General features: G+C 46.7%; 4 protein-coding genes across 5 annotated transcripts in view; all 4 read right to left on the bottom strand.

Moving 5' to 3' along the window:
• Positions 1-7,450: 7,450 nt before the first annotated feature.
• LOC310826124 (acrosin-like) lies at positions 7,451-14,172 on the bottom strand. Of its 2 annotated transcripts, XM_083700770.1 has the most exons (6): positions 14,028-14,135; positions 13,614-13,715; positions 12,920-13,123; positions 9,933-10,207; positions 8,304-8,443; positions 7,451-8,080 (listed from the first exon to the last, which is right to left on the bottom strand). In XM_083700770.1, the coding sequence occupies exons 3-6, from the start codon at positions 13,078-13,080 to the stop codon at positions 7,565-7,567; spliced, it is 1,092 nt and encodes a 363-aa protein (XP_083556896.1). In that variant the 5' UTR covers positions 13,081-13,123; positions 13,614-13,715; positions 14,028-14,135; the 3' UTR covers positions 7,451-7,564. The 2 variants fall into 2 exon arrangements, with proteins under 2 accessions (XP_083556896.1, XP_083556895.1); XM_083700769.1 differs by lacking the exon at positions 13,614-13,715 and having other exon boundaries at positions 14,028-14,172.
• A 2,060-nt stretch (positions 14,173-16,232) lies between these two features.
• Positions 16,233-25,713, bottom strand: LOC310826087 (acrosin-like). Its single transcript, XM_083700651.1, has 5 exons — positions 25,575-25,713; positions 21,906-22,109; positions 19,609-19,874; positions 19,000-19,148; positions 16,233-17,445 (listed from the first exon to the last, which is right to left on the bottom strand). Exons 1-5 carry the CDS (start codon positions 25,697-25,699, stop codon positions 16,735-16,737), a joined length of 1,455 nt encoding a protein of 484 aa, XP_083556777.1. The 5' UTR covers positions 25,700-25,713; the 3' UTR covers positions 16,233-16,734.
• A 5,987-nt stretch (positions 25,714-31,700) lies between these two features.
• LOC310826079 (acrosin-like) lies at positions 31,701-51,282 on the bottom strand. The gene is made up of 5 exons (XM_083700632.1): positions 51,174-51,282; positions 47,794-47,997; positions 40,466-40,731; positions 37,626-37,771; positions 31,701-32,657 (listed from the first exon to the last, which is right to left on the bottom strand). Exons 1-5 carry the CDS (start codon positions 51,245-51,247, stop codon positions 31,857-31,859), a joined length of 1,491 nt encoding a protein of 496 aa, XP_083556758.1. The 5' UTR covers positions 51,248-51,282; the 3' UTR covers positions 31,701-31,856.
• A 3,560-nt stretch (positions 51,283-54,842) lies between these two features.
• LOC310825921 (uncharacterized protein) overlaps positions 54,843-58,523 on the bottom strand; it is a 17,969-nt gene continuing 14,288 nt past the window's right edge. The window contains exon 5 of the mRNA XM_083700102.1: positions 54,843-57,923. Coding sequence (XP_083556228.1) covers positions 55,605-57,923 — 2,319 coding nt within the window. The 3' untranslated portion in view covers positions 54,843-55,604. The remainder of the gene's footprint in view (positions 57,924-58,523) is intronic.

Here is a 58,523-nt window from a genome sequence, read left to right as displayed (position 1 = left end):
TTGAAGAAGAGATTAAAAAACCTGTTTAAGCCAGCTGTACTCAACTTTTATGAAGGAATACCCCAAACATCATGAATCTTCTGTTTGCTTGTTTCACACAGAGAAGCTTCCAAAACCCTCTTGAATTAAGTAGAATAGGAAAGATCTCTACACATTTATACTTTCTGCACTAAGAAATGCAAACTGACACCCCACCCCCAAATCCTAGGAATGAATAAGAATTCCAGGTTAGCGCCATCGGTGAATGGCGGAGTTCCTCCGATTGGAGGAACGGGCTCCGTGGAATTTGGGTCTTTCCGCCGCGGCGAAGGCGGGGGCCCGCTAGAAATCCCAGGCGGAGGAGCCTGGGAACGTGGGGTTCAGCAGAGCACCAAAAGCGCCTCCCCTACTCGCGGGGAAACCCATTTTGGGGTCCCGGAGCGAAGTGGGGTGAGCAGTGCGGTGCTGCGAACTGACTGCTACTTTCACGGAGGGAAGCCACACAGCCATCGCCGGAGAGCGCTGACTTTTTCCTATTGACAATTGGACTCTAAACAAGTACCTGTGAGTAAAAACGGAAAATTGGACCAAGAAATTCTTGAATTAGGCACCGAAGCGGGAAGGTCTAAACAGGAAGTCCGCCTTTCACTTTTTGTAAATAGACTGAAGCAAAAACCTTGCAATCGAATAGCCGGGAAAGTTGTTTTAAAGACTGAAATTTCCTGCATTTACAACTAATAAAACCCCCTTGGAAGCAGGAGAAAAGGGGTGGGGGATTTGACTGCTTAAGCCTGCAGGAGAGAGAGTAAAGGAAAATAAGTTTCCATTGCCCCAAACCTGGGAACGGGGTGTCAGGACAGAAATTCATGGAGACGTCCATTGATTGAAAGTGGAGCATTTTGACAGATAGTCAAGAAAGAGAAATAAATTAACTTCAACGCTGCTTTCTGCATTTTAAAGAATCAAAGTATTTGAAAATCAAAAGTAACTTTCCTTTGTTGGATACGTTTCAAAGATGGATACAAATAGAAATTGTGTCCCCTAGAGGGAGCTTGTCAGTTTGTTGCTGCAGTTTATTTGGAGACCTTACAGCTGTGAGATTGAGATCGTGGGACCAGTCGTTTGACCTTGAATAGAAAAGTGCTGGGAGGAAGTTTTGGTGTCTGCTCTTGGCAAGACAAATGCTTTGCTGGAGCAGTTGCATGAGAGGATAAATCTGATGAATGAGAAGTTGGACTTGATGACTGCCGTAGCCAGTGAATATGAATTAACAGGAAATAAGGATAAAGAAATTATACAGGGACCAATTCAGGAAACTGGTTTGACTGGGCAAGTCCAAGGGCAGTTGAAGATGGAGGAGGATGTGACCGTATCCCAAGCAACACAAATGGAGAGAGCTGAAGCCCTGCAGGAGCAAAAGCCGCTGTATTGGAAGATTGAACTTGGAGTGGGCTTGGAAGTGCCTGGAGTAAGGAGGCTCCTAACTCTGGTGGGACTATGAAACATGTTGACAATTATTTTTTGGATGACTACCTTTTGGATTATAACAACGATGATGGGGAGTGGGACTGTGGGGAATGGGCTAGTTTGATGAAGGAAAATGGAGATTATTACCGGTTGGAACTCCCCAGAGACCTACTCCTCAAGGAGAAAGGGAAGAAATTAAGAAAGAAACCAATAAAGGACAAGGAAGAGTGTAAGCACAAACAAGAAGAAGAAAATCTGCAGAAGGGGCATAGAAGAGACTTAAGGGCCTTGGACATAAGGTCACCAGGTTGATGGACTGGATATGGACAGAAAGGACTGACATAACCCGAGACCAGGAAGAAGGGACGTTGGATAAAAATTGGGGGGGGGGAGTTTATAAAAAGGGAATTTCTTTTTATTTTTGGAATTAGTGTAATACTAATGAAACATTAGGGAAAATTTTGGAAAGGAATTATTTGGTTTTAGTAAAAAGGATTTAAGGATTTAAGGAGTTATGTATAAATATGGTTTAAATTTTGAATTTTAAAGCTTTTAAGGTAAGATAAACAAATTAAGGTAAACTGAATAACAGAACATGGTAAATGATGGAAAGGATTTGTTGAGTTAATTAAATAAGACAGACTGTTAAGACAAAATATTTAAATAAGAATTGATAAATATGGGAAGAATTTGCTGAAACAATGAATTAAGTTAGAATACAAAAAGGGAGGTGTGAGGAGGTCAAGAAACAAGCAGATGAAAAGATGTAATTTGGGGTTTGTGTTTTCTTTTTCTTTTTTTGTTTTATCTTTTTGTTTTTCTGTTGTATTTTTCTGTTTTCTTTTATATATGTACTTTTGAAATTTTGAATAAATATCATTTTTTTTTTAAAAAAAACAAATCCTAGGAATGAATAAAGGCTGGGATTTTGATTAATTGGGATATGGGTTAAAAGGACTATCTGCAGAGCTGTGCCGGACAGGAAATTTCTGGGCTGGGTTATGCAAACCAGCCTGGCTGACTGAGGGAACAGCAAACCTGTTAACATGACAAAAGGTGTCAATGGGCCATTGGAGAGAATCCTTTCACTTGGGGAGTGAGACCTGACCAAGGTGATGGGGTGTGTGTCTGAGGGGACAGGAAAAGGGAGATATTTGAGCAAGGTCTGTTGGGAAAGAGAAGAAGGGAGAAGAGCTGAGATCCATCTTGGGCAGGCTGGCAGACGGTTGCCTACGCTGTTGCCTCTCGAAATGTGTGTGCCGTAAGATCTAGACTCCCTCCATGTAGACTAGAGGTGTGACCAGGTGAATGTCAGAAATCAAGCCTTTATCAGGAGAAACTGGCAACTCTCCCAGGCACCCGGCATGATTCCCTGTTGACCTCCCTGGCTGCATTCCCCAGCAAGTTCCAGGCGAGGTCTCGATAGGCGATTCTTCTCAAACATGAGAAGAACACACCCCCTCTTGCCTGCCCCCATGGCAGGGGAAAGAGATAGACAGAAACGTATTTACATGCCTTTATTTCTGTCTTTGCAGCATTACAAAAAACATGACTGCTCTCTTCAAACTCCAGCAGTGTAGTGACAAACACTTCCTGCACTTTTTTGGACAGGAATAAACGGAAGAGCTCATATTACACTCTGAGCTAATTCCGGTGCTTCGCACTGTGAATTGACTGTCCCTCTGTTTCCCACGGGCAGTCCCAACATTCCCATCATGTTTTGCTTTCAAGCCAGCAGTTTGCAGCTGCATTGCTTCAATATCGTAACAGTGAATAAATCATATTTCTTAAAGCTGCAACAGTCTCTGCCATGTTTTCAGTTCTCCAAAGGAGCACAGACCCTGTGTGAGTGTCTGGGACCCCATGGGCTCTTGCTATCGCTTGGTAGAGAGAGGTAGTGTCAGGCATGGAAAATCCTCTCCTCCCCCAGTAGCACCAAAGGCAAGAAGAACAAGCATGTCCGTATTTATGGTTTTTATTCAGTCATCTGGTAGCAAGACAAAGAATCCATGTCTCCATGCAAAGGAGACATTGCCTACTCTGAGCCCCCCTTTTCTGTCCCCAACAACATTCTGAGTACCTATGGAAAGTCCCAGGTGTCACACTCCTCTGCAATCTGTGTTCTTGAATTCAGAGGGACTGACAGGACCTTGGGGAAGGAGGATCTCCCAGACTCTTCAGGGAGGTCTCTGCTTGCTGCTCCTTCCCTCTTCCCTCCTCCTCTACAATCTCGTAACTAGGCAATTCTTCATTCAGCTGTAATTTGACCCTGTCCCCTTCTCATCTTGTGTCAGGAGCCCAGGCTGCTTGATAACACAGCACACAAGTTATAGTTAGCTTGAAGTTTTATTGCAATACAAACAATTAGCCTCGGACGTCTAACTGAGCTTCCATGTCTTATGAGTCAGTTGACCCTTCTGAAGAGTGCTTCCTGGTTCTGCGGAATATTCTGAACCTATGACCCTTACATTTCTGGGTTTATTTCCTATGTAATACCTTTCTCATATGTCTACTCTTTGGGTTCAGGGGATTTATTGCCACCTCTTCCAGTGAGCAAATGCTACCCCTCCTGCTTTCCAAAGCTGCCTGTGCTTCTTGAGCAAGCTGACTTCTCTCCCTCCCACGCCTAATCTACATTCCATTCCATGTCAGGGGAAGGAGGACTGCTCCCAGCTGTCTGACTGCTTCCACTCATGCTGTGTTTCTCTACTTGGGACAGATGTGTTCATGACATCTAGAAACTGCTGGAGACAAAGGGCAAGGGCGAAGCTTCCCAGTCCCCCTCCTCTTCCAAGAGGAGCCGAGCAGACTGAGGGGACACTCCCCAGCCTTCCTGTTTGGTCCAGTCCCTGACATCACACCCCTATCCAGAGCTCTCCTCCCCCCTTTCTTCCTCCCCCCCACCCCTTCGGTATTGGTCTGTTGGTGTGGTTCCTATGAAACTCCCTTTGCAATTCCAGGGCATTAACATGTTCTGCATATTCCCACGATCTTTCTTTGGGCCCATAACCCTTCCATGCAATCAAGTATTGCAGTCTCTTTCGTGTCATGAGTGAGTCTTCAATCTGCTCTACTTCAAACTCCTCCTCTCCCTCTACCAGAACAGGAAGTGGGGGCGCTTGCCTGGGAGTTTGTTAGGTGTGTGCTAGCACTACTGGGGACAACACGGATCTTTGGAATACACTGTGTATCTTCATTGATACTGGCAATCTGAGTCTGAAAGTACACTTCAAATGGCCCCACCGGCTGAGGATCTAGTTTCCTGCATCTACCTCTCTAGGGCAAATCATGTGTAGACAGCCACACCTGATCCCCCACCTTTAACTCACTACCTGGTTGTCTATGGGCATCTGCTGCTATCTTATACGACTCCTTAGCATGGTCCAAGCATTTCCTTAGCAAACTTCAGATGGCTGTTAAGTCTTCTATGAAGTCCTCTGCTGCTGGTACTGACACGGTGTTGGTCTGTGATGGGAAAGTACATGTATGGTATCTGTAACTGGCATAAAAGGGGGGTCTGCCGAGTTAACGCATGAAGTGCACTGTTGTATGCAAACACTGCCAAGGGCAATTTGGACACCCAATCATCTTGCTGGTAGTTCACATAACACCGGAGGTCCTGCTTAACATGGCGTTAGCCCTTTTCAACTCCCCATTGGTCTCTGGGTGTCAGGCTGAGTGAGGGACACTTCTACCTGGAGTAATGGCATGAGCTTCTTCCAGAACTGCAAGGTGAATTAGGTCCCCCAATCTGAAATCACTTTAAGGGGGAGCCCATGCGAATTAAATACATTTTCTACAAAGAGTTGTGCCATCTCTTGTGTGGTCAGCAGCACAGGGCATGAAGTGAGCCATCTTTGTGAACAAGTCTACCCCCACCCAGATCACTGTCTTCTGCAGTGACTCTGGCAGATCAGTGATGTAGTCCATAGCTACAGCTTCCCATGGTCCTTGTGGTGTGGTTAGTGGTTGAAGCAATACTGCAGGTGCTTCTCTAGGTCTTTTTGCCCACTGACAAACCTCACAGGCTTGGACGCATTCCTTGACCTTCTCCCTCAATCTTGGCCACCAGAATTGCCTCGTCACATGGTATAGCGTTTTGTGCTGCCCAAAGTGTCCCACTGTAGTGTTGTCATGGCACTGATGTAGGATCTTGGCTCGGAGATCTCCTTCTGGAACATAGCGAGCTTCCCCTCTATACAGTAGCCAATCCTTTTCCATGAACCCCTCAGTGTCACCTGCATCTCCCCGCAACACTACTAACTTGCCCTTCGCAAAAGCATCCTCCTGTGTCTTCAACTGGAATTTGGAAACTTCGACAACTGACCCAGCTGCTAGCTGTAACTGCTCTGATTTCAAGATGTGCTGATACACCAGAACTGGCTCATCATCCTGGTACTCCAGCTTCCTGGAAATAGCATCCGCCCTTTGATTCTGACTGCCGGACACATACTGTACTCTAAAGTCGAAGCTGGCAAAGAACAGCGCCCAACAAACCTGCCATTGATTGAGACGTCTCATTGTCTGCCCTTACTCCAGATTTGGATGGCCAGTGCCACCTCCACCTGGTGTTGTGCCCCCTCAAGGAAATGTCTCCACACTTCAAGGGCTTCACGGATAGTCAAAAGTTCCTTTTCCCAAATGGTGTAGTTCTACTTGGAAGAAGTCAGCTTCCTAGAGTGGAAGGCACAAGGGTTTGGTTGCCATCTTGGTCCTCTTGCAGCAGCACACCCCCACTGCTTTGTCAGAGGCATCTGTTTCCACAATCAGCAGCCAGTGAGGGGTAGCATGAACTAGGTACACCTCTGAGGAAAATATGGTTTTGAGCTGCTCAAACGCCTGTTGTGCCTCAGCTGTCCATGGAAGCATTTCTTGCACCTCAAGTAATCCGTAAGAGGTGCTGTGAGTCTTGCAGTAGTTGTTGGCGAACCTCAAGAATCTCTGAAGGTCTTTCTTCATCTTGGGTTCCTGCCTTGACACCACGCTTTGCACCTTAGCTGGATCAATGTGTACCCCCTCTGCTGTGAGGCGGTAATGCAGAAAATCTACCATAGAGACATGGAATTGGCATTTTTCTAACTTAGCATAAAGCCGGTGGAGGTGTTCTCTCAGCCTCTGCAGCACCTCTGCCACATGTCTCATGTGCTGTTCCTGGCTTTCAGAGAAGTTCAAAAGATTATCAAGGTAAATGACCATGAACTTATCCACCAGGCCACTGAGGATGTGGTTGATGAAGGCTTGGAACGTTGCAGTCCCTAACTGAAGCCCAAAGGGCATGACCAGGTATTTGAAGCTGCCATACCTAGTGCAGAACATTGTTTTCCACTCATCTCCCTCCCTCACACAGATCAGGTTATAATAGTTGGTAGAGGATAATGATTAGGAACCATGAGGGCATTGGTCTTCCTATAGTCCATGCATAATCTAAGTTCTGTAGTGTCCTTCATCTTCACAAATAGCCTTGGAAGGTCTGATGAAGCTCTTTACCAGATTCTTCTCTAAAAACTCGCTCAAGGCTGCCATTTCTGTCTTGGACAGGCAGGCACCTATCTTTGGTAACAATATTTTGAAATTTTTCTCAATATAGTGTTGTAAGTTGTCTTGAGCACAAGATGTGGGTTGGAGCAGGTGAAGAAAGACAGAAAGTGTCAGAAGGGTGCAGCAGGACTTTAAAAAAAATGGCTCTGTTTTCTCACTCTAGTTAAAGTGGCAATTACTAAGAAATATTGTGTAACATTGGGGGAGGGTTTTTTTTTTAACAGGAACATAATGCATTTTATATATTTTGGATTCTTAAACATAGAATATCCTTCATCCTTCCCTTCCCTTTTTCTTGTTTTCTTTTTCCACCACTTCCATTTAATGGAAGAAAGATCTGGAGGAATTATGAACATAAGTAGGAGAATATGGCTCTGGATTTGGCCATTTCCCAACACATCTCTCTGAGATTTGGTGAGATGATGGCACAAAAGACACAAAGACCCATTGTCAAATCCCAAGCAGCTTGCTCAAACCATCTCCATTTTATTATTCTATAGAATATCCGATGCGTATCATGGTGGCCTCTAGCCTGGCCCCTCTGCTTTATAATGCCTGCCCCCTACCCCAGCTGCCCCTCTCAATCCTGCTCTCCTGAGGGCACAAGCAGATCGTAGTAGTCTTCGGAGCCAGGGTAGTACCCTGGTAGATCTTCGAACTGGCTTTGAGGTGCCATCTGGGGCCAGGGCTGCTGATATCTATACCCTGACCTGTGGTCAGGCCTTGGGCGCCTCCCATACTTCTCCCTCATCCAGGGAGGGATGGAGGATGTTGTGGTCTTTACCCAGGGAGGAAGCGCCCCACTCCACAGTGGGGGCCTCACCCAGGGAGGCCTGTGCTTTTTGGGCCTGGCTGTGGTAGGTGAAGTCCTGGGTTTGCGCGGTTTTGTGGTCTGCGCCAGCAGCGGGGTGGGTCTGGGAGCTGAGAGCTGCAGCTTAGAGTTCCTTTCGATCCAGCCTAGAAAGTACTGTGTGGAGATGAAGACGCTTGGGAGCTTCGCTGTGCCGCAGTACACGGGTCCGAAACTGGCGACTCCAATCACCCAGTAGCGCTCAGACCTCTCTTCCCTGCACATCAGGGGGCCTCCGCTGTCACCCTGGGAGGGGGAAAAGAAGGTGGTGGAATGAGGTGCAGGCATGATGCTGTGGAGATCAAGGCAGAGGCAAATGGGGTAAGGATACAAGGCTGAGCCATCCTGTCAGGGGGCAGCACAGTACACTAATTTCATTTATTTTCTGCATTTATGGCCACTGGGTGCCACCCCCTTCATCAGGTGAGCCCAAAATCCTGACCTTGGCTCCTGACCGTGGTTCACCTACCTTGCAGATTGCAATGTTTCCTTCTTCGTGTCCAGCACAGATGTTCTGTGTAGGGATCCTCCTGCGCCACCACTTCATACATTTTTTTCTGCTGAAGGTATTCATTGGGGCTTCCTGCATGATATCAGGAGGGGTGAAATCTGTGAGCAGAAAGCAGTGGGGTGGGAATGGAGATAGACAGCTGGACGTCTGACCAGGGGGTGCCCTGCCCGTGAATCCTAACTGGGGCAGGGGAAGGAGAGAGAAAAGGGGGAAACCCCTCAGAGCCACACTGAGAAAGCAGACATGTGGACAAGCCTTAAGACCTGCCTAACAGCTAGCTGCTCTCAGTCAGTGGACCAGCCGTGCTATTTTTCAAGAATTGAGGTGCTGGAACTCACCACAAACACCTTCCTTGGCACCCACCTTAGAGGTGCTGGAACAGAGTTCCAGTGAGTTCTGGCTGAAAAAATCCCTACTAACCATGCTTTTATTTCATAAATAGATACGGTATCCTGAGCCTTCAACCATGAAGATTCCAAAAGTGATAAATACAGAAAAAAAAAACCCAGTATATTTCCAAAGCAAAATAATTACAGGCAAGAACGAGGAAAATCTCCTCCATGCAGAAGAGAGGGGAAGTGAAACAGGGACGGAACACCCCGAAAGAAAACTTCTCCCAACCAGCCCAACCAGAAGCGTTTATTCATTCAGAGCTATAATTTTTGCCATGGTCACTTCCACTTTATTTATTAACGTTCCTCCAACTGGAAGGCCTTGTCCACACTTCCACTCATCCCGTGCCTAGAAAGCATGACTCCGAGTTATCTCAAGTATCTACACAAAATCAGAGAAGTTTGAATGCACCCATTTTGATAATGGAAGTACAAATGGCAATATAGAAAATGGCAAAGAACTGGGGATGAATGGTCTTACAGCAATTTATTATGAAAAGTTTCAGAATGCACACATCGAACCGGTTAATGACACCATGAACAGAATACTGGGCACGGGAATAATTCAGGCCTATTTCTTTACTGAACTGTGATTATAAACTCTTTGCCACAATTTTAGCTAATAGGCTAAAAAAGGGAAGTAATAGTGCCACTGTATTCTGCTCTGGTCAGACCTCACCTGGAGTACTGTGTCCAGTTCTGGGCACCACAGTTCAAGAAGGACACTGACAAACTGGAACGTGTCCAGAGGAGGGCAACCAAAATGGTCAAAGGCCTGGAAACGATGCCTTATGAGGAACGGCTAAGGGAGCTGGGCATGTTTAGCCTGGAGAAGAGGAGGTTAAGGGGTGATATGATAGCCATGTTCAAATATATAAAAGGATGTCACATAGAGGAGGGAGAAAGGTTGTTCTCTGCTGCTCCAGAGAAGCGGGCACGGAGCAATGGTTCCAAACTACAAGAAAGAAGATTCCACCTAAACATTAGGAAGAACTTCCTACAGTAAGAGCTGTTTGACAGTGGAATTTGCTGCCAAGGAGTGTGGTGGAGTCTCCTTCTTTGGAGGTCTTGAAGCAGAGGCTTGACAACCATATGTCAGGAGTGCTCTGATGGTGTTTCCTGCTTGGCAGGGGGTTGGACTCGATGGCCCTTGTGGTCTCTTCCAACTCTAGGATTCTATGATTCTAAAACTCACTTTTTGGCTGCAGGCCGCCCCAGCCGCTGACGTAGCAATGGCCGAACATCAAAACCGGCAGGCTTTTGTCAGGCAGGCAGGCTGGCTGGATGTAGTCGCTGCAGTTGACGGGCTCGTCCATCTCCAGCAAGGCGATGTCTCTATACACCACCTTTCTGCTGTTCAGCTTATTGTCGTACCTCTCGTGTTTCACTAGCGTCCTGATGAAGCGCTGCTCAGCCTCGGGGCCCAGATTGGTGAGCCGGTTGGAGCCAAGAACAACCTTGTACTGGTCTCTGCAGGTGGGGCCAAGAACAGGGATATATGGCTTGTGGGAGGCTATAGGTGCATTCAGAGGTTCAGGGGGGCAGCATGCCCCAGGTGCCATTCCAAAGGGACGGTGACAAAATGCCAACCCCCGATTGGCAGCACCCCTCGGGACATGTGCCACGCCTCCAGGACACGTGCCACGCCCCCATGGGTGGTGCACCATGCCCCTGGGTGGCATGTCACATCCCTGGGGGGGGGAGTGCCACACCCCCAGGATGCATGCCACGCCCCCACGGGCAGCACATCATGTCTTCTGGGACACACACTGCTCCAGGTATCGGAGCAGGTTGCTTTGCTTCTGGGAGGCTGTTCTTGGACTCCCTGATTATCAGAGAAAGGATGGAGAAAAAATCCTCCCTGAAATAGCTAACCAAACTAGAATACAAAAAAGGGAGGTGTGAGGAGGTCAAGGAAACAAGCAAATGAAAGATAGGTTATGGGAAGGTTTGATGTGTTTTTTTAATTGTTTCTATTTTTCTGTTCTTTTTTCTTTTTCTTTTTCTTCTTTATCCTTATTGTGATGTGCTGTTTTGTTTTTGTTGAATATGGTGTTTTTACTTTTTCTTTTTGTAACTTTTAAAACTTTAATAAATATTATTTTTTAAAAAATCCTCCCTCCCTCTCTCATGAGGCTGGAACACCTGGATATCCAGTGAAGCTGACCTCACCTCCAAAAGGATATTGCAGAGCTGGAGAAGGTTCAGAAAAGGACCACCAAAATTATCAGGTGTGTGGAGGGATTTCCCTATGAGGAAAGGCTTCCGTGCTTGGGACTTTTTAGTTTGGAGAAAATGTGGGGAAGAGGTGACATGGTTGAAGGTTGCTGGAACTATGCATGGTGCAGAGAAAGTGGAAAGAGAAATGTTTTCCTCCCTCTCCTGTAGCGCTCGAAGTTGTGGACACCCCATGGAGATTCAGGAGAGACGAATCTTAGCATATAGCTAAGCTGGGGAACCTGCCCCCACGAGAGGCAGCAACGGGCACCAGTTTACGTGGCTTTAAAAGAGGATTGGGCAGATTCTGGGATGGTTATGCTCTTCCTTCACAGTCAGAGGTAGCAATGCTCTCTGTTTTTTTTATTTTAATAATATTTATTGAAGTTTCAAAAAAGTTACAAAAAACAAAAAACAAAAAAGAAAACAAAAAAATACAAAATACAGAAAAATAAAAGCAGTTAAAAACAAATCAATCTTTCCATATCTTGTCTTTCATTTACTTGTTTCCCTGACCTCCTCACACCTCCCTTTTTTGTATTCTAGTTCAATTGGTTATTTGAGCAAATCCTTTCCGTTTTTGCTTTTATCTTAATAATTCATCTTAAAATATTGTAGCTTTACATTCTCACCTGTTAACAATCCATTTTCACATACCCCTTTGTAACACTACTGCTAAAACCACATAACTTCATTCCAGCATCCTTCTAACATTCCTTAATTTTACAGTGTTTCTGTAAATAGTCTTTAAATTTCTTCCAATCTTCTTCTACCGACTCTTCTCCCTGGTCAGAGGTAGCAATGCTCTCTGAAGGCTCCTGCACACTCCTGTTTGTTCCATTTGTTCCCTTTGATTCTATGATTCCCTGTGATTTCTAGACATGGGTCTCAGAGGTTATTTTTTTTATTTGATTTGACTTGATTTGATTTGTATACTACCCTTGATCACAAGATCTCAGGGCGGTCCACTGGATAAAAATCCAAGGTGAAAACACAATAGTCAAAATAGTAAAAAAATAATAACGAAACAATAACTCCGTTCCCACACACATATTTTAAAAACTTGTAGAATATTAATCAGCTTTATAAAACAAAAAAGACAAATGCAAATTAACATGTAATACTTAAGAACAATAAACAACACCCACCCAAGTTAGAACAACACCCCCATTAAAACCACAATTTTAGCACAAGGGGGCTGGCCCATGTCCTCAGTCCTCGTTCCTGTGCCTGGCCGCTTTTCCTGGGGTAACTTGCCATTTACATCTAAATCGGAGCAAGCATGGATTTGCAGAAAACCTGATTGACATTTGTTCTGATTCAGCGATGAACAGTGTGGGAGAAAGGAGAAGCCTCTCAGATTTGTGCCTACAGGTCAAAGGACAAATGGAATTGTGGGTGAGCCCTATAGTTCTATGAATCAAAAGGGGGTGGATCGACCTGAGTGCCCACAGTCACGGAGCTAGCTGCTCTGGCACCCAGAGTGGTGTGCACCCGGGGGGGGGGGGCTGGCATCCCAGGGGTGTGAGGTGAGCGTCCTAGGGGGCGCTGCCCACGCCTAGCATCCTGGGGGTGCGCGTCCCGGGGGTGCACTGCCCGCGATGAGTGTCCCAGGGCGGCAGCATGGTGATGTCACCCCCCTCAGGGATGACACTCAGGGTGGACCACACCCACCGCACCCACCTTGCTCCACCTCTGAGTGCCCAGCCCTCTGAGGTTCCCCATGGGACGCTGGACTAGCTGGACCTTAGTCCTGATCCAGTAGGGCAGTTCCTGGGCTGTAGACTCCACCATCCCAAGAGGACGGCTCTGTGTTCAGACAAACTGCAGTTCCTCCAAGTATCACCTAGAAGGCAGAAGAAGGGACTCTGCTTCCTTGAGATGCCCCCAGGCTGCTGGGCTTGCAGATTCCACAACCCTCCCCAGGAATGGCCTTCTGCTAAGCAGACTTCCCTTTCTGCTTACTTTCCTTTTGGGAAACAGTGGACTGCACTGAGGACCCATTGGGGGCTGATGAGTGAACCTCCGCAGGAATGGACGTAGACTTTCCCTCGTCCTTTTGTCTGGATGCTGACCGTCCAGGGCCACGTCCCTGGAAGAACATTGCTGCCGCCCATAATACGCATCAACTTATGGCTGCTTGCCAAGGGTCGTCTTCCACAGATGCCACTGAAAAAGATAGAGAGCATCACCGGATCATGTGCATGACGTGGGTGGATTGTGCAGCTGGCATAAGAGACTCGGACACGCCTGACTTCCACACTTCCCCCAAAATGCTTTCTTGCAGCAGACAAGCATCTCTTTCTTGACCACCTCAACAGAGTGAAGTACAAAGCTGGAGACACCCATGGGACCAGGTCCCTGTGCACCAGAGATCCCATTCACTGCCCATGAGCTAAGTCAGCTTTGGACAACATGGTGCCCTGCAAATGTCCTTGCCGAAGACAAGGGCTGTTCATTTTTAAGTAGAATTGCTTATTTCACACTGAGATGGAGAATGCTGAAAGGGTTTAACTGGAAGATTCCATTGAAGCACAAGAAGAGCTCTACAAGCACCTCATTGGGTTGGTTGATAATTAACTGCTATTGTTCTCTGCTCGCTAGCGCATGGGTGTTTAACCTTAGGTCACATGAGTAAGGTATTCAATGTGCAAATCACCATCTTGGGGAGTTGGTCTTTGGTTCTTTGTTCCCAGTCAGAGTGGGGGGAATATCATGCAACTCTCCAGGAGATGCATAGCCTTAGGTAGGCGAATGCAGGCTGCAATGGGAGAGAGACACAGTTTTGATTTCTGGAAGAAGTGAGGTTATTAAAGCTATGGTTTCCCCAGTAGTGATGTATGGAAGTGAGAGCTGGACCATCAAGAAGGCTGATCGCCAAAGAATTGATGCTTTTGAATTCTGGTGCTGGAGGAGGCTCTCACTTAAGAGGCCGGGGGCCAGCGCTGTCCGGAAACACTTCTGGGTCACGTGGCCAGCTTGGTTCCCCCCCCCAACAAAAAAACTTCTTCCCTATTTTGTCTTTCCTTACAAAATGCCACCCATCATCCCCAAAGCCTCTTTGGCCCCTTACTCGCAATTGCTGACCGTGGTGTTATGAGTGGGCTGGAATGCAGCAAGGAACAGAACAGAGAGGACCAACCATCTCATCCTTTGGGCAGCTCCCAAGGCTACAAGATCCACCACACCACCTTTTCTTAGAATTCATGACATCATAAAACACATGAATCCAGGTTCTGTCCAGAGAGCATGTGGGCAGCCTGACATCATCACTGCTTTATGCTCCTCCTCCTCCTCTCTCTCTTTTAATTAATATTAACAGAAGCACCAGGGCAAGATGCCAAAATGAGGATAATAATAGTAACAACAATAATAATTTTATTATTTATACCCCACCAATCTGGCTGGGTTTCCCGAACCACTCTGGGCAACTTACAGAATATATAAAACATAATAAAGCAGCAAACGTTAAAAGCTTCCCAATACAGGGCTGCCTTCAGATGTGTTCTAAAAGTTGTATAGTTCTTTATCTCCTTGACATCTGAAGGGAGGGTACTCCATAGCAAGGGTGCCACCACCGAGAAGGCCCTCTGCCTTGTCCCTGGTTCCTGGACTCTGCTCTTTAGCCATGCTGGCATCCTCTTGGCCTGGGTGGTATTTTTTCCTCAAGTGCAACATACATTATAGTTGAGATCCCCTTATTGTGGTTTTGAATAACCCCTAAGTGTTCTGCAGGGATTTTGCCTTTCACCTTCCTTTCTACCAGCTCCCTCATTTTTGAGAAGTCCCTTTCTTTGAAGTCAAACGTGACTACAGTGAACGTACTTGGCCATTGTCCATTACATATATAAATTGAATTTGATAGCACTGTGGTCACTCTTCCCAATTAGTTCAGCAGCACTTTCATCTCTAACCAGATCCTGGCTGTCACTTAAGATAAAGCCCAGAGTTTATGTTCTTCTGGTCAATTCCATTACTAACTGTTCTAAGACAGACATTTAGCCTATCTATAAATGTTAGCTCTTTGCCGTGTTTAGAAGAAATATGCAACCAGTCTAGAACATCTTCTCTTTGATTGTATTTTCCATCTCAAGATCACTGTATATACAGTATATACAGTTTCTGAAAGACCTTTGTATCTTGAGGAGGTTAGAAACGATGCCCAGAAACTGCCATTGAAATTCTACTTAGTATTGATCCAGAGCAGGGACGTGGGTGGCGCTGTGGGTTAAACCACAGAGCCTAGGACTTGCTGATCAGAAGGTCAGTGGTTCGAATCCACGCAACAGGATGAGCTCCCGTTGCTTGGTCCCTGCTCCTGCCACTCTAGCAGTTTGAAAGCACATCAAAGTTCAAGTAGATAAATAGGTACCACTCTGGCGGGAAGGTAAACAGTGTTTCTGTGCGCTGTTCTGGTTCGCCAGAAGCAGCTTAGTCATGCTGGCCACATGACCCAGAAGGTGTATGCTGGCTCCCTCGGCCAGTAAAGTGAGATGAGCACCGCAATCCCAGAGTCGGTCACGACTGGATCAGGGGTCCCTTTACCTTTACCTTTATGGATCCAGAGCAGATTCCAATGTATAGTTAGCAGAGTAACAACTTTAACACATTGCAGGATTTTTTTTTTGATATTTTTTTTTTAAGACCAGATGCAATTGTATTTCATCCAGCAGAGCTTTACTGCTACTGAAGGCAAATGAGCATAATAGTCACAAATCCAATGCAATCAGGATTGGCACTGTCCATAAGAAATCCAGTTGCAGCAGACTTGACCTAAACTTATAATAACTTAAAACTCAAGGGCATGCAGTGCCTGCACCTCTTTCTTGTTGTTGCTAAAAAGTGTGGCACTTATGGTAACAACTTCATGCTGAGTACCATGTCTAGGAAAAAAGCACTGATTGGAAGGGTCATTAAGTCCAACCTCCTGCAATGTAGCCATCTCAACTAAAGCATCCAAGAGCGATGACAGAAAACCTCCAGCTCACCCATCTTGGCTCAGAAACTTCTCGTATTGCCATAGTGTTACTTGCCACCCCACGACCCTTGAACTCCCCATATACGACCCACTGCAACCGCACCAACATATACATTAGAGGAAATTCACACTAAAATGCTGTGATGTGTGTGTCCCCACCTGCCACGAATGAAGAATTCTCAAACTGAGATGGACATGTGGAGAAAGGAACGTGAGACTGCAAAAATGAGGGAATGAAACGGACAGCTCCTCCTACTCATAATCCCATACCAAGCAATAGAATAAGCAGGGAGAGCCAGCTGAGAAAGCACCAATTTATTGCAGATGTGCCCTGCACATTACAGAACAGCTGCCGGGAGACAGCTGGAACCACAAGGTCTTCCCACAAAGGCTTTGGTGTGGATGCACAAGGGCACTGAAATGTCTGGGGTGCATTTGGGAACCCCCTTGCCTCCCTAGTGAGCCCCAGGGGGGCAGAGTCCAGGCAGCGGCATTGGGTCCTCTGGAGCAGATTGATCTCAGAAGCGAGCTTTGCCCCTACATGCAACGCTTGCCTGTTTCCTGCCCCATCCCTCCAGCAATTTCCATGGCTTGGCAAAAAAGCGCATATGTGTGTGTGTCTGTATCTCTATGTACTTAAAAGATAACCATTTTGTCCCGGGAAGACGGCTTGCGAGATCTGATTTCATGTGCAGTAAGGGAAGGGGAACCGAGCTGACGGCTGCAGCAGCTTGTACAGGATTAGTTTGAAAAGGGGAGGGCAGGGCAGCTGAGTGGCCAGGGGCCGGGATGGACTGTCCGGCTACTTGACTGGCCTGTTCTTCCTAATGTTCCAGTAGTAAGTCCCCACCCAAGAAGGCTTACCAAAGGTCCACTTCTGTGTGAGCCTGGTCCTGGGGGGAGGCTGGGTCACCTGTATGTTCCACGAAGGGTATTGCTGCACAGTGTATTGTGGGTAGGTTCTGGGGGGTGGCCTAGTCAGCACCCACATATTCCACGCTGGCCGGGCCGGAGCCACGGTCCACGTCTGGGTCCAGCCGTAGGACCCCCAGGGTGGCTGGGTTTGCACAGGCTGCAGGGGGGGTTCGGTCTCGGCTGGCGGTTGCTGCCAAAGGGGAGGGGGGGTCGTCACAACAGGCTGGGTGTAAGCCCAGTTCTCAAACTGCTGGATTTCGTTGGGGGACGCCGGCCGCTGCCTGGTGGTTTTCTTCCAAGGATTGGCAAAGGTCTCAAGCGGCATCTGGATGTAGGGGCCCGTGGGCCACCACACCTGGGAAGTTGAGCTCTGGGGCGGGGGTGGGGGTGGGGCCATCGTTGTAGGTTTACCCACAAAGCCACCCTGGAAGAAGTCCTCCTTGGTCGACCACTTTATCCAGTCGAGGAAGTGCTGTGTGGATGTGTAGATGCCCGGCTTCTGTGCCTTGGCACAGCCCGTCCCCCAGCTGGTGACTCCGATGACCCAGAAGCGCTCGGACCTCATTTCCCGGCACATGAGGGGGCCTCCGCTGTCACCCTGAGGCAGGAAGAAAAGACGGGAGATGAGTGAAGAGGGTGCAGCTGCACTCAGGAGAATTGGGTTGCACATCCACCAGCAGCAGCACCAAGGAGCTCTCATGACAACCACAAAGGGTGGAGGCATCCCTCATCTTGCATGCAAGAGAGACGGGGTCACACAAAAAGCAGGGCTTCTGCAGATGGGCAGAGAATATCGCGCCTCAGCTCTATTTCAGCAGTGAGGTGGAATTCTGGGAAGGGCAGAGCAAAAGTGAGCCATACGACCGCTAGAAGCCACTTTGCACTAAATCAGCCTGTTGCTCCAATTAGCTCAGAACTGTCTATGTTGATTGGCAGCACCTTTCCAGGGTCTGAGGTCTCATTCACTCTTCCTTTCTGCCCCGCTCTTTCCAGGCGCTCTTTCCATGTTTTAAAGCTCTGAATCTGAGGGCGGATCTACACTCATGGTTTCAAATGTTAAGGAATGACTCTGAAAATGTATATGGACACATGATGTTCCGCTTTTAAAATTCACAATGTGTTATTAAGGCGTGGCACCAAAGGGCAAAGCAGAGCAACCAGCAGCAGGAAGACTGCATTTTGATGAAAAAGACCAAGGTAAAAAAACCCCACCACTTTAATTAACAAGTATGCCTTGTGGCATTTTAGAACGACATATCTAATAATGTTGTAATAACTTTAAACAGGTCAGTGTAGATCCAGCCTAAGTGTCTTTTTTGCCCCATGAAAACCTGCTCTTTAGCACTCTATTGAAGCAAACATCAATTTGGGTTTTCCAAGGATTGTGTTTGCTTTCGCTGTGCTTTCCAGAATGGGGCTTTGGAGCAAAAAATAAACAAAAGGGGTGATCAGACACAGAGCTTTAAAGCACAGACCTGTGCCTGGAAAGAGCTGAAGAAAGGTAATTGTGGATAAGTCCCCAGGCAGAGAAGCCCAAACCTGAGACCTTCTGCATGTAATGGAGATTCATTGGACCAATGTTCTGACTTGGGATAAGGCAGCTTCCAATGCCAAAAAGATGAATAATCTGGGAGCAAGAGGACTCTGTGGTGGGACAGGCAAACCTTGTAGGATGGGGAATTCTGAGGGACAGCCAAGCACGTCTTCTGGAGCAGGTGAGAGAGAGCCCCGAATGAGATTTACCCGCCTTTCCCTCCTTGCTGAGAGCCGCAGTGTGGTGTAGTGGTCAGACTAGGACCTGGGAGAGACCAGGGTTCAAATCTCCACTCAGCCAGGAAGCTCACTGGGTGAGCTTAGGGGGGTGTCACTGCCTCTCAGCCCAACCTGCCTCGCAGGGTTGTCATGGGGATTAAATGAGGAGGGAGAGAACCACGTCTGACACCTGAATCTCCTTGGAGGGAAAGGCAGGAAGATAATAACATATTGAAAATCACGGGCGCTGTCTGAATATGGGACGGAAGGGGGATTTCCCTGGGTGGGACAGAGTTAGGCCATTCTTCCAAGAGGAGGGCACTTCGCTCGTCCTGCCCCTCCCCCCCCCGCTTGCCTCCCTCCCTGGAGAAGCAGCCTCTGGCATTGCGCCACTGCGTACCTGGCAGCTGTCAATGCCCCCTTGCTCATGCCCAGCACAGATGTTGTTGGGGTGGATGCGCTTATTGTACCAGCCGGTGCTGTTGCAGATGTGGGAAGGGATGAGGTTGACTTTGGCCTCTTGCAGGACGTCCGAGGTCACGCCTGGCTCTGCAAGCAGGAAGTCTCGCTTTAGCATCTCGCCTCGGGACGCAACCTGGCTTCCAAGTCAATACAACTGATCCGGAAACTTTCTGAACCAGCTCTCACCAACCCCCCCGGTGCCCTCCAGGTGGTTTTGGGCTATGATTCCCACTGGCCCCTCTTATCAGCTGGGAGGTCCTACAGCCTCTGGAGAAGCAATATCCGCTTCCCAGTCCTGCCATCATTGGCCATCTCGATGCATCCCTTAGTAGGTAGGAATATAGCCACCCACCCACCCTACCCGGTCCAGGAGCTGGGTGAATCACATTTTTTTTAGTTTAGGGACTCCCAGTACATCTAAGAGGTGGCTGGTCTCTGGTTATGTACGCGTAGGGTAGCAGATGTGGTGTCCTCCCACCAGGTGTTGCCAGGCAACGCTTCCCCTGTGAGACCCTCTTTGATGTACATCCCACCCCAGGACTCTCACTTGACACATCTGTCACTCCCCAGCCGCTGACATAGCAATGCGTCAGAGACATCACATCCACGTCCATGTCAGGCAAGCAGGCCGGCTGGATGTAGTCGCTGCAGTTGAACGGCGCGCTCATCTCCATCAAGGCGATGTCGTTGAGGTTTATCCGTTGGATATACTGCGGGTGTACGATCAGGTCCTTGATGGTGCGTGCCTGGGCGTTGGGGCCAGGGTCAGAAAGCTGGTTGGCTCCCATCACCAGCTTCCATTGATCGAGAAACCTGTAGCAGAGAAAGATGGAAAACTGGCCCACCAAGGGGGAAGAAAGAGGTTCTCTTTGAACCGTGTGCCATTCATATATGATTTGGGGGAGAGGTTCAGGAACCCCATGAAAAGCGGTTAGACTGAATGGTATTGCAGGTGTCTCTGAGTTTCCAAGGATGGTGTGAGGGAGGGACTATTTTAAATTCTTGTTGTTGTTGTTGTTGTTGTTGTTACTATTCATTTATTTATTACGTTTCTATGCCACCCTTCACCGGAGGACGACAGGGCAGTTTACAATATAAAAACACAAAAATACAAAACATAATAAGAAACGAAACAATACCCACCACAGTTTAAAAGGCCACAAATTGTTTAATTAGCCAGAGGCCTGAGAGAAGGGGAACATTTTTGCCTGGTGCCTAAAGATATGTGATGATGGCGCCAGGCGAGCCTCCCTGGGAAGAGCATCCCACAAGTGGGGAGCCATCACAGAAAAGGCCCTGTTCTCGTGTTGCTGCCCTCTAGGTAGCTGGGGAAATATTCATATAATATAATGTCATATATAATTGTTATATAATATAATGTATATGCTATTTATTATCTCAGTCAGTAGAGCATGAGACTCGTAATCTCAGCATCATGGTTTTGAGGATGAACAATTCCTGCATTTCAGGGGGTTGGACTAGATGATCCTCCTGGTCTCTTCCAACTCTACAGTTCTATGATTCTGTGACTTGAACAAGGAAATTCCTGGCTGCCTGCAGCACTGTTCAGGGCATTTTATGGAGAGAGATAAGTACCATGAGCGTGGCACCCAAATAATAACGATAACAATGACCATCGCTTTAGCTGTTATTATGGTTATTAACCTCTGTACAAGCAGTGCATGTAGGGCACTATGCTTTCAGGGTGGCTAGCAGAATAGATCATAAGCAATCATTGCAATGCACCCATTAATTCCCATATGGAATTAATGATACAAAACAGTTTATAAAACCACAGGGTTCAGACGAGGCTTAGGTACCCCATAGACTTAAACTAGGTTAATGCTAATTTCACCTCCCCTCGGAACTGTAATGAGGTGACAAAATCTGTATCGTGTCAGCACTTGCCACTCTGGTGCCCTCCAAATGTTTTGGACTACAACTATCCTGAAACACCCATTAATTCCTGGCTGAGGAAGGTCATAAACTTGGGGCTTTCTGGCACACACCTCACTGTACCAATTTTTAAATTCTAGAACTTCGTAGCTAGAAACCTGCGTTTCTTTTTTCCTCCTCCATCCCAACCCCCTTTCCTTTTGTGCCATGCCTTTCAGATATGAAGGAGGGAGCCATCTTTCTGCTGCTTGTTGCCTCCCCGACCCCCTTTTTTTGGCTGTGGTGAGGGGCAAAAATCTTTTAAAGGATGAAATGAGCTATAATGATCTCTGGTAGGCAAGCAGCCTGATAAGCAACAATGTCTCTCTGACATTATGTAGGTTTATTTACAAGAAAAACACATCCGGAGCATGGCTTCCCACCTGTTCATATTAATAGTAGTTGATCAGTCTGAATCACCGTCCCTCTCCCAACAGGAAGGACGCCAAAATCCTGCCTTTCTTTCCCTTCTCTTCCCTTCCATTGTTCTCTGAGCCCCTCCAGTCTCCTAGTACAGGGACTTCTAGTACTGCCTCCTCCTCAGTCCCAGATGACGCAGCCTCAGACTCTGGCTTATCTGCTGGCTGCCTGGCAACGCTCTGGCCGCCTTCCAACTCTCCCTCTTCTTGAGAGCAAACAGCGTCTTCCCTGGGAAGGAGGGGGGCTGGACTCTGGACTCTGACAGCCAGCTCTCATCTGCATAGATAGCCCCTTGCTCACTTAGCTCAATTTCTGAGGCTGACTCTTCCACTGTGCTCTAGGGGGCCATGTTCCTGACATGAGCTCCACAGCTCAGCCGGCATTACATCTGCCAGGCTGAATGATCTGCAGGGACAGCACATCTGGAGACTCTGCAGCAAAGCCCCCCACCCCTTGCCGCATGCAGCTGCCCCCTGGTACCCTGCTCACCTTCTGTCTAAGAAGCAGTGCGCTGCAGTGAGGACCCAGCGAGAGCTGATGAGTGAGCCTCCACAGGTGTGCCTGTAGCCCTGGTTGGATGGGACCTGGATGCTGACGAGCCAGGGCCATGTCCCGGGGAGAGCCTGTGTGCCTCCGATAATCCGAACTGAGCCACCATGGCTGGGTGCCAACGGACGTCTCCCGCAGACTCCACTGGAAAGGGACACAAAGCATGGGCAGCCCACACATGCCATGTGTGACAGGTGAGAGGCACACAAGACTTAGGAAAGCAGAGCGGCCCTCCCTGAAAAGTCCTCCTTCTGCCACAGAAACCCGCCCAAGCCAAGCCTTTGCCAGAGGCCCTTTCCCAAGAAACCCCACCTTGGGATGCAAGGCAGGTGACCTTGTGGGAAAAGGACTTCTCTGTGATGGCACCTGAGTTGTTGTTGACATTGGTCTGTCTCAAGAGACAATGGGGTGCACCTCCGGGGGTGAAGTAAAACCACTGTATTAATAGGACCGAAGAAGAAGAGGAAGAGTTTTGGATTTGATATCCCGCTTGATCACTACCCAAAGGAGTCTCAAAGTGGCTGACATTCTCCTTTCCCTTCCTCCCCCACAACAAACCCTTTGTGAGGTGAGTGGGGCTGAGAGACTTCAAAGAAGTGTGACTGGCCCAAGGTCACCCAGCAGCTGCATGTGGAGGAGCGGGGAAGCGGACCCGGTTCACCAGATTACGAGTCTACCGCTCTTAACCACTACACCACACTGGCTCGAAGTGACCTCCCGGGGATCAAGCCTGGGCAATGTGTCTGGAGGTCCTGGGCTGCCCAGACGACAAGACCCCCTTCTTGGCCTCATTGATGTGGTCCAAAGGAGAGCAGAGCAAGATGTTTGGCACCAGTTAGGCTGCAGGAGTTGCCGGAAGGAGGCATACAAGACGCCATCCAACCACCTTAGGGACTCCACTCCAGATTTGTATAGGGTTTACTCCTGAGCCTTTTGGTTTAGGACCAGAGTTTTTCTTCTCCTCTATGGGCTCCCTTCCCAGGTGGATGAGCACTACATTTCCGAGCACAATTCAAAGTGTTGGTTCTGACCTTTAAAACCCTAAACGGCCTCGGTCCAGTATACTTGAAGGAGCGTCTCCACCTCCATCATTCTGCCCAGACACTGAGGTCCAGTGCTGAGGGCCTTCTGGTGGTTCCCTTGCTGTGAGAAGCCAGGTTACAGGGGACCTTCTCGGGCCTTCTCGGTAGTGGCACCCGCCCTGTGGAAAGCCCTCCCACCAGATGTCAAAGAGAAAAACAACTATCTGATTTTTAGAAGACATCTGAAGGCAGCCCTGTTTAGGGAAGCTTTTAATGTTTAATAGGTTACTGTATTTTAGTGTTTTGCTGGAAGCCACCCAGAGTGGCTGGGGAAACCCAGCCAGATGGGTGGGGTACAAATAATAAATTATTATTATCATCATCATCAGTGGAATTTGCTGCCAAATGCTGACAGTGGAATTTGCTGCCAAGGAGTGTGGTGGAGTCTCCTTCTTTGGAGGTCTTTAAGCAGAGGCTTGACAACCATATGTCAGGAGTGCTCTGATGGTGTTTCCTGCTTGGCGGGGGTTGGACTAGATGGCCCTTGGTGTCTCTTCCAACTCTAGGATTCTATGGTTCTATGATCACCACCTGCCCCTCGCTTCCCTCTCCAGCATGTGCAGAAACTGCTTTCTGACCATTGGACCCACTCTTGGTTTCTTCTGCTCCATCTGCTGGAATCTGTCTTCACATGCAGGGGAAGCCCCTAACTCACCCAAGCTGTAAGAACATGGCAACATAAGACGAGCCTGCAGGATCAGGCCAAGGACCCCTCCATTCCAGCATCATGTTCTTACAGTGGCCGGCCAGATGCCCGTGGTAAACCAGAAAGCAGGATTCAGTTATGCAACTCCCTCCCTAGATGTGTTTGCCTGGTGCCCTGCAGCCCATGTCTAATCGCACCTACTCAGTAGTAAGTCCCATTGAGTTCAGTGGGGCTTACATCCAAGTAAGTGTGGTTAGGATTGCAGGCATGTTCTTGGCTGGAACACAGCTGAAAGGCACAGGGGTTGGCAGAACAACAAGAAGGATCTCAAAAAGGAGATTCACTTCATTAAAAGTGATCTAAATATCTGGCGCTGGTGGCGCTGTGGGTTAAACCACAGAGCCTAGGACTTGCCAATCAGAAGGTTGGCAGTTCAAATCCCCATGACAGGGTGAGCTCCCATTGTTCGGTCCCTGCTCCTGCCAACCTAGCAGTTCAAAAGCGCGTCAAAGTGCAAGTAGATGAATAGCTACCGCTCCGGCAGGAAGGTAAACGGCGTTTCCGTGCACTGCTCTGTTTCACCAGAAGCAGCTTAGTCCTGCTGGCCACATGACTTGGAAGCTATACGCCTTCTCCCTCCGCCAATAAAGCGAGATGAGCACTGCAACCCCAGAGTTGTCCGCGACTGGACCTAATGGTCAGGGGTCCCTTTACCTTTACCTTTAAATGTCTTACTTAGGGCTCATTTACACTTCCGTTTGCCCTGCTCCTTTCCTCCAGGGAAACCCATGGTGTAAATGGCGACTCACAAAAAAGACGATTGCCGATTGCTCTAGGCTAATCCACACTTCCGCTTCTGCCATGCTTAGAAAACATGGGGCTAAGAGGCTTTCCTCTTGTCCCACTGCTTTTTCCTAGGGAAAGGTGCTCTTGAGCACACAGTCGGAGGAGAGGGACGTTGAGTATAATTGTTTAATTAAATTGTTTAATTAAATTTCCATTAAAATGGAAAATAACTCTGTATGCGTGCTGCTAAATACAGAGCATGGAAACTTCCACTGCAGCTAAACAAAGGACTTGCATAATTAACTTTGAATGTATCTCTGCTACTCTGTCCCAAAGTGTTTAACTTTTGGATCCCATGGGGTGTATGCAATTAGTATTCACTTGCAAACCTACATTTCGTGGGAGTTGGGTCCTTGTTCTCTCTCAAGCACCGTGGAAGAAAAGACGTGAGGTGATTCTCTCTAGGAAAACACAACCTCCAGCTGTAATGGGGCTGTGGGAGAGGCACGGCTTTGTTTTCCACTCTGGAAGAAGTAATTTTATATTTCCAAGGTGCTGTACCTGTGCTTGGTCAAGCATGTGATATCATGCAACGATTTGGATGTAACTTACTTTGTTTTTGTGTCTGTTTTGGAAAAAGTTCTATTAGCAAAGCTTAGGAACCATATTTTTGGACTGGGCAATTTTTAGTCGAAGAAGAGTGTGTTGTATTCATCCAATTACTTTCTTATGTGCAATACAAATAACTGCAATAAGAGTGATTCAGATTCCACCCTGGTTGCCATTTGTTCTAATCTATCACTAAAGAGCGGGTTTTCCATGGGAAAGGAGTGGGGGAAGAGGAAGACTGCTTGGACTCCTACATTTTAGGCACGGGGAAAGTGGAAGTGTGGGTGAACCCTAAATGTAAGGAGGCCAGGAAAGACCAGCCAGGGACAGAGGCAGGGGAGAAAGTGTCTGCAGCAGCTGCAATGTAACCTGATACGAAAGCCAAAGGCGGGGGTTGGTGTCCACCACAACAGGTGCCTGTCTGAGCAGAAGGGCTGGGGCTCTCATCTCCCTCCCTCCTTCCCACTGGATTCTGATGCCACTTACCTGCAAGGTTCACCTAGAGCATGTTCAGAGAAGAATACGGAAAGGACCAAAAGAGGAAGAGGAAGCCACTTCATCCTACATGTCTCGACAGGTGGCAGCTTCCGCCGCCTGTTCCCTTTGCTCATGTGACATCACAAACCATGCGCTTCTGGAGCCCCAGCCAATCAGCACGAGGTGGAAGAGCCTGCCATTCTCTTTCAGCGGAATGGAAGAGGGTCTCCCATGGATGTTCTGTGAGGGGCCAGCCTGAGGCAGGGTTGGCCGGGCAACGCAGCAGAACAACCCCTGGCTCTCCTCTTGCAGCATAGCCGTTGTAACCCAAGAGTATTGTCCTCAAGAAAGGATTGGATTCAGGAGCAGAAGACTCCAGGTTCAATCCCCACTGCCATCTCCAGATGTGGAGAGCTGCTGCCAGTCTGTGCAGACAATACTAAACTAGGTGGACCATTGGTCCAACTAGGTATAAGGCAGTTCTGTATGTGCAACATATTCTGTTCAAATCATGGGTTGGGCAGGGGGTGGGAATCCTCATCCAACAGGGGTTGTTTGTGGCGTTTGAAATGATTTTTATTGGTTTCAATGGGTCTCCTGTGGCCAAGCCAACAATGGCAACTCTAGACCATCTGCAAAGCTTAGCAAGTTTGCACATAGCTTTTTGTCTGCTCATGTGGTGGGCAAGAGCTACAAAGAGGTGTAGCAACACTTATCTCATTGTCACCCCATTTGACGCAGTCTCCAGTCTCTGCTACTCCTTTGCAATCTGGAGGTAGAGGATGGATGGCAGCTAACAGATTGAGGCTGAATCCTGACAAGATAGAAGTACTGTTTTGGGGAACAGGGGACAGGCTGGTGGGGGGGACTTCCTGGTCCTGAATGGGGCAACTGTGCCCCTGAAGGACCAGGTGCACAGCCTGGGAGTCATTTTGGACTCACAGCTGTCCATGGAGGCGCAGGTCAGTTCTGCATCCAGGGCAGCTGTCTACCAGTTCCATCTGGTGTGCAGGCTGAGACCCTCCCTGCCCACAGACTGTCTCGCCAGAGTGGTGCATGCTCTGGTTATCTCCCACTTGGACTACTGCCATGTGCTTTATGTGGCTTTGAAGGTGACCCGGAAACTGCAACTAATCCAGAATGTAGCAGGATCTAATCCAGGATCACAACTAATCCAGGATCACAGGAAGCGGCCGCCGGGACCATATGACACCGGTCCTGAAAGACCTACAGTGTCTCCCAGTATGTTTCCGAGCAGAATTCAAAGTTTTGGTGCTGACCTTTAAAGCCCTAAACGGCCTTGGCCCAGTAGACCTGAAGGAGCATCTCCACCCCCATCGCTCAGCCTGGACACCGAGGTCCAGCTCTGAGGGCCTTCTGGTGGTTCCCTCACTGTGAGAAGTGATACTACAGGGAACCAGGCAGAGGGCCTTCTCGGTGGTGGCACCCATCCTGTGAAATGCCCTCCCACCAGATGTCAAGGAGATAAGAAACTGCCTAATTTTTAGAAGACATCTGAAGGCAGCCCTGTTTAGGGAAGTTTTAATGTTTGATGAATTATTCAATCAATCAATTTCCTTTATTCGACCGATAGTCAGAAATAAAACACAGAAATAGGACTTCCGGGCTGGCGCCATCGCCGAATGGCGGACTCCCTCCGAGCTCCGGAGGGAGCCTGCTCGGCAGGGGCTGGGTCCTACCGCACCGGCGATGCGGGGACCCTTAAAAACCACGGCCACGGAGGCCGTGGACATGGAGACTCGGCTGGCACCGCTAGCGCCCTCCCGACTCGTGAAGGAGCCTTTTTAAAGGCTACGGATCGGGTGCCGGGGAGAAGCGTGGTGCTTTGAGTCCTCTGCTATCCCTGCCGAGCGAAGCCGCATGCCATCCGGCGGACTTCTTCCATTGAGAATTCGGACTTTTAACAACAACCCGTGAGTAATTTGGAAACCGGGTTTAAAAGGAGAAAAAAAAAAGAATTTTTTTTCGGATTTGATACGAGCGGGGGGGGATCCAAAAAGGAAGTCAGTCCCCCTCCCTACCGTAAACCTTCCAAAACAAGGACTGGGAAACCAAGGTCCAAAAAGAATTGTATTGCTGATAAAAACTAAGAATTCCACGATGGGAAATTACAAGAACTGTGCTGGAGGAAGAATTGAGGGAGAGGGAAAACGCAACCCCCCCCCTGGGAACCGGGGTGATTGAGGAGAGAGCCTGGTGAAAAGCGAAGGAGATTTTGACAGCTGTCAAAGTAGCTGTCAAAGTCGGAAATTCAAAGAGGACTTTAATACGAGGACTTTGCTGGTTAAATTTTGTTACAATTAGTTACAACTCGTTAAAACTTGGATACAAAATGGCGAAAACATGGATAACAATTGGACTTTTGGACTAGAGAAAACAAAGTTACAATAATCCCCCTAGAGGAGCTTCATTAATGCCCCCTAGAGGGACATTACAAAGAAGGTCGTAAGTGGAAAAATACCATCGGAATTTTACAGGACTGGTTATCTTCTGGGAAAGCTGCAAAACGGAAACAATATTGTGTCTACAGGGTGTTCAGCTAAAGGAGACAATAGAATTTTCTATTGAAGAAAGGAAGGGACTGAATGCAAGTTTTTGTTCCTGAATAACAATAACCCCTGCAGACTTACTAAATTTCTGAACTAGAACGTTTTAGCAGCGGAACAAGAGGAAACTGGACTACAACTTGGAAAGAACAATAGGGGGAGCGTTATTAAAGATTTGATGCTAAATGGTTTAAAAATAATTATAAAAATAATTATAAAAAGAAAAAGCCAGCAAGGAGTTGGGGGGAAAATGTGATTTATGGACTTTAAAAATTCCAGGCAGACAACATGGATTGGTGGTCAGGGGGAAACTAAACCGGGGACGGGGGGGGGGGGGAGAAATAGAATCCAAAGGCTTGTCAACTATTTTCTGAATTGGTTTTCTTTTACTTACTACACTTTCTATTTTTCATTTTCTTATATTTTTATTGTGTGGGGTGTCTTTATCATTAAAAAAAGGGGAAATTGTGGAATGGAAAGGGGTGGGCCCTGGGGAAAGAACTTTTGTTTTGTTAGTAAGGGTATTGATGGGGATTGTACAAAATTAAATTTAAATTCGACTAATGGTTTAAACAAATTAAGTTTTAATTAGAACTGAGAGCTTGTGGAGCCAACAATATGATAGGGGAATATGGTAGGGGTGGGGGAAAGAGGGAGTCCCGGAAAGTGGGTGTATGAAAATAAGGCTTTGAATGTACTTTAATCTTTTCTTTCTGTATTTTTGAAAATCTTAATAAATATTATTTAAAAAAAAAAAGAAATAAAACACAGAAATAAAACACAATACAGAATTATGAACTAAAACATCATGAACTAAAACATCATAGGGGTACATGAATAAGGTAGGGCCACAGCACTAAACCTCTCACAGATAACCCACATCAAGGCATTCAATTGTACGTTTCCGACGCTTGAGTGCCAGGAAAAGGAATTTAGCCACTGACAAAGTTGTTTTCCTAGAAGACTTATTTAGCAGATATGCTGTCTGCTTTCCTCTTTGTCGGGGACTAAGCTGGGGTAAGTATGGGGTTATAAGATACTGTCTTAAATCGTTGTAGAAGGGACAGCGTTGGGGGACACCCAACGCACAATGGCATAATCTCTGGTCATATGGGACTCCTCCATATCTTCCCTTCAGAACCGCCGAGTCAAGAACATTCAGCCTAGCTGCGGTAAATAGTCTGCGGTTTGATGAATTATTGTACTTAAATATTTTTCTGGAAGCCGCCCAGAGTGACTGGGAAAACCCAGCCAGATGGGTGGAGTATAAATAATAAATTATTATTATTCATTGTCATCAACATCAACATCATCCTTAAGCTATGAGATCCTGGCCCTGTCCTGCCAGCCCGTGGCACGGGTTATGGGGTCACATGGCAGTTTACTTCTGCCAGGAGTACTCCTTTTCCTGGCACAGCTAAGTTCTGGTGAGGCATCAGGGCCAAGTCCAGGGAGCATCTTGTTGCAGTGCTTCTGCCAAAAACATGGGACTCTCTGAGGCCTCATCCACACTTCGGCCTGTCCTGTGTTTTCAAGGCCCAGGTCCAAGAGGTTTTCATTTGCTCTGCTCTTTGCCTGGGAAAACCCACTGTTGAATCAGAACGAACGCCACTCCACAGAAAATCCAATTTGCGTTTATTCTGATTCAGCAGTAAACAATGGGTTTTTCCCCAGTGAAAGCAGCAAGACAAGCAGAATTGTGGGCAAGATCTCAGACTATCAGATTGTCGGTTGATTTAATATGAGTTTTATTTTCTCTTGTGTTTCCTCTGTTTTTAAGCTGCTTTGGAAACCCATGTAGAAAAGGAGGGCATAAATTAAATAAACTGAGCTGAGCCAAACATGACTCTGGTGTGTTCTTTACATGTCTGAACTATTGATCAAAAGAGACTGCAACACCCCACCCTGAAATGTTCATCATGTTGTACCCGCGTTCTATGCAAGACGAAAAAGTGGATGGAATTCCTTGTTTTGTGTTCTACCCTCTAGATTTTATAATCAACAGCAGAGTAATTAAAACCAAACATTCCTAAATACTACCAGAAAAGAACATGCCAAAGAGAAAGAGAAAGGCTTGTGGTACCAAAATTGTGCAATACAGGTTTGTCTATTTTGAAATTAAATTTTGTAAAATATTGCAGTGAGTTGTGTCAATCATCCTGCTCCATGAAGGAGAAATTGTATACCTGTTTTTCAACTGGTAGGAGTTGAAGCATCTGAGTTTGTCACAAAAGAGAGGAAAAGTTTTGGGATGCCTTGTCAGGAATGAGCCAGCTCCAAGCAAAGGTTTGCAGCCAACTGCAGAAAGCAGCCAGGAACAGACAGGCTTAGATGTTAGTCAGGCAGGGGAGAGATGGCAGCTGCAGACTTCGGCTCTTCCTGACCTTGACAGGCAGGATGATAAGGCAGTAGTTGAGAGAACACAGCCAAAGCTCGCAGGAAGCACAAATAGGCACGAATAGACTCAGAGATAGCCTCTCAGAAAAGGAAGAGGTTGGAGCTGATCCACTAAGTCAGAAGAGTCAGCGAATGGGAGGGCTGCTAGATAGGAAGCAAAACAAGAGACATAAAGTTCCTAAGTTCAATATCTTCTGTCGATGCTGAAAGGAGTCTTCAGAAGAGTCACCTTGAGTAATGATGCTGGAGGCTTTGTTAGAGCCATCCGGAGCTGTTTGTTTGCAATAAATCCTCCTTTTTAATTATCTACGCTTATTGTGTTATCAAGCTGGGAACTTGGACTCCTGATATGTCTGTACATTGTGGCTGCTCTCATAAATAAGTACGTTATTTGACAAGACCTGTATGTGGTCAAGTAATTTTGGAATAATGGCCTAGAAATACCATAAATACCTATAGATAAATGGAAAGATGTGTTGGGAAACTGTGTACGTGCAGCTACTCACACAGAGTCAATTAAGGTTTGGCAGACAGCCAAAAGGTCATGTGAAGGAGTACCGGTAGGTCTGCCTGGTGATAACAGAGGCATGGAGACAGCTCCATGATTGGTCAAGCTCTCCCAAGGGAGTGATAATTAATGGCCCACTAACTGGAATGTGTTGGATCAGAGCTCAGTGTTCAGAGTTCTGTGTGTCAGTGTAGGAGTTGTGAGTCATGTCAGAGAGAGCTAGCAAAAGATCCGTGTTCTGTTCCTGTAAATAGTCCACTGTATATAATAAACACCTAACTACAGGTTCCTGCTTCGTCTATCCTGTCTGCAGCCAAGTCGCCAATTGCTTCCGTGGATTCTGCGTTTACTTTGCTAGGTCTGGCTAAGGTCCTGCAACTAGTCAGAAAGTTGCAAAACACCAAGAGGTTTTGCCAATAAGATGGACCATGAAGCCTGAGGTCAAAAGGATGCCTGGAAAAGTGGAGGGAAGAGATGCAGACAAAAAGCGGATAGGCCAGTAATCCTCTCTTGGGGCTCATCCACACTCCCTTTCGTACTGCACTTTCTAGGGATTCCAGGTCTGTGCCCCAGTGGCTTTTATTTTTTTGCCCTGTCACTTCCGAAATGCAGTCAATTCCAAAATTTCAAAGCTTGCAATATTGGGACTCCGAGCAATCGCCATTCGAACACAAGCAAAGCATGGCATGTCTTTATTTTTAAGCACAATGATTTTAACACATTGGATATACCGACACGCTCCATTGTGGAACACTTTGCTTGCGTAACTGAACGCTTATAAAGTTAATAAAAGGACGGGCTGCATCACAAATGCCGACGTCAGGCTTGCAATGGTGCCCGTTTGCCAGGCCAGTTACCCCAACTGCTGCCGTAGCTGACGCTGGTGATCATTTCTCTGTTCTTTTTGCGTTTTGGAATAAATGGTCTGAAATCATACGGGGTCGTTGTTGCTGTTGTGGGTGTTGTGGTAGTAGTTGTGGGTGTTGTGGTAGTAGTGGTGGGTGTTGTGGTGGTAGTGGTGGTGGTAGTGGTGGGTGTTGTGGTGGTAGTGGTGGTGGTAGTGGTGGGTGTTGTGGTGGTAGTGGTGGGTGTTGTGGTGGTAGTGGTGGTGGTAGTGGTGGGTGTCGTGGTGGTAGTGGTGGTAGTGGTGGTGGTAGTGGTGGTAGTGGTGGTCATGGTCGTGGTCGTGGTGTCTGTTACAGGCTGTGGCTCTGCCCTTTGGGGTGGTGCTTCAGATGTGGGCGGCAGCTGTGGAAACCGAAGCAATCTGGGTCGTTTGGGTTCCTCGGGTGGCGGCTCAGGATTTGGTTCTAGTGTTGTTTCCGTTTGCGGCGGGGCTAATATCTCTGACCAGTCCGACTCAGACATGTGCAGATTTGGCTCGAGTGGTGGAGGCGGCTCAGTTTCTTCAGGCGCCTGCTCTTCCTCCTCAGTCGGCGCCAGGGGCGGTTGTGAGTTCGGCCTTGTGTAGCTCTGGATCCAGTCGAAGAAGTGCTGCGTGGAGGTGTAGACACCGGGCTTCTGGGCTCTGGCACAGCCCAGTCCCCAGCTGGTGATCCCCACCACCCAGTAGCGCTCGGAGCGATCCTCCCGGCACATGAGGGGTCCGCCACTGTCGCCCTGCAGTGGGAAGGGAGAGGACAGCCATGTGAGGAAGGGGAAGGCCAGCCGCTCAGTGGAGAGAGCCCCTGCCCTGCCAGAGGAAGGTCCCAGGTTCAGTCCCCAGTGGCATCTCCAGGTGGACAGGGGGACTCCTGCCAGAAACCTGGAGGGCCATGGCTGCCACTCAGTGTAGACAGTACTGATGGCCAGTGGTCTGACTGAGGGCTCATCCACACTGACCTTTCTAGACACAGGTCTGTGCTTCCAAGCTCAAGGTCTGAGGGCTTTTCGTTTGTTTGTCCTGCCACTTTCCCCAGGAAAACACATTCTTTCGTGTTCAACCAGAACAAAAAGCAATTTGGGTTTTTCTGCAGATTGCTGTTTTCTTCAATTCAGCGGTAAAGAGCAGCTTTTCCTGAGGAAAGGAGCAGGAATTAAAACAACCCACTTGGACATGGCACTTTAAAGTGTGGTTCAGTGCCTAGATATGCAGCAGGAAAGGAAGTATATAACAAAATAAGAAGTCATAGAAAAAAATGCTGTTCTTATTATTTTTATATAACAATATTACACCTATATATTATTTTTATATATTACATTATATTAGTTTTAATAATAATATGCTTTAATACAGGCATAGGCAAACTCGGCCCTCCAGATGTTTTGGGACTACAATTCCCATCATCCTTGACTACTGGTCCTGTTAGCTAGGGATGATGGGAGTTGCAGTCCCAAAACATCTGGAGAGCCGAGTTTGTCTATGCCTGTTTTGATATAATAAAAATGTCAATGAATCATCAAATCATCAAATTATCGAGTTGGAAGGGGCCCAAGGGTCATCTAGTCCTAGCCTCATGATGCAGGAATCTCAGCTAAAGCATCCATGGTAGATGGCTACCCAACCTCTGCTTAAAAACCTCCAGGAAAGTCCCTCATCTCCCGCTGTGCTAGGTTGTAAGAAGGTATTAGAAAGTATATTAAATGTAAGGTAATAATTATAAGTCCCCTTCATGGATCACTGCCTTGCCATGGCGAAGGGACTTAAATAACTCAAAGAAGCGGTTGGAGGATGGATGGCGTCTAACAGATTGAGGTTGAATCCTGACAAGACAGAAGTACTGTTTTGGGGGGACAGGAGGCGGGCAGGTGTGAAGGATTCCCTGGTCCTGAATGGGGTAACTGTGCCCCTGAAGGACCAGGTGTGCAGCCTGGGAGTCATTTTGGACTCACAGCTGTCCATGGAGGAACAGGTCAAATCTGTGTCCGGGGCAGCTGTTTACCAGCTCCATCTGGTACGTAGGCTGAGACCCTATCTGCCTGCGGACTGCCTTGCAAGAGTGGTGCATGCTCTGGTTATCTCCCACTTGGACTACTGCAATGCGCTCTACATGGGGCTACCTTTGAAGGTGACCCGGAAACTACAACTAATCCAGAATGCGGCAGCTAGACTGGGGACTGGGAGTGGCCGCCGAGACCATATAACACCGGTCTTGAAAGACCTGCATTGGCTCCCAGTACGTTTCCGAGCACAATTCAAAGTGCTGGTGCTGGCCTTTAAAGCCCTAAACGGCCTCAGTCCAATATATCTGAAGGAGTGTCTCCACCCCCATCGTTCTACCTGGACACTGAGGTCCAGCACCGAGGGCCTTCTGGCGGCTCCCTCACTGCGAGAAGCCAAGTTACAGGGAACTAGGCAGAGGGCCTTCTCGGTAGTGGTGCCCTCCCTGTGGAACGCCCTCCCACCAGATGTCAAAGAGAACAGCTACCAGACTTATAGAAGACATCTGAAGGCAGCCCTGTTTAGGGAGGCTTTTAATGTTTGATGTATCACCGTATTTTAATATTTCTTGGAAGCTGCCCAAAGTGGGTGGAGAAGCCCAGCCAGATGGGCGGGGTATAAATAATAAATTATTATTATGGTCATCACAAACACTCTTTTCCAACAACAGAAGAGATGACTCCACACATGGACATCACCAGATGGGCAGCATCAAAATCAGATTGAGTATATTCTCTGCAGCCAAAGATGGAGAAGCTCTATACAGTCAGCAAAAACAAGACCTGGAGCTGACTGTGGCTCAGATCATCAGCTTCTTATAGCAAAATTCAAGCTTAAACTGAAGAAAGTAGGAAAACCACTGGGCCGGTAAGATACAATCTAAATCAAATCCCTTATGAATACACAGTGGAAGTGAGGAACAGGTTTAAGGATTTAGATTTGGTGGACAGAGTGCCTGAAGAACTATGGATGGAGGCTCGTAACATTATACAGGAGGCAGCAACAAAAACCATCCCAATGAAAAGGAAATGCAAGAAAGCAAAGTGGCTGTCCAACGAGGCCTTACAAATAGCGGGGGAGAGAAGGCAAGAAAAATGCGAAGGAGATAGTGAAAGATACAGGAAATTGAATGTCGATTTCCAAAACATAGCAAGAAGAGACAAGAAGGCCTTCTTAAACTAGCAATGCAATGAAATAGAGGAAAACAATAGAATAGGAAAAACAAGAGATTTGTTCAAGAAAATTGGAGATATGAAAGGAAAATTTCGTACAAAGATTACCATAATAAAAGACAAAAGTGGAAAGGACCTAACAGACGACATCAAGAAGAGGTGGCAAGAATACACAGAGGAATTATACCAGAAAGATATGGATGTCTCGTACACCCCAGGTAGTGTGGTTGCTGACCTTGAGCCAGACATCCTGGAGAGTGAAGTCAAATGGGCCTTAGAAAGCACTGCAAATAACAAGGCCAGTGGAAGTGATGGTATTCCAGCTGAACTATTTAAAATTTTAAACAATGATGCTGTTAAGGTGCTACACTCAATATGCCAGCAAGTTTGGAAAACTCAGCAGTGGCCAGAGGATTGGAGAAGATCAGACTACATCCCAATCCCAAAGAAGGGCAGTGCCAAAGAATGCTCCAACTACCGCACAATTGCACAATTGCACTCATTTCACACGCTAGCAAGGTTATGCTTAAAATTCTACAAGGCAGGCTTAAGCAGTATGTGGACCGAGAACTCCCAGAAGTGCAAGCTGGATTTAGAAGAGGCAGAGGAACCAGAGACCAAATTGCAAACATGCGCTGGATTATGGAGAAAGCTAGAGAGTTCCAGAAAGACATCTGTTTCATTGACTATGCAAAAGCCTTTGACTGTGTCACCCACAGCAAACTATGGCAAGTTCTTAAAGAAATGGGAGTGCCCGATCACCTCATCTGTCTCCTGAGAAATCTCTATGTGGGACAAGAAACTACAGTTAGAACTGGATATGGAACAACTGATTGGTTCAAACTTGGGAAAGGAGTACGGCAAGGCTGTATATTGTCTCCCTGCTTATTAAACTTATATGCAGAATTAATCATGCGAAAGGCTGGGCTGGATGAATCTGAAGCCGGAATTAAGATTGCTGGAAGAAATATCAACAACCTCAGATATGCAGATGACACAACCTTGATGACAAAAAATGAGGAGGAATTAAAGAACCTTTTAATGAGGGTGAAAGAGGAGAGTACAAAATATGGTCTGAAGCTCAACATCAAAAAAATGAAGATCATGGCCACTGGGCCCATCACCTCCTGGCAAATAGAAGGGGAAGAAATGGAGGCAGTGAGAGATTTTACTTTCTTGGGCTCCATGATCACTGCAGATGGTGACAGCAGTCATGAAATTAAAAGACGCCTGCTCCTTGGGAGAAAGGCAATGGCTAACCTAGACAGCATCTTAAAAAGCAGAGATATCACCTTGTCGACAAAGGTCCATATAGTTAAAGCTCTGGTTTTCCCAGTAGTGATGTATGGAAGTGAGAGCTGGACCATAAAGAAGGCTGATTGCCGAAGAATTTATGCTTTTGAATTCTGGTGCTGGAGGAGACTCTTGAGTGTCCCATGGACTACAAGAAGATCAAACACATCCATTCTGAAGGAAATCAGCCCTGAGTGCTCACTGGAAGGACAGATCATGAAGCTGAGGCTCCAAGACTTTGGTCACCTCATGAGAAGAGAAGACTCCCTGGGAAAGACCCTGGTGTTGGGAAAGATGGAGGGCAGAAGGAGAAGGGGACGACAGAGGACAAGATGGTTGGACAGTGTTCTCGAAGCCACAAACATGAGTCTGACCAAACTGCGGGAGGCAGTGGAAGACAGGAGTGCCTAGCGTGCTCTGGTCCATGGGGTCACGAAGAGTCAGACACGACTGAACGACTAAACAATAACAACAACAATAATAATTATAAGTACAGTCAAAATCACAAATGTCACCTATATTGGCAAATGATGGGAAGTCTATATTTATTTTACTTTAGTTTTTTGTTGTTTTACTTTACTTCATGTACCATTATATGATTTTAGCATAGCTGATATCTAAGTGGAATTAGAAGGTTAAATTAACATTCTAAGTTAAACTAATTTAAATATATATATATAGTATATGTGTGAAGTTAAATCTGTAATGACATTAATGAATTTCAATAAAGAATTTTTTCATCCAAAAAGCCTCCCAAAAAACCTCGAGCTTTGGTGAGGTGCCATCTTTTGTAAGGTGCTGTTTCTCTAGGACGTTTGCAAATCGCTTTGACTTGCACGCAGAAGGTGCTAGGTTTCATCAGACTGGGACCATGTACATTTTCTGAATGGCACAGAACACAATGGTGGCAGATGCCCTCATTTTATCCCCTTGCCAGTGGTGGACTCTCCTTCCTTGGAGGTTTTACAGCAGAGATCGGATGGCCCTGTGTCCAGGATGCTTTAGTTGAGATTCCTGCATTGTGGGAGGGGGGGTGAGCTAGATGTCCCCCTGGGGTCCCTTCCAACGATTCTACTCCCCTTTTAAACACTTGGCCTTGATGCTTGCTGGGGCACACCTCAGCCCTGCTTTGTAACTTTTCCTCAGCACTAGCCGGTGATGAGAGAATTGAAGAAGTATCTGGCTGAAGACGCAGGAAAGTTGGAAGATGCAGGTGAGTGGCAGCAGCCCAAATTCACGTACCTGGCAAGTGTCAATGCCTCCTGCCTCGAACCCTGCACACAGGTTGTTGACTCTGATGCTTCCATAGTACCAGGAAGTGCTATTGCACCTTTCTTGGGAAATAAGCTCCACTTTGGCCTCCTTCAGGATGTCAGATGGAGCATTCGCTGTAAGGAGAAAACAGTTACGAAATTTCTACATGCACAGGACCCGTCCAGTGAACGCTCCAGCCTTTTTCTCTGTTGTCTACTCATTTTCTATTCCTGGGAAAAGCCCTTGGAACCAGTCATCATTCGCCTCCCTATGTGGTGAGTTATGCTAAGAAGGCTGTTTGACCCAGTAGCTCCTTGCCAGAGACTAGGGCTGGGGGTTCCCATTCCCTGGTGAATCTCACTCCATGTGCTTGACTGGGTCAATAAAAGAAGTCAATATCAGAATGTGTGCAGAGGCAGAACTTCTGAAATAGGTGCAGATCGACTTGCACAAAGGCAACAGTTGGGCCAGTGTATCTCTAAAAACAGACTACAGTTCAGTGTTTAAAATTCCCATTGTTCTGGGAGTGCCTAAATGAATACCTCCAAAGTCAAGCTTCGAGGACAGAAATCTGGCTGAGTCTGGAATAACCTTGTGAATTGAAAGGATAAGAAAGAGGGATTTATATCTAGATGCTAGGATAGAGATGATCAGGAAAACAGGAAGACACAATGAGAGATAACGGAGGTGCTGTTGGATTGGTGGAAGTCAATATCTTGTTGTTGTTTTAGTGTTTATAGTATTAACTTGTAAGATATGGATTTGTAGTTGTTTTTTTTTTTGTTCCTTTCTTTAGTTTTCGAATGTTGGTTTTTGTGTGTTGTGTATTATCATTTTCCGATATTTTTCATGTTGTTGTGTGGAAAATACTAATAAAATTTATTTTTTAAAAAAATTCCCATTGTTCTAGGGCTAGGCGCATTTTGCAATGGGATTTCATTAGGGCAAGCAGTTTCTGAGCTCTGGGCGCAGTACTGCACCTAAAATTTCAGATTAAAACTGCAGAGTGGAAGGAAAGGAGGACCTTTTTCTGCCTCCCCACTTCCAGCTACTCTCTGAAGACAGGAGAAGAGACCCCCTTAAGAATATTAGGGGGTGGGCAGCGGAAGGACTAGAGTAGACCATGTGAAAAACATAATATTTTAGCTGCAGTTCATTCACTTTCAGCTTTGTATTCTTGTTATTAAAAAGCATGCCTAGACATTTCGTTGTTGTGCCCATGACCTAGTCTTAAGGTGTCATTTAGCTCCTAGCTTCCATATCTCAGTTTCTAGCTTCCATATCTCTGTTTCTAACACTGCTACAGTTTATGAAAGGTTTATGTCTTAGCCATACCTTCAGAGTGACATATTGAATGATTTCATTTTCCATTCAGTGATTTTAACTACATTTCCTGAGGGCTTATTATGTGAAGGGCTGTGCCAGGGCTTGCCACTCTGGTGCCAAACCAGATGTTGTTGGACTCGAACTCCCATAATCCTCTACCATGGGTGATGCTGGCTGGGTTGATGGAAGATGGTGTTGAACAACATTTATAGGACATCAGGTTTGCCTAAGCCACGCATGTCCAAAGTCCGTTTTGGGGGCCTAATATTGGTTCAATCCTGGCAGTAAAATCCTAAAAAAGCCCTCAACAACTCTAACCCTGAAAAAAGCTCAACAACTCCAACCCTCAACAACTTTGGGGTGAAATTGTTAAAAAAAGCTCAGCATCCTCAATCCTTTAAAAAGGTCAATATGTTTGGTTGGCCCTTCGGTCACTTCATCAAATCTGGCCCTCTTTGAAAAAAGTTTGGACACGGCTGGCCTAAACTGTGCACCCTTTGCAGCCCGTATAAATCTGTGCACCCTTCCCTCCTTCCTCTTCATCCCTAGCCCCCACATTTGTGCATGGTTCAGTCTTTTTGGAAGACATCTCCATCATTTGTCCTGTTCCAACTCTGCGTATCAAAGGACGTGACTTGAACTGGGACAACAACCCACAGACTTGAACTGGTTTCATAGTTATCTCACCACGGGACCCTGGGATGAGTGTTAAGAGATCTCTAACACATGCATCTCAGCATCCTCACGAACTACAATTCCCAGGATTCCCCTGGGGAAAGCAACAACAGTTATATTGATGAGTTTGTAGACTACTGCTTGCAGTCCAATATTACATGGTGTGGGTTTTCCCCCCCCCCTCCTTTGACGCTTTCACTCTTTCTCTCTCAGCTTTGCCACCCCTTTCCTGCTTTCCTCTCTTCATTTTTCTTCTTCTTTTGAAACTGGAGTAGGCAACCTAAGGCCCGGGGGCCGGATCTGGCCCTATCGCCTTCTCAATCCGGCCCGTGGACAGTCCAGAAATCAGCGTGCTTTTACATGAGTAGAATGTGTGCTTTTATTTAAAATGCATCTCTGGGTTATTTGTGGGGCATAGGAATTTGTTCATATTTTTTTCCAAAATATAGTCCAGCCCCCCACAAGGTCTGAGGTATGGTGGACCGGCCCATGGCTGAAAAAGGTTGCTGACCCCTGTTTTAAAAGTATACATAACCGTTCTTAGCTCAAAGCATCTCAGTTATGACCTCAGCCCACCAGCTGCAGCCCCAAGGTGTATGGAGATCATATGCCCTTGGCTCACAGTACAGCTTTTCTGCTGCAAACTTCTGATTTTGCAGCATTGATGCTTTTAGGGCCTTGGAGGCTGGGTTTTTGGGGGGTGGGGTGGGGAGAGAGACTGCCAGCAGAGACTGGGCTTCCTTCTTATTAATCGCATGGTTGTTCCACTGCTTCCCATCCTTTCCCAGGCCTAACGGCGCATCAGGGCATTGCTGCATCTCTCTCACATTTCTCCTGCGTGTAACCCCAGCCAGCGATGTAGCAATGGGCCATGGCAGACACATCCACAAAGCTCTCTGGCAGGCAGGCAGGCTGGATGTAGTCACTGCACTGGATCGGGTCATCCAGCTCTATCAAGGCGATGTCGTTGACTTGCTGCTGTGGGATGTAGCTCTCGTGCTCCACCACCCTCTTGAGGAAGCGCACCTCCGCATCGGGGCCAGGCCGGGAGAGCACGGTGGAACCCAACAGCAGCTCCCAATTTTCTAGATATCTAGAGCAGAAAAAGAAAACAGGAAGCATCTCATGCAACACGTTGCCCATTTACCCCAGTATTGTCTGCTGTGATGGACAGCAGCTCTGACCACAGCTGACCAGAGTTGAACCTGGGACCATTGGATGGCAGTGCCCATGCTCTGCCACTGAGTTCTGCCCCTTCCCCAAGAAGGGGAGCATAAGCTACCACTGGGGTTGCCAGAGTGGCACCCATGGGTGCAATGACCCCCTTCATGCTTTTCCTTGGCGCCTGTGTGAAATCTCCGCCTCTCTCCCTCCCTCTGCTCTCAACGCTCACTGTCCTCTTCATGAGGTCAGAAAAGCCCTGCAGTAGGGTCAGAGCAAAAGAGGCCCATCTGGTCCAACATCCTGTCCTCACAGTGGCCAATGAGATGTCCCAGGGAGAAGCCAGGAAGCAGGACTTGAGTGCGGCAGTGTAGAATTTTTGATCACTGAAGCAGTCAAACACAGCATTTTCTGTTGCCTAGAATGAACACACAGGGGAATGTGGCTCCAGACAGGGAGGACTTCCTGTCATACCTGCTCTGGAGCCTCCTCCCCCTTTGTGTGACCAGGTAGATGGACGTGACCCTAGCAGACCCTACAAAAGGGCTAGCCATTCAGCCATCTTCCCCTTTTTGGACTCTCTTGCTTTTTTGCCATCTTCCTCTCTTCTGGCTCTCAGCCAGCAGCACATGGCTCACCCTTCCAGACGATGGAAGCCACAAGGTAGAAAGCCTGAGGCCTAGCTCAGACTTCTTTTCTCTATACATGTACCTGTAACAAGATAAAGCCTGCCTTCAGGACCATACTGTGAACTGAATGTAAGTAAACTTTACTCTTTGTTATGTCCTGAGCTTGGATCCTAGAACAATAGGCAGGTAGGATCCTAGAGTGCAACAACCTGATTGGCCTGCAGGAGCAGCCCAATCAGGCTCCAGGAGGGAAGCAGAGTCAACCAATCACACAGGACCCATTGTGTGAATAATGTATATAAAGCCCAAGGTTTTGGGGAAAATTCTTTCACTGTTTATGAGCTGCAATAAAGAGCATGAAATCACTATGCGACTTGTCATGTTATTACATTGGTACCTATGGATGCGAATGGGATCCGTTCCGGAGCCCTGTTCGCATCCTGAGTAGAACGCAACCCATGACTCCGCGCCTGCTCGCCTGCGCATGCACAGGTAATGATTTGCTGCTTCTGCACATGTGTGTGACGTCATTTTGAGCGTCTGCGCATGCACAAGCGGTGAAACCCGAGAGTAATGAATTCCGTTACTTCTGGGTTGCCACGGAGCGTAACCTGAAAATGCTCAACCTGAAGCATATTTATGTTGAATGGTTTCTTTAAATGTAAAGGCTCATCATTGTTCCACCCGATGTGTATGTCTTTAAGGGGCCAGAGCAAGGGCCAGAGCAAAATAACGAGACCCAGCTTTACAGCTGTGAAACATAGCAGGTGCTGCTGAGTTGTATTGATTAAGCAATTGGGTAGAGTATATAAGGAGCAGCACCTAGCTCTCCCATTACCCTGGGGGATGGGTTGGTGGTTGGGTCATGTTTGTTTGTTGATGTATTTAGTGTATAAGGAGTTTTTGTTTTTCTTATTAAAACCTTGTTTAAGTTGTTTTTGAGTCCCTTTTTAATGCATGGTCTCCCCAGCAAGCTCTCTGCAGCGCTACCATACTGCAAATAGCCAACATCTTTGGTTATGGGCCCAGCTGCTGAGTGGATGACTGCATATTTTTGGACTCTGAGAAAAGTTTGAAAACTCCTTCTCCTGTTGGCGTAGTTCTGTGGGTCTGGAAGAGTTCCAGAATGGTTGACCGGGTTCCTGAAGCTGAGAAGGCTCTGGTCTTCCCACAGCTGACAGATGAGAACTATAGTTTATGGTCTTTTCGGGTGGAGGCGCTTTTGACCTCTAGAGAAGTATGGACCTATGTAACTGATGACCCTCCTAACCCTTTAACTAATACTTGGTCGAAAGGAGATGCGAAAGCCAGGGCGATAATTAATTTGGTAGTCAGCGACCAGCAAGTAGTCTATATAAGGAATAAGAAAACTGCCAAAGAAATGTGGAACAGTCTTGCAGCAGTGCATGTTAGAAAAGAGTCAGCGTCTGCATTGACGTTTTTCAAGCAGTTGTACCAGACGAAGTTGCAGCCTGGTGGTGATTTGGCAGCACACTTGAGACGTCTGGAGGCAATACGCTGCGAATTAATTCAAAGGGACGTGGAGATACCTGATATTCAGTATGTTTTCATCATTCTATGTTCCCTTAATGAGGACTTTTTGGTGTAGCTAGCCAGATATCTGCTGTTCCACCAGCACAATTAACTGTGGAAGGGGTAACGGCAAGATTAATGGGCGAGTTGGATAGGAGGGAGGCTTGTGCCATAAGCACTCCTATTTCCAGAAAGAATGAGGAACGCCATATGCAAACTTGTGGTGATACAACTGCATTTAAAGCTGTCAAGCATTGTTGGTTCTGCAATAAGCAGGGACATTTTGCAAAGCACTGCAGATCCAAAAGAAAGCAAAGTACTCCCAAGTCTGTTTCTGTTCGTCAGTCACGGTCATCAACCCAGCAGCCAACATCTCATAAAGACAGAAACGAGCCGCAAGCTTTTCATGCTCGGACTACAGATCGTAAAAGAATTAAAGGTGCCAAATGGAAGTCTTTTATTATCGACTCAGGAGCATTTCAGCACATTTGCAACGATCAAAGTTTGTTTATTTCTTTCGAAGAGGAAATTGGTAATGTACATTTAGCCAATTCACAAGTCCTGCAGCCGCTTGGCAGGGGTACTGTTAAACTTGACTCTTTAAACATTACAATAGCGAACTGCATTTACTGCCCGTCAGTGGACAATTTATTGTCAGTAAAGTGCTTTGCTCGTCAAGGCATAACTGTGCGTGTCTTAAAGTCAATGTGTGAGTTTTTCGATGGCAACAAACGTCTATTGTATGCCCGGGACTCTGATGGTTTATATAGACTGTATTTTCGCACCTACTCCCAATCGCCTATAAATTGCAGAGCAGCACAGTCAAGCCAGGGGTTGAGGAATGTAAGGCCACATTCCGGGTGTGTCCATGAGGTGCACAGAATTCTGGGACACCTGAATTTTGCTGATGTAATTAAGACAAAGAATATTGTTAATGGCCTCAACTTAAAACCTTGTAAATTCTTTATGCAATGTCTATCCTGTCGCAAGAATAAGATTAAGGTTGCACGCAAGGGTAGGTGCTCAGATAAGAAAGTAACTGAGCCATTTGAACATGTACATTGTGATTTAGTTGGGCCACTCCCACCATCATTAGGAGGTTCTAAGTACTGGCTTACCCTGATAGACCAGTATAGTAGATATTGTTGGACTTATTCAATAGCTGAAAAGTCACAAGCATTAGAGAAATACAAAGTTTTTTGCAGCTGGGTAAAAACGCACTTTAACAAACCAATTAAGAACCTGTTTTCTGACCGGGGCGGGGAATTTGTTTCTGTGGATTTTGAGAAATTCCTGGAAGCGCAGGGGACTACTCATGAGTTATCTTGCCCCCGAAGTCCCTGGCAAAATGGGCTTGTTGAAGTTGTTCAGCGTGACCTGCAGGCAGGGGTTAAAACATATTTGCATGATGCTAATCTGCCCAAAGACTTTTGGGCTGAAGCGCTTAATGCGTTTTGTTATGTTAGAAATCGCAGTTATCATTCTGGTTTAGATGTCACCCCCTATTAGAAGCTGTTTTAAAAATGCTCTAATCTGAAATACCTACGCATTTGGGGTTCAGATGTAATTATGCATTATCCTGCTAAGCAGAAATTGAGTGAGCGTAGTGTTCAGGGGAAATTAATGGGCTACCAGCAGGGGGTGTACAGAATTTACCTACCAGCAACTGGCAAATTTCATATTACCAGAAGCATGATACAAACTGTAAATTGGAATGGCGTTGCTGTTTTCCAAGATACTAATGGTATAAATGACACTGAGGAAGAAGAGGAAGAAGCAGCAGCAGCAGCAGCAGCAGCAGGCAATGGTGCTTCTGAATTAATGGAAAAAGACAAAAAGTCTGTTGAATCTGATTTGTTTGATGATTTAAAGTCACAGGCACCCGAGGGGAGGTTAGATTCTCTTGAGTTTTCTGACCGTGAGCTTAGCCTACAGGGATCTCTTCAATCTGACAATGATTTACAACCTGAAACTAGTGGTTCACTTAGTCCCATTAAGTCTGAGGAGTCTGACTCTCCTTCTGGACTGAGACGTTCAGATAGAAAGAGACAGAAGCCACAGCATTTTGCAGATGAACATTTTAATACTGTGTATGCCAATAAGGCGGTTTTTGAGCCAAAAAGCTACAATGATGTTCAGAAATTACCTAAGCACCAACCTGTAAATTGGTATAAAGCTATGAACTCTGAGATAGCTTCTTTAAAAGAGCATAACATTTGGTCCCTTGTACCACAAACCCCAGATATGAGACTTATTGATTCAAAATGGGTTTATAGAGTGAAAATGAATGACAAAAATGAAGTTGTAAGGTACAAGGCTAGATTAGTTGCTAGGGGTTTTCAACAAATTCCAGGTGAAGATTATGATTTGTGTTATTCACCAAGTGTAAAATATGAAACAGTTAAGCTTTTGTTAAAAGATGCATCACAACGTGGACATTCTGTTTATCACCTAAATATAAAAACTGCATATTTGTTTGCAGATTTAAAAGAACAAATTTTTATGTGTGTTCCTGAAGGCATAGACACTGCTGAAGGTTTGGTATGCAAATTAAATAAATCCCTTTATGGTCTGCACCAAAGTGGAAGGAATTGGCACCAAACTTTAGCAAAAGAATTGCTGGATATTGGTTTTTCACAAGGAAAGGCAGACGATTGTGTGTTTATAAAGGAAAGGGCAAACTCTGTAACAAAAATATGCATGTATGTAGATGACATGTTAATTTCTACCAAAACTAAACAGGAATATGAGCTGGTAGTATCACAGAGTTACAGAAGAAATTTGATGTGGTGGAATTAGGCATAGCTAAAAATTACTTATCCATGCAAATTGAGAAAGGCAAAAATGCATCTTTTCTGGTTCATCAAACTGCAAAAATTGATGACCTTGTTGAAATGCTCCGTTTAGAAAATGCAAATGGGAAGGAAACGCCTATGGTGTGTGGTTTCACCTTTACAGGTGAAGATAAGCCATTTCCTAACAAAACTTTGTATTGTTCTGCTATAGGCAAGCTAAATTTCATTCAAAGAATCTCAAGACCAGATATAACTTATGCTTTTCACTTTCTGGCAAAATTTGTGGAAAAGCCCACTACACAATGTTTCTCTGCTCTTAAGAGAGTGGTAATGTACCTTAAACATACCAAACATTATAGGTTGCAGTTTACAACATGTATTGACAAAGGTTTTGAAATTTTCTGTGATGCATCTCATGCAGTGGAACAAAATAATTGCAGGGGGGTGTCTGGTATGGTGTTTTGTTATAACGGTTGTCCATTTGAATGGAAGTCCCAGACACAAACCATTATTTGTCTCTCCACAACAGAGAGTGAATTATGTGCATGCGTTCAGGCCACTCGTGATGTAGAATGGTATCTGCAAGTATTTGCAGACCTACAGATGCAAGTAACACTACCAGTAAAAGTTTACCTTGATTCCCAGAGTGGACTCGCTATCCTATGTTCAGAAACCAATACGCAGCGCACTAGAGTCTTAAGATTACGTTTGCAGTTTGTAAAGAAACTAATTGCTGACGAAATGATTGTATTTCAATATGTTCCAGGTGACAATCAAATTGCGGACATTTTTACAAAAGCACTTCTGAAGGTTACACATGAAAGACATGTACAAAATATGCTTTATGTTTTTGTTCCACAATGATGAACCGCAGGGGAAATGTTGAATGGTTTCTTTAAATGTAGAGGTTCATCATTGTTCCACCCGATGTGTATGTCTTTAAGGGGCCAGAGCAAGGGCCAGAGCAAAATAACGAGACCCAGCTTTAAAGCTGTGAAACATAGCAGGTGCTGCTGAGTTGTATTGATTAAGCCAGTGTTTCCCAACCTTGTGCCTCCAGATGTTTTTGGCCTACAACTCCCATCATCCCTGACCACTGGTCTTGCTAGCTAGGGATGATGGGAGTTGTAGGCCAAAAACATCTGGAGGCACAAGGTTGGGAAACACTGGATTAAGCAATTGGGTAGAGTATATAAGGAGCAGCACCTAGCTCTCCCACTACCCTGGGGGATGGGTTGGTGGTTCGGTCATGTTTGTTGATGTATTTAGTGTATAAGGAGTTTTTGTTTTTCTTATTAAAACCTTGAGAGCCAGTGTGGTGTAGTGGTTAAGAGCGGTAGTCTCGTAATCTGGGGAACCGGGTTCGCGTCTCCGCTCCTCCACATGCTGGGTGACCTTGGGCCAGTCACACTTCTCCGAAGTCTCTCAGCCCCACTGACCTCACAGAGTGTTTGTTGTGGGGGAGGAAGGGAAAGGAGAATGTTAGCCGCTTTGAGACTCCTGAAGGGGAGTGAAAGGCGGGATATCAAATCCAAACTCTTCTTCTTCTATCTTTGAGTCCCCTTTTAATGCATGGTCTCCCCAGCAAGCTCTCTGCAGCGTTACTATACTGCAAATAGCCAACAATTTAACCCAAGGTGTGACTATATTTTTAAGAGGGAAATAAAAGGGGAAACTTACCAAGAACAATCCAGACTGGACAAGCCCGTCTGGATTGCTCAACTTAAGTGATTCTAACGAATCCATCAACTTGGTGCCAGCAACGTGCAAGGGGAATGTGCTCTGCTGCTTGCTCACTAGCAGAAGTGAGGAGGGATAATATTTAATCAATATATCCTCTCCTACTTTCCTCAACATTCCCACAGACAGCAACTGTCTCCACTTGCGATTCTCATCAGCTGGTATTCAGAAGCATGAGGGGCAGAGCATAGCAACTGTGGCTTATAGGCACTGACAGCTTGACCTCTGTGGTTTTGTCCAGTCCTCTCTTAAAGCTGCCCTACAAGTCTATTTCTCGCCCCAGATCCTTTGGCTCACCTCTTATCTCTAAAGCAGTGGGCTGCGGTCAGAATCCACTTGGCGCTGATGAGGGACCCTCCGCAGGTGTGCTGGTAACCTGACCGGAAAGGTCTCCGGATGCTTACCATCCAAGGCCAGGTTCCCGGCAAGGTGTTGATGCCTCCCCCCATCTGAAGAGAGCTGCTGTGGCTGGATGCCAAGGGGCGCCTCCCACAAATTCCACTGGAAAGGAGAACAGCAGAAAGGGCATCAAGGCGACCGGCAGGACTTATTCCTCGGTTAGCTTATATATCCTGCCCTTCAGTAGCTTCCCCAAGACTATTTGCATCACTGTCAGAAATGAAAAAGTTGCGCTTTCCCCCCCACCAAAGGCCAAAAGGTTACAACAGCTAATGTTATGTACTAAGCTTGGATTTAATGTAGTATTTTAATCTTGTTTTTACATTGTATTGTAATCAATTGTTTTTATACCTGGTGTTAGCCGCCCTGAGCCCAGTCTTGGATGGGGAGGGCAGGGTATAAATTAATTTTTTTATTATTAGAACAATACGCAAGTAGGATCCTAGAACTGATTGGCCTTCTGGAAAGGACCAATCAGACTCCAGGAGGGAAGCAGAATCAGCCAATCAGAAGGGATTCATTGTGTAAATAATGTAAATAAAAGCCTGAGGTTTGGGGGGCAATTCAGTCACTGTTTTACAAGCTGCAATAAAGAGCATGAAATCACTACAGGACTCCGAGCATATTTCGACTAAGTAAGCGTCGACTCACTTAGAAGCTTATCTTTAACAGGGCTTGTGGTTAGAACACCTGAAAACAGGGCATCTTGCAGTTGGAATGGGGTTTATCTATACACTTCAGCTGATGTAGAACCTGTGTACACCTAGGGTGGTTGGGATATGGCTTTATCACTTGAGTCAATGTGTCAAAGCCTAGGAACACAGACTAAATAAGGATTAAAATAGTTAGGAGGGATGGTTGACAAATTTAGAGTAATAGGAGATGTGGACAAAGGCGGGGATTTTAGTATTTTAATTAGGCAGTCATGATAGGCTATAAACCCTGCACATACCCAGCCAATGGGGAAACAGGGGAGGGAATATGCTCTGGCAGGGGGACGTAGAGGATATAAGCTTGTGTTTTGCTGATTCCAGGTGTGCCTTCAGTTTATATCTCACCATCGCCTAATAAAATCAAGATAAAGATAATATACAAAGACTGAAACAGCAATGTTCAAGGTGCTATACATTGAGACCGAAAAGGAATCCATGTGTCTTAAAGGGATGTTGCAGCTCCTTCAATGAGCACTGATTTTGGAGCGCACCATGAAATGAAGGCCTTTCCATGGGAAGGCTGGGAAACACATGTCCAACAGCACCCAGCCTCTGTCAGAATCATAGAATTGTAGTATCGTTGAGTTGGAAGGGATCCCAAGGATCATCTGTTTATGGGACCGCCTCTCCTGGTCTGCCCCACGGAGGACCTTAAGGTCCATGAATAATAATAGTTTAGAGGTCCCTAAGGAAGTCAGATTATCCTCCACCAGGGCCAGGGCCTTCTCAGTGTTGGCTCCGACCTGGTGGAATGCTCTGTCCCAGGAGAACCAGGGCCCTGCAGGATTTAACCTCCTTCCGCAGGGCCTGTAAGACAGAGCTATTCCACCTGGCTTTCAATTTGAACTTAGCCTGATCTTTTATTCCCATTCCTTCCCTCCCCCTCCCCTTTTATGAAGATTACCTGCTCTGGGATCCCACAGCTAATTCTCTCCTGGTCTCCTCACTGGCCCAAATAGGACTAATTTAGCTAGCTAGCCATGGTGATCATCTAATGTTAATTGGATGGATTCCCCCCCCCCCCAAATTGATTTTTGAATTCTGAATTGATTGTTATTCATGTTTTATACAGTATTTTATGCTGTTTTTTGTTGCATCAATTAAGTGTTTTAAATTTGTTGTTAGCTGCCCTGAGCCTGGTTTTCTGAACCGGGAAGGGTGGGGTATAAAATAAAAATATATATTAATATAATTATTATTATTATTATTATTATTATTATTATTATTATTATTATTTCCAATGCTTTCAGGAGCTGAACCCAACTCTTCTAAATTCAGGGGAGGTGGGCTATCCTATTCTACCAGGAGGGATCCACCTTTCCACATTACTTATGCTGCCTCTCAGAGGGGTGATTTGTAGGATCCAAAGAAAAGCTCAACAACTTGTGGGGTGCCCTGGTTTTTACTTTTTGAAAGACAGCAACCCTAGGTACCTAGTAGCACCCAAGCCTGTCCCCAGCCTGGCAAAGCGATGCGCCCTGCAGGCTGTGGAACGGATGCCATCTGCATAATTCAGCTTTCTAGGAAGGTCGTCTTTGCAATGAGCTAGTGGTATCTGTTGAATGGTCTCTTTAAATGTAAAGGTTCATTATTGTTCCACAAGATGTGTATTTCTTTAAGGGCCAGAGCAAATAACTTGACCTAGTTTTACAGCTGTGAAGCAGTATAGCAGGTGCTGTTTAAGTTGTGTTAATTAAGCTGTGTCAGCAATTGGGTATAGTATATAAAGAGCAGCACCTAGCTCTCTCAGTACCCTGGTGGATGGGTCAAGCTTATTGATATATCATAAAAGGTGTTTCTGTTTTTGTTATTAAAACCTAGCGAAAGTTACTTTTGAGTTCCTTGCAATGTGTGGTCTCCCCAGCAAGCTCTCTGCAGCGCAACTAGTCTGCAAATAGCCAACAGGAGCATCCTTTTGGCCTCTGGAAAAAATGACTCCTTCCCCCAGAGCGAGACATTGTGGGTGTACCTGGCACCAGAGAAATCACGTGGCACTGCTGCTTTGCCACAACAGACACAACGACTCTTTAACGTTTCACTGCTTCTGTTCAGCTTTGTGACTGCTTAGCACTGAGCAGAAGTCCATCAGAGGGTGCTGGACTCTCCTTCCTTGGAGGTCTTTAAGCAGAGGCCAGAGGGTCGTTTGTCATTGATGCTTGAGTTGTGATTCTAGGATTTGCTCCCGCTGTGGCAAAGAGGCAGGTGCATGAAATCTATGGTACAATACACCCACAATGCCTCACACTGAGGAAGGACCCCTTCTATGGGATGAGTTGTGGTGGGTCCAGAAATCCCTGTCAGTGTTGCTGACAGTTCCCCTCACAGCAGAGGAGCCCCATTGGGCATGATCCACTACCACCTGTGCTGACCTGCTACCTGAAGCAACTGCTTCCCACTCTCTCATGACAGGGCTGGCCTGGTCATTACTGTTGACATTTCCATTCCACCTTAAGGAACCTTGTAATGTGTGGTCTCCCCAGCATGCCTTCTGCAGCGCAACTAGTCTGCAAATAGCCAACGGTATCATCCAGGGGAACAGAGGCTGCTCCTGCTGTGGTCACTCACCTGCAGCTGTCATCTGCGGCACGCATAGGGCAGGTTGTGACGAGGGCCAGGAGAGCGAGAAGCAGCCTTCTCATCCTCTTTGCGATTGCTGCTTCCTGCTCTCTCGCCGCTTGACATCATATAGAACTATGTTCTATATGACATCACACAGAAGTGCCGGCAGTTGTTCTTTAGTTTCCTATGGAACGAGTCATTGATCCCCAGGAGGGTGCATTGAGAAGTCTCAGGGCTGCACCACGGATGCATTCAAGCACCTGAGCATGGAGCTAGAGGGAAACTGGGAAGGAACCTTTAACTCTTTGTTCACCATGCTCCACTGCCCGGCTGAAGAGGAGGATTGCCGTAAACCCACAGAGTGCTTGAAGATAGTTTACTTAGAATCATTACTATTATTATTTGTTAAATTTGGATTAGAATAGAGTCTGTGCAGTGTAGCATTGGACTGGAACTGCGTGCTAAAAGGAAAAGGGACTCCTGACCATTAGGTCCAGTCGTGACCGACTCTGGGGTTGCGGCGCTCATCTCGCTTTACGGGCTGAGGGAGCAGGCGTACAGCTTCCGGGTCATATGGCCAGCATGACTAAGCCGCTTCTGGCGAACCAGAACAGTGCATGGAAATGCCATTTACCTTCCCACCAGAGTGGTACCTATTTATCTACTTGCACTTTGACGTGCTTTCAAACTGCTAGGTTGGCAGGAGCAGGGGCCGAGCAATGGGAGCTCACCCCGTCACGGGGATTCGAACCGCCGACTTTCTGATCAGGAAGTCCTAGGCTCTGTGGTTTAACCCACAGCACCACCGGAACTGCGGGGACCTGGGTTCAAATCCCTCTTCAGTCACCAAGCTTACTGGGTGGTCTAGAGCAATCTGCTGTCCCGCTTCTTAAAGCACAGAGTTGCAGTGAGAATAAAATGTGGACTATGCCGAGATTGCAAGATTAACTGGGAAAATCAGAAACCAGGAGGATCAAAACATCAACAAAGAATTGGACAAATTTATATTATATTTGAAAGACCACTGTAAATACCTGAACTCTTTGGCAGGTTTTAAATGACTCTTGTAATGTTACACAGATTTTGGATACAAAGGAGGATTGTAAATTAGATGGAGTTATAATATCCAGTTTAAAAAGTTACTTAAATAACCCACGGAGGGGAGGAGGAAAGTCTTGATATTCAGAAGAATTTTGTGCAATGTTTATTATTTGTGATTATGAGTGTGAATGAATTTGTAAAATCAAATAAAAAATTTAAAGAGAGAGAGAGAATAAAATATAGAGGATCTCTTATGCATAAATGTGATCACATGAGGGATACAAAAATTTGAAGTGGCTTATTTAGAATGCCATCATAACCGATTACATATTCACTAACAGTTATTAGCCAACGTGTTGTGTTTGCATTTTTGTAGATGGTTACATTTTGCAACACAGGGGTTTGTGTTTGTTCAGATTCTAGAAATTCAGCAGAGAGAAGCTTCAGTTGTTAAGCAAATAATGTCTTGTCTTATTCACACTTATCTCTTGTCCGACGCCTTCCAGGAGCATGTGTGTGCCCTTCCCCTGGGAGCTTTCCCTACAAAAACCTGCTCTTTAAAGCTGAATCGGAGCAAAAGTCAATTTAGGTTTCCCGTGGATTGCTGTTTGCTCCAATTGAGCTTTAGAGAGCGGATTTCTGTGGAGAAGGCTTCGGTGTGAAAAAAAGGGCACTTGGACACAGAGCTTTAAATTGTGGGCTGTGCCTGGAAAGAGCAGAGGAAAGGTTAGTGTGGATGAGCCCTCAGGTGGTACAGTTGCTGTTGCGTTTACTGAAATATCTCACCTGCAAAGGCAGGAGTACCACATGCAGATATGTGGTCATCTATACTGTTGTTAAGCACTATCAATGTACATGGTGCTCTTCAAAGCAATAAAAGGGTGGATGGGGGAATACAGTAAGGGCTCATCCACACTCACCGTTTGCCTTGTGCTTTTTAGGTACAGGCAACTGAGCAATTTATTTATTTATTTATTGCCTCAGCACTTTCCCCACAAAACTCGCTCTTTAATACTGAATTGGAACAAACAACAATTCTGGGTTTCTGTGAGTTGACATTCAGCAGTAAAGAGTGGGTTTTCGTGGGGGAAGCACAAAAATGTGATTAAGCACGGCACTGTAAAGCACGGACCTGTGTCTTTAAGCACTAGCCAGATCAAGCTTTGCTTTCCTGGCTGAGTTCCACAAAGGACTAGCATTGCCACTTGTAAAGGGAGGCTGGGGAGATAGAAAAAATCCCCTGGCAAATAGTCTGATCTGTGCTGGATTTTTGAGTTCCCTGGATCCCTTAAACAGGATTACTGAGCAGTCACAGCCATTGCCATATTCCCTTCACCTTATTTGCGTTAACCACTTCTATATTTGTGTATTGATTGCTGTCCTTTCCCCCCATTACCTATTTGCAATTCTCCAAGACTGGATTCTGTCTACGTCAGCGGTTCTCAACCTGTGGGTCCCCAGATGTTGTTGGACTACAACTCCCATCATCCCTGAGCTCTGGCCTTGCTAGCCAGGAGTGAGGGAAGTTGTAGTTCAACAACATCTGGGGATCCACAGGTTAAGAAAGGCTGGTCTACGTGATCCTGTGCCTTGGAGTTTGTGGCAGATTGTGGTTAGGCACTGCAACCTGGAACCTCTTTGGTTAACGTGTGTGATCTTTGCTTTGACTTTTATTTGCAATCAAACCATTTCCGTACAATCTGAAGTCTTCATTCATGTTTCTCCTGAATTTCCATTCATAAAATTGGCTGAAATTAATAACTCCTGCTAATTGCAGCCTTATCTGACTCCGCTGGTTTGCCAAGTCTCTGTCGTTCTCCGTTGCTTCTCAGTGGAGGCAATGCCTGCAGTTCTTTGCCTAATCCCTATAGGGGGAGCTGTTGTGTAAGGGGGTTTAAAGTTTAAATGGCCCCTAGGGACTCAGCTACATTAGTCAAACTACAACATTATAAATGCGTTATAACACTGTGACACCAGTGTAGAACTGAAATGGCAACACAATGATATTTTCCATTGTGAGCTTTACAACAATTTCCCCCCAAGAGTGTTTTCAAAGCGGGTTGTTTTTTTTTTACTGCGTAGATCTAGCCTAGCTCTGGTTGGATCGCTGTCAGTGGTGTGTTTGGTGTGTGTGTGTGAATACACTTATCTACATGCACCAATGTTTCTGAATGTTAGTTGCTGAAAACCTCAGGAGAGGAGAGGGCCTTTGTGCTCATGTTCTGCCCATAGGCATCTGACTGGGTGCTGAACTAGATGGACCCTCTTTGGCCTGATCCAGTAGGGTATTATGTTCTGATGATCCTTTGGGGAGATAAAGCACTTCTTGCAGACCGGTGGGCTGGATCTGGCCATCCCAGTGTAAATATTCATATCTGAGAAATGATTGGATTGGTTCTACTAGAAGAGCCTACCTAGCAGAGGGAATTAATTTAGAGATTCCCTGCTGGGCTATCCAGCTCAGGCTTAGACCGGATAATATTAACCAAGTTGTTGTTTAAAAGAGATTTATGGAGCCATCGGATGGAAGCGTACTTGGAAGTGCATCCCGACAACAGTCAACTGAGCTTAACGAAAGGTCTATATGATTTCAACCTTAATATTTGCAATTAAAAATAAATAAGCGCAGGCCAATTTAATTTCCCCTCCCTCTTTTTATAATCAATTTTTGTTCTGAACCATGTTCTGAACCAGAGTCACTGGAGCAATAGCTTTCTGTCCTCCAGTGGGAATAGAAGAGGCAGAATTCCTACACCGCCAGATTTCCTCCAGTTGCCCGTAGTTCCTGAGGGTGAGGGAGGGCACTGGCAGGACCCGAAATCAGGTTCTCAGGCACATGCCAGACCTGCGTGTTTCCAAGCAAGCATGCTCCGACTGCTTCCCCTCTGGAATTAAGGCATTCCTGCGGCTGCAGCAGAGGGTGAGCCCACGTGGCAGATCTGTGCGTGGATTCTCAGTGATGTGGATGTTCCCTCACGCATCTCCTCCTCTTTTACTTTGAATTAACCACCTCGTAGTTCCAAGGCCACCAGTGACATAAAGCAGGGCAGGTTTTGCACCCTGTGTGCCATCCCGTTGCTCCGCCGTAAGTCCATATGTTCCCACTGAGAGCTCCTTCCTGACAGTCCTGAATATAAGTCCCGCTATCTGCTACGGACTGGCGATCAACTGCTTTAATCGCATCCCTTCTCTTTGGTAATCTTGGAAATCCAAGGGAGCTTTGGGCCCTGGCATGTGAGGATGGAGGTCATGGTATCGAAGTGCAAATTACGGTATTTGGGAGAGGGATGGCACTTACTGCTGCGTGGCCTTTTGAAGAACTGGCTAGTTGAGGACAGCCTGATGGTCAGACGGACGAAGAGCTGTAGGCAGGATGCACCCCATGTGTGGACTCTCTTATTTAGAAGGTTGCCAGCGTCGGCCTGGAGGAGCAGCTCGGGGAATGCGAATAGCATAGAATGCTGGAGAACGCTTGTAAGACCTGGGAGGGTCAGCAGCCACTTGAATGCTGCTATATGGTGCCTCCGGGTTCTCAGCTGAACCTTCTGGGATATTTTGGGCCTCTGGAGGGATGTATGGAGGGTATGGATCAGTATACGGGATCTCAGGGGGAGTGTAGGGGGCTTCCAGGGTGACAGGTGTCTCTGGGAGATTGTATGGAGGCTCCAGAGTGAGAGGTGTCTCTGGGGGGATATATGGGGGTTCTAGGGTGGCAGGTGGTTCTGGAGGAATATATGGAGGCTCCAGTGTGAGAGGTGGCTCTGGAGGGGTGTATGGGGGTTCTAGGGCAACAGGTGTCTCTGGCGGGGTGTATGGGGGTTCTAGAGTGACAAGTGCCTCTGGTGGGGTGTATGGAGGTTCCAGAGTGGCAGGTGTCTCTGGTGGGGTGTATGGGGGTTCTAGAGTGGCAGGTGTCTCTGGCGGGGTGTATGGGGGTTCTAGAGTGACAAGTGCCTCTGGTGGGGTGTATGGAGGTTCCAGAGTGGCAGGTGTCTCTGGTGGGGTGTATGGGGGTTCTAGAGTGACAAGTGCCTCTGGTGGGGTGTATGGAGGTTCCAGAGTGGCAGGTGTCTCTGGAGGAGTGTATGGCGGTTCTAGGGTGACTGATGTCTCTGGAGGAGTGTATGGTGGTTGTAGGGTGACTGATGTCTCTGAAGGAGTGTATGGGGCTTCTAGAGTGATTGATGTCTCTGAAGGAGTGTATGGGGGTTGCAGGGTGACCAGCGTCTCTGGAGGAGTGTATGGGGGTTCTAGAGTGACCGGTGTCTCTGACAGGGTGTATGGAGGCTCCAGAGTGACCGGTTTGTCTTGAGGCATGTATGGAGCCTGTAAAATGACTGGGTTCTCTGGGGGGATGAATGGGGGTTCTAGAGTGACTGGGTTCTCTGGCGGAGTGTATGGGCGATCCAGAATGGCAGTTGCCCCTGGGGGTGTTTCTTGGGGGATGTATGGAGGCTCCAGAGTGACTGATGTCTCTGGAGGAATATATGGGGGATCCAGAGCGAATGGTCTGTCTTGTGGGACATACGGGGACTCTGAGGAATTGGATGAGACACTGTCTTGTTTTGGAGAGATGTATTTGGGTGGTGGGGGAAGAAATGGAGGCTCTGGGGCAGTGTAAGGCTCCCCCAGAGGAATATAGGGGGGCTCCAGAGATGCAGTCACGTCAGGGGGGATGTAGGGGGCCTCTAGAGCAGTGGGCTGTATTTCTTTAGGAATACGTGGAGGAGCTAGAGGTTTGGGTGCTGTTTCTTGGGGGAAATAGGGTGCTTCCAGGGTGACCGTTCGTTCTGAAGGGACATATGGGGCTTCAATAGGGGGAGGTGTAATTATTGGGGGTATGAAAGGGGGCTCCACAAGGATGGTTGGCTCTGGATCTTTGTGGGGGGACCTCAAAGTTGCCTTGGGCCTTCGAGGACGGCGTTTGGTGGGATGCGTTGCGTGAGCACCATGGGCTTTTGGAGAAGCAGCTGTGGGCAGAGGGACCGTGAGCACCTGTGGGGTCTTTTTGGAGGCATCTGTGGGCAGAGGGACCGTGAGCACCTCTGGGGTCTTTTTGGAGGCATCTGTGGGCAGAGGGACCGTGAGCACCTGTGAGGAAGTTTCAGAGGCATTTGTGGGTGGAGGGGCTGTGAGCGCCTGTGGGGACTTTTTGGAGGCATCTGTGGGTAGAGGGACCGTGAGCACCTGTGAGGAAGTTTCAGAGGCATTTGTGGGCGGCGGGACTGTGAGCGCCTGTGGGGACTTTTTGGAGGCATCTGTGGGTAGAGGGACCGTGAGCACCTGTGAGGAAGTTTCAGAGGCATTTGTGGGCAGAGGAACTGTGAGCGCCTGTGAGGAGGTTTCTGGGGCATCTGTGGGCAGAGGGACTGTGAGCACCTCTGTGGGGGTTTCAGGTGCTGCTGAAGGAGCACTTGTGGACAGAGGACCAGTGGCCACCTTTGGGTTGGTTGCTGGCTCTTGTGTCATCAAGATGTCCTTTCTGTTAGGCAGGAGCGTTATTCCACCAGGTGACTTTCTCTTCTTCTTCTTCTTGGGCTTCTGTCCTTTGGCTTCCACCATCTCCCCCAAGATCCATTCAAGGAAGTCTTTGGTAAAGGTATAGATTCCTGGGTTGTTTGCCTGGGCACAGCCCTTTCCCCAGCTGGTGATGCCAATCACGTAATACGGGGAATCTTGGTTTGTCTTGCACATCAGGGGGCCCCCACTGTCACCCTGCAGAGAGAAGGAAGGAAGGAACTTAAGTAGTCTTTCAGGAAAGCAAAGCAAGGTCCCCTCACACTTATGGTGTAGGTGCAAGACTAAACCCGTCCAGCCACCAGGACCAAAGACCACATGAACCTTCTTAGCTGCTACATGACATCACAGACTCACCCCCTGCCATTCATCTCATCATTGCTTGCCAAGAAATGCCCATCTGTCTTGTGCTTCTGACTGTGTTAGCAGGAACACATTCACACTATTCATTTAAAGCACATGGCTTCCCTCAACAATCCCGGGAACCATAACTTATCTTTCACAGAATTACAATTTCCAGCAAACTGCATTTCCCAGGATTCTGTGGGGCAAGCCAAACTTTAAATGGGCTTTAAATACATGGCACTATCACTACATAATGAAGTTGCCGCGTCTGTTTCCAAGGTGAGTGTGAAGTTCCTTAGAACGTACCTTCAGGGAAAGAGCTGACATTTGTCATAATAGAGCAGACGCTCTCTAAATGCATTTGTTCGTAAAAATGATTATCAGAATTGATTAGTTCTGAGCTTTTTTTTGTAATTGTTTTAAAACTGTATTGATTTCCCTATTTTTGCATAT

Source organism: Podarcis gaigeae, assembly GCF_964106915.1.
Source record: "Podarcis gaigeae genome assembly, chromosome: 10".
Taxonomy (NCBI): domain Eukaryota; kingdom Metazoa; phylum Chordata; class Lepidosauria; order Squamata; family Lacertidae; genus Podarcis; species Podarcis gaigeae.
Note: the sequence above shows the minus strand (reverse complement) of the source record. Positions and strands in the feature narration are given on the sequence as shown.

Bases quoted from the DNA above. Each gene is read 5' to 3' on its own strand.
- LOC310826124 (XM_083700769.1), bottom strand. From the start codon at position 14,104: ATGAGATGGTTGGTCCTCTCTGTTCTGTTCCTTGCTGCATTCCAGCCC. The intron at 13,124-14,027 runs GTAAGGGGCCAA...TATCTTTTTCAG, and splicing joins ACCACGGTCAGCAATTGCGA to TGGCATCTGTGGAAGACGAC. The intron at 8,444-9,932 runs GTGAGTTTTAGA...TTCTGCTCACAG, and splicing joins GGGCGGCCTGCAGCCAAAAA to ATTTCACCCCTCCTGATATC.
- LOC310826087 (XM_083700651.1), bottom strand. From the start codon at position 25,699: ATGAGCAAAGGGAACAGGCGGCGGAAGCTGCCACCTGTCGAGACATGT. The intron at 19,149-19,608 runs GTGAGAGTCCTG...TCCTGCTTGCAG, and splicing joins GGGAGTGACAGATGTGTCAA to AGCCAGGCGTGACCTCGGAC. The intron at 17,446-18,999 runs GTACGCAGTGGC...TTCCTGCCTCAG, and splicing joins GGGGCATTGACAGCTGCCAG to GGTGACAGCGGAGGCCCCCT.
- LOC310826079 (XM_083700632.1), bottom strand. From the start codon at position 51,247: ATGAGAAGGCTGCTTCTCGCTCTCCTGGCCCTCGTCACAACCTGCCCT. The intron at 40,732-47,793 runs GTGAGCCAAAGG...TTTCTGCTCTAG, and splicing joins CACTGCTTTAGAGATAAGAG to ATATCTAGAAAATTGGGAGC. The intron at 37,772-40,465 runs GTGAGAGAGATG...TTCTCCTTACAG, and splicing joins GGGTTACACGCAGGAGAAAT to CGAATGCTCCATCTGACATC.